The 71,725-nt window shown below is 48.5% G+C and overlaps 2 long non-coding RNA genes across 3 annotated transcripts in view; both read right to left on the bottom strand.

The window, feature by feature from the left end:
* Window positions 1-8,339, bottom strand: part of LOC118173156 — a 192,705-nt gene extending 184,366 nt beyond the window's left edge. For both annotated transcript variants that reach the window (XR_004754061.1, XR_004754063.1), the window contains exon 1: window positions 8,223-8,339. This is a non-coding gene — a long non-coding RNA (uncharacterized LOC118173156). The remainder of the gene's footprint in view (window positions 1-8,222) is intronic.
* A 6,807-nt stretch (window positions 8,340-15,146) lies between these two features.
* Window positions 15,147-65,903, bottom strand: LOC118173155. The gene is made up of 11 exons (XR_004754060.1): window positions 65,381-65,903; window positions 65,153-65,297; window positions 47,593-48,543; window positions 47,440-47,502; window positions 30,662-30,814; window positions 30,057-30,196; window positions 28,765-28,939; window positions 27,136-28,084; window positions 26,725-26,846; window positions 25,373-25,500; window positions 15,147-15,306 (listed from the first exon to the last, which is right to left on the bottom strand). It is a non-coding gene; the product is annotated as an uncharacterized LOC118173155 (long non-coding RNA).
* Between the last annotated feature and the right edge of the window lie 5,822 nt (window positions 65,904-71,725).

Here is a 71,725-nt window from a genome sequence, read left to right as displayed (position 1 = left end):
CACACCAGGTAAAGGAAAAGAGACTAGAGCCTTCTTCAGGGACTTACAGGGGCTGAGTCAACGGGAGGGCAGGTGTACACCTGTGCTAAGGGTGCTAGCTGACACGAGAACTGGGAATATCACCAAACAACAGCCCCATAGCTCCCCAAAACCAGACAGGACTTAATAAAACACAAAACCCCATATTCTCTTTTCTATACACACTGTCTCTCTAAATCCTAACAATTTTGAAACCAGAGCAATAATGAAGGAGCACCTCAGTATTTGAATAGAAACTGCACACCAGCACTCCAACCTCAGAAACTCAGGATCTGGGTCTGCAAACCTGGCCCTCGGCACTTACCACTTTAACACAGCTCTAACCCAAGTTTCTTAAAAAAAAATAATAAATTCACACATACACACAAAAATAAAAAATAAAAAAAATCAGCCACCATATTCTTGGCAAGCACGACCCCAAGGAGCCATTATGAGTGAGCAGGACTGGGAACTTGCAGGGTCATCACCTATTCGCTGCTACCCAGCCCCACCGAGTTGTCCTCAGTTAAAGAAGCATTGAGTTAAGTCTTGTTCTCCAGCTCTGGAGCTTTCTTGCCAGACATCCACAACAGAGCTGGCTGCTGAGAGCTCTTGGACTGTGCCAGTCACCACTGCCTGTAGGTGGGAAAGGTTGTGCGGGGAAGGTTTTCATCAAGGACCTGTTTCCAGTAAATCCAGCTCTAACACAGAATGCCACAGGGATTTCTCTCACAAACAAAACACTGCTGGACTCCTCACAGCACTCCAGCCCATGAGCTCAGAAGGGCTGTGGCACAATGCGTTCCCTCAGAGCACCTCCACGGTGGCCTCGGCGCTGACGGAGAGGCAGTCGAGCATACTGTTTTTCTTTCAACCTGGAAAGCTGATAAAAGCCATCGTGGTGGGAAGCCTGGTGAGAGCCATGGCAGCAGACAGGGGTTATAGAAACTGTAGAACTCTAAGGTCACCTCTGTTTCCTTCAACAAAAACCCAAGCAAGTCCCTCAACCCCCGCCTCTCCCCCCCCAACCACATATAGTGGACACGGCAGGTTACACCACTGCAGGCAGGTCCCAATTCTTCTATGACTTGGAAAACCCATCCTAGGGCTTTTTCAAGTCCTCCTTCAAGAGAGATGCATTTCTCAAATCTGGCTTCAAACTGCACAAGAGCCCAACAAGGACACCAGTCCATAATCCCACTTCAGATACTCCTTTTTTCTGCTCACGTTCTCCCTGCAGAAATATTTCCTGTCTTTCTACCTGAGCCCTAGGAGGCATCCTGGCAGCCTGAGGGGAAAGAGTCAAGGTTTTCTCTTAAGAGATGTGGAGCAGAAGCAAATAAACCTAGTGGGGTTCCCATTGACTTCTTACTGAAGCAGGAACAGCTTAAGTTTATTTCAACTATAGCCTTAGTTTCAAGGGCAGAAAACATTTCTCAAATCCTTTCTAGAAACGTTTCTAACAGCCTAAGTTTCTTATGACATACAGAATAACGCCCCAAATGTAAATGGCAAGTGACATTTAGGGGGAAAACACCTTTTCATCACAAAGGATGGCCAGAGCTCTGCTCCCAAAACCGGTGCTTTGACCCGGGACAACCAGCAGCAGCCCTCCCGCACACCTATCTGCCACATCCTGGTGTTTCCTCAACCCCTCCTGAGCCTTTACTCACCAGCTGGGAACGGGCACCTCTCACACCCCTCCAATTCTGCCTCGCGTACTCATTTTCACAAGATATGTGGAACATGGGTATGAGCAAGATTGGTTACTCCACATCCCTACGGCCAGACTGGTTGTTTTGGATCACGCTCTGCCTCAGCAAAGGTAACAACAGCCCTCTGCCCAAGCTCTTTGGTATCTCTCCGACACTTGGCATTTCTTCCAGGGCACAAGAAGGTACAAAGGCAGGGCATTCCCGGTGCTCAGCACAACCACTTCTCCCTCAGGCCCTGAGGTGAAGCCCTGCCTCCCGTCTGCTCTCCTCTCACCTCCGAGCACAGCGGGCAGTGCAGCCAGTGGGACACTGCCAGGCTCTCACCGAGGCTCTCGGCACTCTCTCAAGCCACAGGTGGGAAGAAGAGGCAGCAAGAGTGGAAAACATTAACGTGGAAGAGCTCCTGGATCCTGCATCTGTACCTCACGCTTGACAGAGCAGGGCTGGATGGAGAGAACGAGTATGTTTATTCAGCATGTTTGCACAGAGACACGCTCTTTCTGGGAAACACTCGCTATGCGATGCCACCCAGAAGTCCCTGGCACCTGGAGACCTGCAAGGCCAGGCGAGCACACTTGGCTGCTCCCGTGCCAGACGGATGCCAGCGCTGTGTAGGTGGCACCAGCCAGGAGCCTGTCCAGCAGCAACTCCAGAACGAGCGACCCGTTTCTCTTTAGACTTGGGCCCTTTTGCTACTCCTGTGCCACATTTCCCTCCCAGCTGCTCAGGTAAGGAAGGTAAAAAGAAGCGTCTGCAGTGACGGCTTGATTTTAACTCAAGGCTTGAAGGCTGTGATGCTTGAATGCAAGAAAAGAGAGGAGTCTGTGGTAAAATGAATCGTTATTAGTTCTACAAAAGGATTATCCAGCATTCCTCTCTCTGCCTCACTAAACCCTCCTGCTCCTGCCTGGGAAGAGTTTTGGTCAAGGAGTTTGGTGTGGTTTTGTTTGGGGGGGGGGAGTATTCTTCAGTTGGTTTTGGTACCCCCCCTCCACCAAGCCCCACACCTCGAGTCTCCTACAAAAGACAGATTTCAGTTTTCAGAAGTGAAATCTCTTAATTGCTTTGACTTGCACACACAGGGATATCAGAACACTGCACAGCCAACATTCAAACTGCTCTGTACAACAAGCAGAGACTCGGAAGGGGGCAGGAGTTTTGTGACACTGATGACATTTTCCTCAAGTCTGCTTCACCCTTGGGACCTGCAATCCAGGCCCATCCAGACTTGGGGGCGGGGGGGCTGTCTCATTCCATGCACACATCGAGCTATGCCAGCATAAATGCTTTGCCGAGGAGGCAAGAGTCTCCATTCAAGGATGTGCAACTGCTGGAAAGCTGGATAAAAGCAAAGCCTGTTAAATTTTTGCTTCTCCTCCAATACTGGCCAGTGGAGCTAACTTTAGCTTCACTGCACTTAAAAGACACCCAACAATTGAGGCGAGGAGTGCTCAGGCTGAAAGGCAGTCACCTTTGGGTGGAGGGCGACTTGGAGGCAATTAGATGAATGTTAACAGCAGGACTCATCACCTTGGCCATCCCCTCCTTACGCGTTGCACAGCCGGCCTTGAGAACCAGGAAGCAGTGAAAGGGCAAAGGCAGCAGCGCAGGGCGAGCCGCAGCCTCAGGACACGCAAAGATGGCCCACGGCAAAAGCAGCGTCTACCGGTTCCAGGCACCACGGGTGCACCGAACAGACTGCCTGTGTCGCTTGGTGCTCTGGTACCAAACCACACCGCCTGTTTCTGTGTCCCAGGGCCAATGAGGGACAGACATAGGTGGCTCCATTCCCTTGCCAGGTTCACCTCAGGGCCTGTGTCAAACTCGTCACATCCACCTGCAGCAAGTGAGACCCCTGAACACTGCAAACCATCGGGTCACAAAGAACTTTTGTATAGATTTTACAGTGTACAAAAGAGACCGCTCCTTCCCATGGGGTAGGAGGAAGTTTTCCAATATGCAGCTACCTCCTGGAGGTTATAAAGCCGAACACAGATTTCCTGGAAGAAACCCTGCAGCTCCCAGTCCCAATGTAAGCCACTACTACGCCATGCTTATATCGAATCTCCCAGAGCAGGATCGTGCCCCAGCACCATGGGAGTGAGCTCACCCGTTCTGGAGAAGTCAAAGGCTAAGAGAGGTTTTGGATGGGACACAGCTCTCCCTCATGCTTGGAGCTGCGAGCCGCAGCTGGGCTGCAGAATTGCAGCACCAAGGGTTTGACCTATTGTCCTGCTCAGCCACGCAAACCAAGGAAGCTCCCAACTTAGTCAGAGAGTGATGCCAGGGTACAGTCAGGCAGGAATTTCCTGAAGAGATTTCTCACAGGGCTGATTCACTGAAGTCTCAACCAGCTATGGGAATGGATCAGTTTCAGCAGACCCCCAGGTTAGCACTCTGGGAGGGGGAAGGCATTTTGGAAACAGCCAGAAATTATCTTGTTTTAGGAGGTTCAGGTACTTACTGGAAGTTTAAGTTTTCTTTTAGAGCAAAACTCGTTCCAGCCTGGGAGGAAAACACTGAAAAAAAAAATTCTTACAGCATGAAAAATTCTTACAGCATGAGAAAATTCCTTCTTCCTTTCATATCCATCCCTCTGATCTGAAAATGAAGATGACACAGCATGGACATTCCGAATTCCCAGAGAGATCAACTCTCTCCAGCAAAAGCAGATGTTCCAGAAGTACCTATAGTTATGGCCCAAAACATGGAATGGTTTGGGTTGGAAAGGACTTTGAAGATCATTTACTTCTGACCCCCCCACACAGAAAAACATGAAGAAGGGCAGCAAAGTAAGGAAATCTGTTAATCTTCTCAGCATTTGTTTCTGCAGTTTAAGTCTAACTTGGCTGCTCCCAGAGCAAGTGGCTCCACTTTGGGTTGAAGCTGAGACACTGGGTCAGAGTCAAGTCAAAGATCTGAACTCTCAGAGAATTCACAGAAGGCGCATGTTACAGTGAGGGAACAGCAGCGAGACCAGCCTCGGGCTACTCTAGCCTTGTGTGGTTGCTGTGGTCTCAGCCGAGGGATTACAACAGCACAAAGCTGAGCCTTTGTGCTGTCCACAAGCACAGGTAGCATTTGAGGAAAAGCAATTCCAGTCTGCATCATCACCAGGAGAAACAGCGGTGCAACAGCCTCTCCCTGCATTTCTCTCTTTGGGGAGGACAGAGACAGCTTTAAAGACTACCACAAGACATCTCGTGGCCTCGTTACACTGGAAGAGAGACTGGTTTCCGTGGCTGCAATTCCAAATGAGTCCAGCCTTCGCCAGCAGCAGCTCATTTCCAAAGGAGTTCAGTGCACTCCAGAGCAGGAAATAAGAACAAGGAGGAATAAAGGCAGCTGTAGGAAGAGAAGGACTTTGGAAGGGAAAGAGAGACCACTGAAGCACCTCCAGTTATAACAAGGGAAAAAACTTGGAAATGGAACATGAGGGGGGAGGAGGGAGGTGGGAATAAAATCAGGTGGAAAAAAGGATGCTTCTGCCATTAACATCTAGGACAGTTCCATTTCTCTGCCTCAGATTCCCTATTACCACTTTTGCTCTTCTTCCTCCACAAGTACTCCAGCCACGCTTCTTTCTTGCTGGGCTGAGACTCCTTGATAGCTGTCCAGGGGCAAACGTGACAGTGCATGGATCAGGTACCAGGGCACCCACCACAACTGGAATCGCCCTACAGAACCGACTTGACACTTGCAGGTTTTCCCCACCCAACAAAATTTCTGTTTGAGAAAATAAGTCTGGGAAACATCAACAGCTGGGCTGGAAGGTACAGCAGGAACACGCTACTTCAGAATGCTGGAAATTAGTGCTAATTCCAGTAGGTAGGACCTTCAAGGGATGTTGTGCCCTTTCTGTCCTGTAGCTGCTATATGTTGAGCCTCCCTAACCCCCGTGAGCCTCAGCAGGAGCTTCAGACAGCGACAGCTTTGCAGACTTGCGCCTGCCCATGAGGCACTTTTTTCTACCCCCACTGGCATTAATACTTTGAACTCCCAAGGAAGTATAGGAAAAACAGCTGGGGTACTTTTCTGGCCCCTTTCTCAGGCCTGCTGATGGAAGTTCTTAAATTTATACCAGCTAAGGAATTACCCCCAAATATTTATGTTAGACTCAGAAGGAAAGAAATACTATGGGGACCTGCTTTTAAGAAAATACATATTTGACGTACTATGCTCAAAGCAGCGCTGGTGCCTGAGTCCTGCCAATCCCTTAAAAGGGAAGCTTTGCTTAGTGCTAGCAGATTTTTTTTTTTCCTTCGTTGGGGAAACACTAACATTAGCAAGCTATGGAAAAGTCCCCAGGTGCTGGGGGTCAAGGGGAGGTGTTTCTCAGCAGGGAAACCAAAATGACTCAAGTTTCTGTTTGTTTGCTCCTTTTAAGCAGGTTAGTGCTGCATGAGATCAATAGGGGATAAACAAAAAGCCTACCTCCGCTGTCCCGTAAATCGCAATAAACTAATTAAGTCATAACACTTGTAATTCAACAATGTATGCAAAGGGAAACATTAATGAATTTTACATAACAAGCAGGCAAAGAACATTACTCATCACATGGCCTCAGAAATTCATTAAGTAGCCCTTTAAGAGACACGATTGAAGTACAGAGCACTAAAATGATAACAAAACCTATTAAGGAGGCTGTTTAATTAAGCATATACTCACTGGCACATCTGACACTCATACCAAGGTGTCTGTGCTAAGACAAATAAAGTCTTTCTTCTGCAGTACAGCCGAGGAGACTGTAGTCAAATCTATTCTTAAAACACAAAGATAACTCTGACTAAGCAGCCAAATACCACTCTGGAAAATCTATATAAGCGCTAAGGGAATTGCACATCTTTTCTGTAAAGGCCTAAATGAGATCTGCATGTGCTTCTGAGATGACTGACACAGCCTGACTCAGAGTCACACCAGAGATGTCTGCTGCATCACACAGGAGGATGGAAACATCTCGTGCTGGGCTGCTCGAGTCTACGCGGCTGTTCTTCAGGAGCTTTTAAGATACTAGCAAAGGCCCTGAGGAGCACAGACGGAAGGAGGTGAAGTGGGATGTGCCAGCTGGGGTGGCCCTTTGCACTGTGCTGAAGGATTGCATGAGCAGGGAGACCTTGTCTGCCTAGAGCGTATGTCCCTGTGTCTGTTTTCTCTCCTGCTTTTTGTGCACACACTGCATCACACCGGAGCACCGTGCAATATGCAAAATGCATCACTTTAACAGCAACGGACACGTTAAGGATGGCTTGTACATGTGTCTCTTACACAGCAGTGCCTGCGAGGAACAAGCTGCCTGGCAGTATGGTACAGTGATCACTCATTCCCTCGGCCACGATAGGGACAAAACTCTAAATACGTTTCAGTTGAACCACCCACGTTCTCCACATGCTCTGCAAAACATAAAATACCATTTTATATTCTTCACCAGAAACATTTCTGTTCCTGTCCTGCCCTTTTCCTGCTGTTTCTTTCTGGTGCAGATCCATTACTTACAGAAAACACATCTTAGTTTAATTACAAGCTACAGTTTAATCATCTCACCAGCACTTCAGGGATGTTTTATCACAGCTGACCCACCAACACTCAAGTCTACAAAATATTATCAGAACACACTGTAATTTAGCACTGAAATAAGCCAGCTGAGCAAGTCTATCAGAGCTAGGAGCTTCAATTAAAAGCAGTTTGATCCCACCTCCTGCCCATGGGCAGAAAGAGCCCGTCCTGTCAGCTGAACCGACCTTTGTTGGAGATGCTGTATAAACAAGCAAACACAGGGACAAGGAACTGTTCCCATGCTGCTGAGCCTTCCTGGCAGACGCCTTCAAGGTCTGCAGGGTTTTCACACAGGTGTGACAGATCTCACTGCTGCAAACAGCCCCCATTAACACCCTGGGTTTCTCTGCCTCATGACCCTGCTCTAGCACTCCAGAATTCTAGCATTGCAAGACTGGGACTCCTGAGTTGGCAATTCCCCTGCTGACCTGGGCAGCCACCTTTTATCACCTCCAGTCATCCTGGTTTCTTTGTAGCCAGAGACCTATTATAAGGGATGAGGACCATAAACCACCTGCAGAAAGAAGTAACTCATTTCCCTTCCTCAAAATGCCCCCACAGGGCACCAGTCTTCTCAGCTGTCAACTCCTACACTTCAAAAACCCCATCTCCCTCGCAGCTCATTCAGCTGACCCCAGTGTCTCCAAGGTGCCGGGAAGCCCCCAGGTCCACACACCCCATGAGCAAAGAGCTACCTGAGTTATTCATGCTGCCCCACCTCTCTGCCAGCAACTTCCACCGCCGCTCTTCTCAAGCCCATGCACATGTACTGAAAACAAGTTTCCTCCTCCCCAAGTTCTCACCAAAAACGCTCTTCCTTGAAAGCTGCCTTCCCAGCCCAGTCACAGCCTTTGAACACAGGTTCACACGCTTATAGGTCTGTCAATCTCTAAGACAGAAAGAAAAAAATAAAAATAGAGGAAACCTGCCCAGTACCTGAGATATCAGGTGTGTTCTCTCTCCTCTGCCCTTCTCCCAGTGACCGAGCTTCCCAAAGCAGAGAAACTCCAAATCTGTTCAGCCACCACAACTCTAACTTCATCTCAGAGATGCTCTCTCCCATCTGACTTGAATCCAAACTCTTCCCCAACCGAATCACAGAGGGAAGGGTTGTCACCTGCCACTGCAATTAGTGGGTCCATCAGCTGGCACACAGCTGATGAGTAGTCAACCCACTTGGACCCTGCCTGACACCAGGTGACTGAGGTCAGACAATTACCTGGCCAGGGTGCTGGGCTTTCTTTCAAGCACAGCTCTACAGCTACTTCCACATTCCTCTGCAACACAGCAGAAACAAAGAGGGTAGAGTCTAAACACATAGTGGTGACAGAATCACTGCATTTCAAAAGGCTTTAAAGGTAGTTATTTACAAAGTTACTGGCTCCATTGTCCTACTCACATGCATTTTAGGCATCCCTGAGCATCCCCCTATTTAGATGTATCTGGGCCTGGGGAGCAGTGGAAGCCTGACTCTCCCATTACCAAAAGTACACAGACATCTACAGCTGAGTCCACAAGCTGGACACTGTCCCTGGCAGCACAAAAAGTGAAGATGTCTGCCTAGGCTTTGGAAACGCAGTGGACAGCCCACGCACCTGTGCTTCTTCCTGGCTTCTGGGCTGGTAAAGCTATGCACAGCCATCGCTCGGGCTCACAGCATCTCCTCAGCCATCCACTGTCACTCTCCCCAAGTCACTGTTCTGATGGGACAGCAGCTCTCTGTGCCAAGGCTTTGAAAATCAGAATGCAACTGCAGTCCACAAGGGACCCCGTTTGTTCCCACTCAACTGCAAAGTAAAATGCTTTAGGAAAAGAGAAATGCACCTTGTAAGCAGAACCACTCAGGTGAGGTTAACCTAGGAAAATGTTTTTGTTTTTTTTTTTTTTTTTCCCCCCCAAGCATTAGCTGCCATCTTTCTTGAACCCAGCACTCAAAAGGCTCTTAGGAGGATTCTGGTCTTCATTTCAACACAGTCTTTTTATCAGGCAAGTCATCAAAAAGTCATGGAAGTCCTGAGTACTCTCTAGCAATAGTTCACTGCACTGTCAGAACTCTTCATCTTCCTATCAAGTATTTGGCTGAGGCAGCAACCCAAACTCAGGGGACACGGCCTCTCTGGGCTCATGTGGGCACCCAGGTGGATCCCCTGAGGGGTGACATGGCAGTCCAGACTGGTGACTGTGGGGAGCTCCGGAATCTGGAGGCCCCCCTGGGTCCCGAGGGAAGAGGGGGCTGTCGTGGGTGCAGGTGTGCCCTGCTCAAGGAACTGCTTGAGCAGTTGGCTGGGCTGCAGTGAGGAATCAGCAGCTTGAGAGGCTCCTGGGAGTCTCTGAGGGAGACAGATAGGAGCTGTCAACCTGCCCCTACTGAAGCCCAGCAGCCCCCTCCTAAGTCCCTGCAAGGGGCAGCAGCAGATCCAGCTGCTCACCTGCAGCACGGAGGGCTTGACCACCCACGAGAGGAAAGGAGCTGGACCCTCATCTCTGCTCAAAGCAGAAGGAGGCGTCTGCCCCCAACACCCACGGGCCAAAGAAGATCAAAAGGAAGAAGGTCTATAAAATGCAAAATGGTGCAAAGCTAATTGAATAATTAAAGCAACTTAAACTGCCCACAGCTTGTTCCTATCTCTGCTTTCAACTTCCTCCTTGAAGAGCTGACTGAGGAATGTCTCACCTGTCTCCTGGTGCGAAATTTCAGACCAAGAAGGACTTTTCCCTAGCAGACCTCATCTAGGGCAGCTACCCTTTATCAATTCCTCTGCTCTACTCCCAGGCTAGGGAAAATTCTTCCACTGAGGTACTCCTAGCCATCAGCACTCTGCACTTCTGCCCTCTTTTGTCTTGCAGGTTTTAAGGTAACTGAACTGCGCTGGGGCAGGTATGGAAGTTCAGCTCAAAATGAAGTGTTTTCTTTCCCTTCCAAGTTCACCTTCCCCTTGCAATATACAGCCACTAGTTGCATTAAGAGTACAAGTCCATCATAGTGTGACTATGGTATGAGCGTCCTGCTCAGCAGAACTGGTTTTGGAAACTGTTGGTAAATTCTGATGGTTTTCCCTACTTAAATTTTAGGCAGAAAAATCATTCACTGTCAATCCAGGGACAGGAAAAGAAGCTCTGAAGATACACAGGATCCAACTGGTGGATGTTTTCCAGAGCCAACGCCCCCAGCTCAGAGAAGTCAGAGTTTAATCAAAATTTTCCCTGAAACTCTGAGTTTTGGGTGCCACAAACCTGTTAACAGAATTCAATAGTACAGTTAGCTATGGGTGGCTCATCATCTGTGATACACTCAGCAATGCTTTTGGGTTGCTTGCGGTGTATTTGTAAACTTCAAGCTCTTGTACAGTTTTAGGGCTAGGTGCTTTTTTTGTGATCAAGAAATGCCTTGCAACAGTTCCTCTGTTTCTAAGTGCTAGAGGTAAGGTGACACCTTGCAGCAACACCTTGTCTATTTAATACCTCCTATCACTTAAAGGCCCAGCTCTGGAAAAAGGTGGCAATTGTAGTTTTCAGTTTGAACAGTCAGCATCACAATAAAAACGGGTTGCTAGCATATGCATACAGAAAGGAACAGCAAAAAGCAACTTCATACGATGTGCACTTGTGTGTGTCAAATTAATTGAATGTGACAGAGCTGCTCGGGCCTCAGAAGTGAAAATATATTTGGTTCTCAGAGTAAGTATCTCTTTGGCAAAGACATTTACACTGCTGCCATGATCTGGTAATGATGATTTCACTGGATACAGAGTCCTAGTCTGGTTTATCTCAGGACTGGATACAGAAATAGGACTGCTGGGTGTTTCCGAGTGCACAATGGCAATCAAGCATCTCAGAACAGAGGGAAAAGTAAATATAAAGGGCAATATTCAGAAGTAATGCCATTCTGATAAAAGCTACAGGGGAAAAAGCCCTGACCTAAACAATTTGTACTCCAAGCTGCCCTTCCAAAAGGAGAAGCTGAAAGCTCAGAGATCTCAAGGACATGATCTGGGCCAAGCGGCTCTGGGTGTCCCTGCTGGAGCAGGGGCTTGGACCAGATGACCTCCAGAGGTCCCTGCCAGCCTCGTTCTGTGAGTTTGGAAAGGGACAAAGACCTCGCTGCCCATCTTCAGAGGCAAGCTCTGCACAACAAGCTACCCCCATAATGATGGGGGAAAAACTAAATTAGTCTCCCTGCTCACGTATGTCTCATGTTGGGCAGACATCCAGCAGTACAGCTTTAGGAGACAAAAACCACAACATCATGCTTCCCAAAACTCATGACAAAAAGAAAACAAAAGCACCTAAAAAGAATGCAGGGGAATTTTGACGTGGTGTCATTTTTTTTTAAAGGCTAGTGCCCAGACAGGACTGCTTTGCTCTGTCACGATAACCAAATGACGCTCTTTCCTCATAAGCCCTAAGAAAAATGGTTTCTTGCCAGTAAGCCTCATCCCTACTTGTGTTTTTTGACCCTGTTTTCCACACCCCCGCAGTTGTGTTTCATTGGGAAAATATTCCACAAGCTGCTAAAGAACAGAGGCACCATCTCTCATGTCACTCTATAACCAAAAGCATCAAGTGTAATCATCAAGAAATGTTGCCCATTTTCTCTCTCCACAAAATCTCAGCCCATTTTCTCCTCTTTACGGTAGAACAAACAAACAAATAAACAAGATCTTTCTGTGGGTGAAGGCTTGGGAACCTGATTTCCATTTCAACGGCCACTGTGGACTTGCACAGTGCCAAAAGGGAACATTTCAATAGTCCACACTGCCCTTCAATAGGTACACATTTCTTGTGGTTGAGGGAAATTAAGGATCAACCGCTCTATTAGCAAATCTTGGTCTGAATCATAGGATACTGTTGTTCCAGAGAAATCGACTTCTACGGAACAGTTTCTGTTTTATAAATAACATTCTCAGGAAAAAAAAAAAAAAAAAAAAAAAAAAAAAAGGATTTTGCACATTTGATTTCTTTTCTGCAAAATTCAAAGATTTTGGAAAAGTAATTTTTTACACCAACAAAATTGCCAAATTCATATTATGTCACCCATTTTTTCACAACCTCTTATCAATCAGTGATACCAACTGAAAATTCTACTCAGCTTCCAGATGTCCAAAACCAAAGAAGCTTCCCAGCATTAACGGGACTGTCCCAAATAGGAGGACACGCTGGTTGGGATCTCAGTGACTCTCTCCGCCAATACTCGGGCCTGAAGGACTGACTGCCTACTCAGATGTGACTTTTTTTTACAAGAGAAAGTCAGCAGAAGCACGCCTGATGCATTTTGGCTTTGGGATAAGTTTTGGGATAACATTCTAGAGGATCAATCCATTCTAATTATTTTTCATGAAGTGATTGATGAGGAAGACAGAAACAAATGTAATTTCCTGGTCACATCTTGCTCTGGTTGAAGATGAGCATCTCAAAGCAGCAGCTCTTAGCCAATATTTACCCTTTTTTTAGGGCAAATGATGGCAGATGGTCATTTACACACTTCACTTGTTTCTCAAGTTCACAATGAGTTGCGCTTGCCTCTCACATGCTCAGGTTACTTCAAAGGCCAAATGCCACACATGATTCACCTGGTAGGGATAATGAAAGAAATGCCTACATTTCTGGGTATTCACCTTTGGCCTCTGGCATAAGCTCTTAGTAAATCCTTAGATAATGAGCTGATAAGTAATAGGTCACTCCAGCAGAGGACAAGCTGAGACAGCTGTCTGAGGAAGCCATGAGGTCAATGGAAAAGTTTACAACATATCCTGGAGATAAGGAGATCATCCAGCCACTCATTTTCTGAGGAGAAGCAGATTTTCAACTCAGAGAATACTTTGCCTTGTACTAACGGCCGAAGTTTCAATCCCGTTACTAAGCCTAATGGTATCCCTGATGAATTTCTTCCATATTCCAAGGTGCTTGCCCCACAGCCTATTCGCACCGATGTCCTGAATGAGCCACCACCCTGATAAATTCTGGGCTGAAGACAAATATACTCCCCCCCCCACGTGAGTGGTGATCACTCCTATGCAATGCCAGGATCTACGGAACAAGTAGGCACACACCGAGCTAACTTCCCTATTCCACTATGCAGTGCTGGCAGATCTGCCTCCTGCCAGGCCACCAGCTCCATCCTTCTGCTGCTGCCGCACAGCAGAAGGAGAGCAGCGAAGCACCAGTGTCAGCAATGCTGGAAAGAAACAGACTGTATCCATTCGGGTATGGAACTGGAACCTCAGCTACACTCTGCAGCTACAGCAAACGTAACCTGGAGCACACCTTTGAAAAGCCTAATGGTCACTTCTTAGCTACACCGTTTTGCAATATCTGGTATATTTTTTGTGTGCCCAGGTTTCCTAGGGGTGTAAATTGCTTTTTCTTATCCACCTTTCTCTCACACCTCCAACATTTCACCATATTCAGGAACTTGGCTGCCAACTTAAAGCAGAGCCCTCAATTCAGAGCAACACTTTAAAAAGTTGTGGCAACTTTTTTTTTTCTTTTTCCCAAAAAAGAAACTTGCAGAGGACAGCTACAATTCTTTCTGCAGATCACATTGAGGTTACCTACCTTTTACTATTTTCAGTAGCAGATCCAGGCTTTCAGCGAAGGGCTGCTTTCTGAAGTTCAAGACACAGAAATCTCAAGAAGCCATGCACACTGACTCAAGAAGCAAGTTATTTCTACCCATTGCCTACTTCACAACTACAGGAGAGGAGACAGAACAGTTTGCTGAGGGTCACACAAGAGGAAGAGAAAAGAGGATTCCTACTCCCTATATTTAATTACAGTTTATCCCAGGAACAGATACAGCTTATCTCAGGAACAGAACAGGTGTTAGGCTAACAGGGTCATGCCAATTCGAGTGCTGGTGGTTGCAGGGGAGCTCCTAATTCCCAGCTTCCCTCCCAACAGACATGTTATTGTCATGCATCCATTATGCATAGAAGGAAGCATTCATCACAAAGTATATCAAAGAAACAATCAGTTGCACCTCCTGCATGCATCTAAACTGGTATAGATATTACAATACTACTCCACATGCAGCTACTTTTAACTTGGGAAATGGGTGGATATATTGAAGAGTAAACACCACTGATCAAAGGATGTCTAGTGCAGGAGTAGCAATCTTTCAACACCAGACCCACTGGGAATGTAAGATCTGCCTTTGTAAAATAAAACCTTTACAGATCTGAATCCTGCCTCTTGCACAAGCCACAATCAGTCTTGTAGGGAAAACATTATCATCCCACCGACCTTCCAGTGTTGAGAGGCAAGATAATGTGGGAGTTCCTCCCAGCTGCTGCAGGTGACAGGCAGCTCGAGGTTAGTATTACTGTAGATGAACACGTGCAAAATCTCTTTGATGGAGCTAGTGGCATTTTTAAGACATTTTTTGACTCATGATAATCCTGGATGGCAATAGTGAATTGCTTCAAAATAGATTAAAAAAATGTGAGTAAAAGCAAGAGATGGTTATTACAGCCAGCTCCCACTGAAGACGTGTTGTGTATCTTTAGTTGTTCCATGATTTTCAAACTACATCCCCATCCATACGGGGAAGAGGAACAGGGCTAATGGATTCACCTAGAGTAACATCTACTTCACAGCACAGCTTCCTCAAGAGGCCAACACCTGCTGTACTGGTTCAGGACAGCCTAGGAAAATGAAGATCAAATCTGAGTAGCTGTTAACTATTTTAAAAGAAATGCATATTCTTGAGTTCAGTTAGCAACTAACAGGAGACTTCTTGCACATGTGAGAGCTCTGTATACACATTAGCACATTGATTTAGAGGTGACAGGGAGCTTAGGGCCCACCTGAACTTGGTAGTACGCATGTGTGTTAATAAATGCATAAAAAGAACTTGCCTTTTCTCCCTTTGATGATAGCGTGGACGGAGCAGGCTGTAGGAACAAGCCTTGACAGAGGATCTCAGTAGAGTTTGAACTGTTGGGAACACTTCCTTCTGTCAGCACATTTGGCTGGGAACTTAGAGGAACATAACAACGAGCATGGGTGACCTCTCTGACTCCTGAAAAATTAGAAATTAATTGTTGAAATTCCACACACCCTACAGAAACAAAACCACTCCTGACAACATACATAGATTACTGTGACATAATTGATCTAGTTAAGGTTTTTCTCCATGGGAAAACTTAAGACATTCCATCTGAAGGCTTTTGAAGTCTTTTTAAAAGAACATTTGCCCAAAATAAACTTCAAGTGTTGCCCTGTCCGTAGTCTGCAACATAACTTTAAAACCAAGTCAATAAATCCTGATGGAAGCTGTCTAAATTGTCTTCTCTGCCGAGGCAGAAATAACCAAGTGATAAGTCACCACGCAGTGATGGTTTTGTATTTGTCAGGTGTTATCATAAACATAACTTATACATGCTACACAAGACTTCGGTACATTTCAAATCCATGTCTTTAATATTATCTGTTACCTGCTGCTGTAATGTATATAACCTGCTGTTAATGTTATCTGTTACCTGCTGGTGAACTTCCTCTCCAGGTTCCTCATCCCTTTGTGATGGAGACCCTTGCCCTGGAGAGGATGTCCCAGATTTTACATGGGCTCAGGTCTGCTGAATGAAGTTTCCACATTGCATCCCGACACTCAGAAAATTCTCAGGCAGCAATAAGGGGAGATCTGCTTTGTGTTTCCTGCTGTGCCAGGCAATTTGAATGGCCTAACGTATGGCACAAATAGATCCTCAAAAGGTATTTTGGTTCCAGAGTCCCTTACATAAGAGACAGGCAAGTCTGAATTTCTAAGAACCTGCATCATCATCTTGTGTCAATACAAAATATATAACAGGAGGTGCACAACCTTTCCCTAAGTTAGAAGGACATCTAACACCCACACTTGTTAAAAGCTACAGTACTAATCCTAAAACAACAGTGACCTCTGACTCACAGCTCCTTGCCAGTGGCCTGATTTTGAAACTTTGACAGGAGAAAAAAAAGGTAGAGCTGAAATTTCATCTTAGCAAACACGTAATTTTGTACCTGAGGAGCCCTTCCCACAAACCTTTTCACACTACACCTTCAGCAACTGCTTACACTTCTCAGACACATTTGCAGCTATCACTGAAATCAGTAGGTTCCAGAATAGATGAGAACTAGCTCAACTAGTTTGGGAGAAAAAAAAACAAAATTACTTTAAAAAAAAAAAAAAAAAAAAAAAAAAAAAAAACCACTTCACAGCAATTAAGAACAACATTGGGAAATGGTATCTCAAAAGTTCATTGAAAGAGTCTCCAAAAGAGTTCAGGCATCTTGTCTACAGGAGGGGAAATTTTTTCCCCACGGAATACCCATATGTCAAAGGGCTCATATATATATAGATAGATATATAAAGAAGCACATGCACTTCCCAGCAGTGAATACTGAGTCTCGTAAGCTCTGTATATGCATTAGCACATGTAGAGCAGGGAGCTTAATGGTCCGTAACCTGGTGGTGCACTTGGGTGCACTATTAAATGCATATTAAGAACCCACCTTTTCCCCCTGCGATGACAGCGTGGACAGTGCAGGCTGTAGGAACAAGCCTTAACAGAGGATCTCAGCAGTACTGGAGCAGCTGGAAATACTTTCCTAACAACAGGTCAGCTCCAGTGCTGTCACCACATTAGAAGCCCAAACTTAGATAAGCTTGGGATATTTTTAACGTCTTATTGATAATCACAGCAGAGCTGTGTTACTTTACATTTTCCTTGGCAGAATGGTGACAGGAGTAATATAGAGAAGATTTAAGACCTCCAAAGGAAGAAATTTCTTAACAAAGTCCAAGAAAAAAGCAAGCTAAGTTTAGGAGTAGGAACACATTCTGTTTTTTGCGATAATTGAGAGTCACACAACACCTGTTAGCTGTATAAGTGAGTTATGTTTCACAAGGGATGACAAGAAAACTTTCTTCAGCTTTGATTCAAGTTATTCGCATCTCCTCAGCTTCCTACTTCCAGCTTAATCCAGCCCCAAATCTCCAGCAACACAAAGCATTCTTACATGTGGGGAAAACAAAATTCTCTCGATTTTCTGCAGCAATAAAGTTTCTCAGCCTTGATTTGTCTCCGCAATACTCAGACAAGATTCAGAGGAACACGGTGTGAATAGCACTTTGATGAGAATCTGTTCCTTGCGAGCTGCACATAGCACATCCAATAAAGCTCCTCTGGGGTGGCAGCAGGCAAACACAACAGGGGCTGCTGGGTCACCCAAATCCCTCAACTCAGGAAGAAACAAGATAGCAGAGGGTCCCAGTGACAACATAGCCAGCCCACCTTACCCTTCAGTTGCAAACGGGGATCTCCAAGAGGCTGCAGACATCTCCCAGCCATTCCCAAAATGTCCCTTATACCCTACCCTCTGAGGCGCACGGTGCATGCAGGAAGATCTTGTCTATAGCTCTGAAGGGTAGTAAGAGCTTGCAGCCTCCACCATCTACACTCATAGGAGCCTCATAGAAAGAAGGAAAAATAGGTTTTGTTTGCCATCAGCTTGACACAAGCTCAAGGAAAGAGAGGTGCAGGAGGGATTTAGTGCAAAACAGCGTGGAATTACACGTCCACATCACAGGTTTCTTGCCGTGCAGACAACATTGCAGACCACTTTGCACAGCTGCCCCCTAAACAGGGTTTATCTGAAAAGAGGTAACAGGAGGACAGGGGGGGAAGTGGGCAGTGGCGGGCAGGGAACATCAGCCTGCCAGAGGAACAAGAAGACTTGCAGAAGGGCGGCAGAGGAGAGGGCCGGTTCCCACTGTAAAGCTGCGTCCATATCTTGGCAACTGCCTGCAGAAGGTGCCACGTTTCCTTCTGTGTATTTACCTGTCCCGCCGGAGGAGATGTGCAGCTGCTAGCAGAACAGGCAGTGAGAAGGGTGACCCGGCAGTGCCTCTTGCAAGGAAACCTCCACTCTCTCCCCTATTCCCATAAAACTCACACATCTAATCCAAGCATTTTTCTTCCCTTAGTCTGGCTCCTTTCCTCTGAGGAGCCATTTCCTCCTGTCTGTTGTTGATTGTTATTGTTTCTTCTCTGTAACTGCATTTGTCACAATCTTTGCTTCCAACTAGCAGGCAATCACACACATCTCATATTTTTCAAGGAACCTGTTAAGCAAGGATTCTGCAAAAGAGCAGTTTTTCTTTTGGTCCTGGGAGGTCGCGAAGCCCACAGTATGGGACAGATTGCTGATCCCAGCAGAAAACACTGGAAGTGTTAGCAGCTTAAAACACAATCAAGAAACAAAACCCCAAATCCCCATGCATCCTCCCCTTAGACTAGAAGGAAGTGTTTGTCTTGCTAACCTGATGGGTTAAGAAGTACATCACATGCCACACCTGGAATGCTAATGAACTTTGTACCTAACGAGTTGGTGGGAACCCACTTGCCACACTACCGGAGGCAAGCACAGCCTTGATGCACTGTGCCACCTTGCCCAGTGGGTAGAAAGGACATCCCCAAAGCCACACACTCTTACGTTGATGTGCATGTTGATGAAGTGGTTCAGACTGAGATGAGCCTTTCAGAAGAACCACTCCTCCCTAGACACTTCTCAAGGGTCAGAGAGCAACAGGACACTGCTTCACACCAGGGAGCATCAGGGGGAACCTGCTTCCTAGGGGACGAGGAGTTGAGGGGGATAATAGCCAGCAGGGCAGGGCCCCATCCTGCAGGACCAGAGGGGCAACCCAGAGTCCAGACCATCAGGCGAATTCTTGGTGACAAGGCAAGTCCAAGGTCTAGCCAGGAAGCCAAACTGCAGGTCTGAGCCCAGGGGCAGTAATCAGGGTCAGATGTGGTCCAGAAATCAGCAGGCAGGTCCGAGGTCAGTCTGGGAAGTCACTCCATGGTGCCAGGCACAGGCAGGGCTGTGCAGAGCGGGAGGCAGGTACCCCTACAGCATAGCTCAGCGAGCAACTGAAGGTCAGGGGCAGAGCTGAAATGGAGCCCCCAAACCCATGGGCAGGGGTGTGGGCAGGGGCCCCAGGTCACGTCTGTCAGGGCAATGAAGGCCTATCGGCTGCACTCGGGGCCCTGACACTTCACCTCTGCAGTCACAGCAGCCTCTTCCCCGCAGCCTGGGTCAGCAGCAGAGCCAGACACCGAAAGAAGTGCCCACAGAGCACCTCAGCGCAAACGCTGACGCCTGGTGACTGGGGACCAGCCCTCTGTCTTACACCTCCGCTGCCCCTCTGCACCTGCAGCGGTTACAGGTGGACTTTGCCACCATCCCTCTTAGGCGCAAACTTCATGACCTTCACAAGAGATGAAAACACTCCGAAATAAGAGGGGTGCCATTCCATCTTACAGAGCAGCCTGTGTCTAACCCAGTGTAAAGAAGATGCAGCCAAAGCCAGGAGCCGTTTCCTCGCCATGTGCTGCTGTGCCCCGGGCAGAGAGGAGCAGCTGCAGGAGCGGCACAGCGCACGCACCTCCTGGGCCAGCAGCACTGCAGCATGGAGACAAAGGCACAGAGATGCAGGAAGCGATTACACCTTCAGGTAACGGAGCTGCAAAGCTGAGTAAGCAACCGGTTATTTACTAAGCACAGGGCTTTCATTAGAGACCAAACAAACTAAACCCAACAACGCAGTGTCGATTGTTCATATAGGCAAGGGAAGTTAAATAGCCTCCTCCAATGGATCCTGTAAAAGCAGAATGCGTGGGATAAGAGTGACAGTAGCGTTAGAGAGGCTGGAAACTGGCCAAAACACAACACCCCCCCGCACATACACTCCCTGCGCATTTTGGGAGAAGTTCAGCATTTCTGGAGCATCGTGGAATGCTCCTTTCTGGGTGATTTTTAACTCAGTCTTCAGACCCCAGCCAAGAACGCACTCTGCAATAACTGGAAATGTCCAGTAATCAAAACCAGAAAAAGATTTCCATTCTGTTGCTTAGTTTTATCCCTGCAATGGTACTCTTTGACCCTGTGTCAGAACATACAAGCTTACATTCAGAAAGATTTAATGAAAAGCATGCAGTGGTCAGAGATCCTGCTGCCAGGGGAGGAGGGGAAGAGAGAGAAAGAGGAAAAATATATCAAATGGCTTATAAAGAAAGAAGCATGTGCACTTCCCAGCAGAGGATACAGTTTTCTAAGCCATACCATTTGGGGAAGCTTCCTCTAACTGACACTTCCTTGAAGGCAAAAGATAAACAGATCGTGGGGCCAGTGTAAGGGCAGTGCTGCGCAGCTGCAGCAGTCTCTTAAGAAGGTCCCACTTGTATTGCCTTGGCTTGCTCTTCAAGCTCAGAGGGAAGGTTAAGCTGAAGTCACCTGCTCCGTGATTCCCCATGTATGCAGAACTGGCTTCAAAAAGCATACTCCAACCATTGCAAATGGAGAGGCAGGCTCTGCCAGGCACAAATTTTTCTGTAGCTAGCCTTTTAGAAGTTGAAGATAAAGGAAGAATTCCCAGAGTTGTGGGTATTTACATGCCTGTTAACTCCTAAAAGAGGTGTTTGGAGGTATCAGGGCAATGCGTATTCCTAGAACTGTTTTTCTGAAATCACAACTCTGGGAATACAACTCTGAACTGGTTGAGTCACCATCCCCAGAGGTCTTTAAAAGACATTCAGATTTAGAGTGTTGTGATATAGTTTAGTGGAGGACTTGTTAGCGTTAGGTCAGAGGTTGGACTCGGTGATCTTGGAGGGCTCTTCCAACCTAGATGATTATGTGAATACCAGGGAAGGAGAGAGCCTGGCTTTCCATTCAGAGAAAACAGTCAGCACCACTACTTTGGGTTGGTTTTGTTCAAGAGCAAACAGAGCAATGAGACACACCAACACATTTCAGTTCAGAGATTCCTTTTCACCGCTGATTCCTTCCTAGGCCCAGCACGGCGCGCATGTACTCCTTCCTACCCAACCCTTCCTACCACGTGTCAGTTTGTAGCTAGGTAAAACTGTCCAAGAAAATACAGCTTGCCAAATGCCATGTTTCCAAAGTCCTGCTGTAGGTGCCTTCACACAGACCTCCCCTTTCTCTTCTGTTCCCTCAGGCATGGCAGCCTTGCTCCTCCCCAGCCGCCCTCGTGCCCCAGGGTACATTTCCTGTGCAAGCACACGCCCTATGTGCTCAGGAGGGTGCTAAGGAAATAATCATTGAGACTGCAGACAATTTAGAAATAGCCTAGAAAACATTTCTAAGCAGACCAGCTGCCTCCTGGATGCTCTAGTTGTGCTGATGCCCCTTTTTGTGCACTAAGAAACTTAATGAAATTCTCTCCAGGCTTACCTCTCCCCAGACTCCTAGACCAGCCAGGCAGCTCCCCAGCAGTCATCTCCATGGCCCACAACTGTCTCCAAAAGAGACTGAGCTGGTAAGAGATAGAGCAGGCTGCGAATATATTGTATTTCCCTCCCCAGACCCAAATTATTTAGTCAGCCAGCAATCATTTTCAGCTGAAGAGATTTATTTCTTTAGCTTTAGATGGCTTGTCTTTTCAGTAATTCCCAAGAGGCCCTCCTTTCAGACACTCAGTACTGTCTTCCTTTGAAGACAAGTAAACCCCCTGTGGTGCACCCACAGCATCCTTTAAGGGGGAAACTCTCCCCGCTCTACTGCTTGGTACATCAAGAACCCCCCTTTTTCATTTATTTGAATCCTGACTCCCACTGCCCACATCCATTGCCCTCCAGATCTCGCATGATAAAGAGGAACAGTCAGTCCCAATGCTCTCTCTAGGTGTTCAGACTTGGCACATCTGTCACGCTCCTCCAGAAGTCACCTCCTTTCCACACTGTTCCACTGCTCCTTGTATGGAAGCTCCCGGGCCTGGACTTGGAAGGCCACACCAGCAGCATGGAGCTAAGGGCCTCATTTACATGCCCCACTGGGGCGGGGGACAAAATCAAAAAAGGTAAAAGGGCCAGAATTTCCAGAATTTGTGGGCTGAGATAAAGGCATTTTAATAAGACAGGGGAAAAAAAAAAAAATGAACAAAGCAACTGCTCACCACCCACCAAGTGATGCCCAGCTGATCACCAGAAGCCCCCCAACCAACTCCCCCCAGTTTTACTCTTCAGCATGATGCCATATGCCATGGGACATCCTTTTGGCTATCTGGGGCCAGCTGTCCCCTCCCAGCTGGTTCACGCACCCCCAGCCTGCTCGCTGGCAGGGCAGTGCAAGCAGAAAATCCTTGCAAGTCCAAGTGCTGCTCTGCAGCAACTAAAACAGTGTGTTATCAGCACAATTCTCATCCTAAATCCAAAACACAGAACCTTATTAGCTACTAGGAAGAAAATTAACTCTGTCCCACCCAAAACCAGGACAAGGCTAATCTCAGGCTAAAATTCCCTGTTAGGGTGGGAAAGCACTCTATCCCCCTCTGAATTAGGGCTGCTTCTCCACAAGTGAATTTGACTCATGCTTTCACAAGTAGAGAACGAACACACAGACAAACGTTCTTCTTTTATGCTTTTCCTCCCTTCAAAATCAAAGGGAACACTCGGAAAGTAAAACCAATGCTCTTCTAAAAGCACAACGATGCCTTTCTCAGAAGAGCAATCCCAGAGATCATGACTCAGATGTGGGGCTAACTTCCTCATCCTATTACTCAAACCTTTGACCTCCAGCATTTCTCCATTTTTCTGTAAGGGTGTCATAGGCCTAGCTGATCTCACCACCTGTTACGTTGATCTCAGAGATCCTCAGCACTTTTCAAATACAGTTTGGTCAAGTCAACAGCATGCATAGCAGCACCTAGGAAGCCATGAGTTTGACCTTGAAATCCGTGCTTTCTTTTAAAGCAGAAGAGACTTTGGAGAGTGGAGAGGAGATGGCACAGCAGTGGCTGGGTGGGGGAGAAGGTTTTGTATTTACAGAACACAGCTTAACAGAAGCATATCATAATCTCCCCAGCAAACCACATGCTTCAGGGACCCCAGCACCTCAGGGCAGGCCAGAGAGTCTTCTTGGTTAATGTCACTGATAGGAAGATAGTTCTGCTACAGAGATGCATGCAGTTAAGTGGCGATGTACTTTATCACCCTGTTGGTATCCTGGAGCAGTTTCCAGGGTATTAAGATCAACAAGCCCAAACCATTGTGATGCTGCAATATTAGATTACAGCACTGACATCACCCTAACTCCAGCAAGCCAAAGTATTCTTTATTTACTAATCAAAGATAGGTCACAGGATTAGAGACACCCCCCACACCAAAAACAAAACAAAACAAAAAAAATCAATTACTATTTAGATTAATTGTGGTTTCTTACACTAAGTATCCAAACCAATACTTGAGTAGAAAGCCAGATTTGATATGGTCTTCTACAGTAAGTCTGTGTTTGTGGCACAGGATGCCTCAGGAGGCCCAGACTTCCTTTCATAGCCTGAAGCCATTCAAAGATCACAAGTATTCAAACAAGTGTTCTCCCCACCACCAATTTCCTAAATCTCAGGTCAAATCTAGAAAGAGTTGTTTGGACCTTCCAATCACTAGATCACTGTCTGCCCTATCTCCTCCAGAAACATCAGCACCCCTTGCACGATGGTTATCCCTGGCCTCGGCAGTGAATGCAGCAAGGTTACCAGTGCCCAGGGCTGGGCTGAGCTCCTAGTTGATCTCTGGCCACGATCATTCCCTCCCACCTGGTAAAGCAGCTCCAAATGGGTGTCCCTTTCAGCAGCAGGCAGCTTATCCGCCAGCCCCCACACTCTCAGACTGGTCTTAAGACACAAATTCAGACAGCCCTACAGCAAGAACCAGGCATGAAAGTCAGTGAGAAAGTTCTCAAGGTGAAAGCCATTGCAGATGGAAGGAAACCACATTCTGACATATGATGGTGGGGGGAAACTTATTTTTAAAAAAAATAAATTTTAAAAAAAAGAGAGGGAGAAAAGAAAAAAAGAGAGGGAGAGAGAGAAAGCAAACGAGAAAGAGAGAAAAGAGAGAGAAAGCAGCAATGGAGTAGAGTGAATGGCAGGAGATGCTTCTGACAGTACTGCCACCAAAAGAAACTCTTTACAAGCTGTGACCTCAGCACAAAGCCTCTTCATACACCTACCTGTGTGTTTCAGGTCTGGGTGTAAACTACCTCTCCACATCACACAGACATACAGAAGCCTTTAATAAACACAGCTCTTGACTGGGTTTTGGTTGCAGTCAAACACGCCTACCAGCCCACAGTAATGTGTTAGGAAAACAGGGTTGATGAGAGGGGAAGACGGATTGTCACAAGATAGCAATATCTCTTCTAAAGAATGTCAACTGCCTTCAAAATGACTGGTTTTAGATTTCCAGACTTTAAGAGGGCAGCAAAACTGTTCATGATCACTTAGATTGGTCTCCTGCATTCTTGAATTTCATCTGATGTCCCAAACCCAAGTCTTTTTGCTGAGATAGACAAAGTTTCTTCGGAGATTTCAAGTGACAGAAAAAAACCACCACTGTATCCCTTGGCAATTGGTATCAACAATTAAATAGTGACCATTAAAACCGGGTACCTTATTTCTAGCTTAAATTTATCTGAATGTGTATCTAGCTGCTGACTCACACTATACTTTCATCTGTTTTCCATCCATGCTCAGGCATCACTATCCAATGAAATTTGTCCCTGCATTTGCAGGCAGACAAAGCAAATGATAGCCATCAGTTTGGGCCAGGAAGAAAAGGATGCTGCATCCTGCTGCAAGCGTAACAGGGCCCCAGAGTTCATACAACCAAGTCGAGAACGAGCTTTGCTTTGTAATTAAGGCTTCCCTGTGGCAATAAAGCCTCAGCTCAGGACAAGCAACATCCCTCCCCCCACTCCCAGTCCTGCTTCTGAAGCACTCTGAAACAGTGTCCTGAAGCGGCCAGCCAGCAAGGCTTGTAGCAGCTAATTGCTTGTAACATTGCTCTGGAATTACTGCCATCATCAAAGTTATGAATATAAAAAGGAGTGCAATAAAAGATAGTGCATGCCACCAAAGATGCAGAGAAACATTTTGTAGCCGTGCCCTAAGGGGAGCCATAGGCAGGCATGGATGAGGGCACATGACCCCCAGCAGCTCTGCACTATGTGGTTGTGCTGACATCTGTGACCCTAAACTTGCTGCTTACTGCTTTGTGTTTGAGGAACAAAGGGAGATTTACCTTTATCTAAGGATCTGGGCCATGCTTGAACAGTGACAGACTCCTCCAGCCAAAAGGTCTCGTCCCATGGCAGATATTCTGGAGGTTGTTGCGTGCCACAATGGCGTCAGCTGGGACCAAACTGCAACCTGAGAATTTTGAGGACATAAATTAGAACCCCATGGGACTTGCAAGGGGATAAAAAGACATAAAAGAAGATCCCTGGTCTACCTGTGAACTGCACAGTCTGTCTCCATGTCAGGACAGCTATGCCATTCACAACCAAAGCGGGAAACATTTGTAGCAGCAGCAATAGGCTGACACCCCACATACAACAACACCATGGAGGAAGACTCAACACAAGCCACATCAACAAGATAAGCCTTGACAAAGAGGGCATGTCTAGGTGCTGAGATCAGGAATTTCCCTTCTCCAGGCTGGTGTGGCCCAGCAGCAAGCCTGCCTATGCAGGATGTGGCCCACACCACCAGTACAATGGCACTGGGCAGCAGTTCCTGCAGCCTAAGCACCACCAAAAACAGCAGCAGTGTCTCATTACAGTCAGACCCAAAGAAAGAAAAGCCATCTCTATGCACTCCTTAACAAAGTGCCTCAGCATGACACCTTCTTGCAAAGCATGTTGCGAAGCTGACTCTTATATTGTCTGTAAAACAGGGCTATTTTCAAGTGATAGATATTTCTCTGTGTGGTTTCACAACCCATCTAGGATAATTTCAACGAATGTTTTCCTTTGGTCCATTGGCAACATGCGGAGGTGTTTTTTTCCATAAGAGAACTGATGGTGAGACCTGTATGTCAGACACAGGGAGCAGGTCTCTCTCCTTTCCTGTTCTAATTACTTCCCAAACAAATCTCTCTCTTTAATTCCAGGTACTTCTTAGTGTAGAAGAGGTACTAGGCAGGACCACAGCTTGGAGAACTGGGACCCACTGGAGCCAAGACAAAGCCAGTCCTCCAGGTAGACTGCGTCACAGCCTAGAAAAATTCCTTCTTTCTGTGGTGCCTGAGGCATGCACACACAAATCTTCCAGATCCAGCTGTAAAAGTTAGCAAACCTGCTCTAGCTGGGGCTTGGAATTAGCAGGCACAGGAAAAAGGCAGAAACCTGACTCCAAACCCCTAGTATTGATTTGGCTCAAGTGTTCCCCTTTTCACGCCTCCAGACTTCTCCCCTCTCACCCACATGCAGCCAGACTTTTCTGCAATGCAATCACCAAATAATATTCACCATCTTGTCTAAATAATCTCCCCCCCGCCCCGTGTTTCCTAGCCTACCAGGATGGAAAACCTGTCTGACTGCCCAAGCTTCTGCAGGAAGCATGATGAGGTGCTAAGAAAATAATTCTGCTTACAAACTTTTTTGGTCTGAAACAGCTGCTTTTGCAGTTGGATGGGGCTTTTGGCAGGCAGTCAGCTCTCCCTACAAGCCGTCTCACCAAGACACTCCATTTGCTTCCTGTTCCCTAGCAAGGCCCTGAAGGAGAGCAAAGAAACTGGGATTAACCATATATGACAGAGCCAGGCCAAGACACACAATCTGAATTCCCAGACAAAGTACAAGACAAACATAAGAATCACAAAGGAACAAATGTAATATGGGCTTAAGTCTAGCATGAGCCCTCTGTAAATGTGATCTGAACAGCAGGCTGCACCGTCCAGCCCCGCAGATTCTGTTAGAGCAAAGTCTGTAAAGCAGCACATCTCAGTGAGAGAGACAGGAGGCACCAGGAATTTAGAAAGAGGCTTTAGGGATTCAGCATCACCTTGAATGACACCAGAACCACTAGCTTCAAATGATCTTTGAGGCATCAGTGTAAAATGAATGGGTGCTCCAAGTCCCAGCCCAGCTCTGCTCAGCTGGAGCACCTTGGTTGGGAAGGGAGGAAATAAGAAGTCTGTCAGAACTGTCCTCTTCCCGCGTGCCTGGGACAGGCACCCACTGGTCCCTAACACCACTGGAGCACCCGACAGCTGAGAGAGGCTACCAAGGTAGCTCTGATTGCACTGCCTGCCAGAGGCGAGCCAACAGGGGATTAAAGGAGCAGCAAGAGAGTGAAGCAATCCTGCCCAGCCATGGCTGCTGTTACTTGCTTAGTTTTCCCAAAGTAGTTCTCTGGGGTCCCAGTGCAACACTCCAAACATTAAGTTCCTTTCATAAGATTGGCAGATCTAAAGGCTGCCTTCACCCATTAATGATTTAAAGAATTACCCACCAGTAAAAACTTCAAGTGTGAACACCTGGAGTATTTAAGTAGACCTGGGTCTTCACAGATTCCTCCTCTTCTCAGGAGGAGCCTTAGACTTTACTTACTATGCAGCCACACCGCGTCCCCCTTGGCGCAGGGGAAATCCCACCGAGTCTGGCTGCATTGTCAGCCCAGCAGGAAGCAGAAATCTCACAGGAAAGCCTATTCCAGTGATGTTTCCAGGGTAGTTGTGCAGATCAGAGACACTTTTGGACCGAGGCCAAGGCAGAGCTGTCCAGTGCCTCCAAAAAGGTGGCTAAGTGGAAAATTTCCTCCAAAATGGTTAAGAGAGAGAGGAAGAAGGAGATACTTTTTCTTCAGTTTCATTTACTGATGAAAGCAATGAGATCTTTTCCTCTTTCCCCAGAATGTTGCATTTCTTTTGGCAGTAGGGAAAAAAAAAAAAGCCTCTTCTTTATCATGCATGCATATTTCCCCACTACTGAACTGACAGAGTTTGCAAAAGCTGAAAAGGAAAAAAAAAATCTGCCACCAGAGTCATGTTTTTAACAAAGTATTTTTAGTATTCTTCATGAATAGGGAACACCAAAGTACCCAGCCCTGCTTCATATAGTTGACACTTCTTCAGGAAACAACCATCAGTGCCACAAGAAAAATTTCTATCATACTGGGGGGGGGCAGTGAGGAGTAGACAGCAGTTCAATGAACTCTATTCAAATGCTTTGCTGAACTGGTGTCTAAGCGAGGAAATGCTAAAGGAAGCCTGGAGCCAGAGCATTTCCCATGAGATGGTGAATCAAGACCTTCCTCTCCCCTGTGACTCAGTGTCACAGGAGGCAAACTGCAGATGACTTCTGGCTGGCTGAAGCCACGGCCATGGCATTGTGAGCAGGCTGGCTCCTCCGGATGCATGCAGAGAGATGGAACGGAAGCAGCACAGGAGACCTGCTGGGGTGGCCCTGTGTTGCAGCTGCTTCTGTTTCAAAGCCTGGCTAGCATCAGTCATGCTGTGAAGATGTCAAAGGGGGTAGCATGCATCTCTGGCCTGTGCCTCACGTGCGAAGAGTAGAGGAGGATGAGAAAAAAAATACAAAAGACACAAGAAAGAAGGAGCTAAGAGCTAGGAAGAGAAACACGTTCTGGGTTGCAAAGAATAAGCAAAGCACACACAAAACATTCAATTACCTGCTGCAGAAAAGGCAGCAGGATCATCTGTTCTCATGCAGTGCACAGATCCCTTGAAGAAATGCAGCCTTTCTGCTGCTCCATCCTTTTTCAGAGGCTTGCTTTCATGCCAGTAGCTCTCCTTAGCCTCTTAGCCCAGGTCTCCTGTTTGTCTGTATGCAGAGGAAGGACACTGCTGAAGAGTAAAACAGCTCCTGAGCTTCTGAGAATCCTACACACCTCTCAAGTGACTAAAACACTCCAAACAAATGAGAAATGTCAGCTTCTTGAACGAAAACAGAAGCAGGGAAAAAGGAGATGGCATCTCCTTTAATAAAAAGCCAGCCAAATATTAGAAAGTGAAGTGACTGCATTCACATATAAAACAAAGCCTCTGGTTTGGTGTGACCACATCAGAGCCTGCAAGGATTACTAACGGTTTCTGCATGGCTTTGCTGCCCACACCCCTTCAGCAAAGGGCACCACAGCTAAGAGCACGTCATCTTCTTGCTCACTTATTTGGAGCTCTTGTTTGGAAGCCCAAACCCAGAATACCAAGAGTAACTACTTCCAAATACTTCTTAGATGGTTATTCACGCACCTGCAATATTCCATGAGCATTTGTCACTACCAATTAACTCAGCAAATACTCTTTGCAAAGCAGAGGTGAAGGAATGGTGCAAAGACAAGCAGTTCACATTCTGCTTTATAACAGGTCCCACTGTTATGTAACACAGCTGAGGCATATAGCCAGTCTCTTCCAAAAAGCTTCCAGGGACAGAGACACCACAACCTCCCCAGACAACCTACCCATCACTTCCTCCTCCTTAACTACTCTACAAAGCCTCCCCACTCCAAAGCTTCATGCAGCAAATGTTGCATCAGCCATAATGACCTGCCTGAGTAGAGAAATGTGATGAAACGTCAGAAAGAAGAAAAAAAAAAAAAAGTATGCAAGTAAACCTTGCAATTTCAATCCACTCCATGCAGTTAGCCCAAAGAAAAGGAGGTGAAAACCCAGTCCTGGTGAGAACAGCAAGTGTCTGGCATCCAGTTTAAGACCAGCCTCAGGTACTGCGCTGAGGTGCTACAACCTCAGCACCAGGATGGAGAGCACAAAAGCTGGATTAAAAATCCAGACTGAAGTCCACCCCTAATCCCTGAAGAGAAAGAAACCCACGAAGCTAAATCTTCACCAACTCCCACTGCAGAGCCAGGTTCTATGAGCAGCCCCCAAAAACACAAGCATGCACTGGACACTGCCCCCTTCCCTGACCTTCCCTTCAGGAGCTTCCTGGCTGTTATCCACCCACCTGCTTGGGTACTTTCTTGCAGAAGGTCACAGCAGCAGCAAGCAGTGCTGCACGGATTGCACTGGGAAGTATGGTCTCCACTCTGCTTACCAGGGAGGCCTGTTGCAAACTGCAGAAACTCAGGGATCCCAGAGACCCACCTGTGAAGAGAAGAAATGGCACCAGGGTAAACTACAACGGCTGACAATCTAATAGTTGTCAGAAAAGCCAGTCTTGATTCCACTGTTGCTGATGTTTCTGGCACTAGAGATGCTTCAAGGAGACAACTGAAGCCACTGAACCAGCAGCAAGTAGAAACAAAAACCCCACTGTGGCAAGGATGAGCACAGCTGCCTCCTCCAACTGCACCCCCGAAGTGCATGCTAGACTACTGCAATCATGTGCCAAAACCAGATTTGTAGAGCTGAACGAGCACGGGACATTTATTCTCTTGAGAAACTCATGTTCTGCATGTGGAACTGACTTCACTGGGCCCATTTGCTGCTTCCTGATGGCCCACCAAAAGGACACCAGTGTTTCTCTGCACACAACCCCTTGTCTACTTTGACATGTTCTGTGATGCTGAACCGCCTCGTTTTGTCTCCGAATGCACAAGAGGATCTCACCTCTGATAGGAGGGCTTTGCACATCAGGACGTGCCCTGCTGTCCCCTGAAGAGCCCCATTACTACGCAGAAGCGGTCACTCCTAGCTCCCTGCTGAAGACCTTCTCTGCCTCCCACCTGAGATAAGCAGCAGGATCTGCGTGAGTCAGGCTTCCTGCAATGCAAAGCAGCAGCAGGTGAGGCCCCTTACAAGGAATTGTCAACCTCTCCCTGCTCACACACTGGGAAAAAACACAGCCACCCTGAAAGGTGGGGGACAGGTAGCACTGGGAGGCAAGGTAATGGAGCAGACCAAGAAAAACATGGATTTGTTTTGTTATTTGGGTTTGAGTTCCTAGAAAAGGCCTTTTGGTCTGGTCTGCAGCAGCCTCAAAAATCCTCCAGACGACAGTGATGCCGTTCATGGTGCTTGGAGAGAAGTGGCCAAGGGACTCCCGTCTGCTCACAGCCTCCTGCTTCTGCCAGGCACCTCTCGCCCTTAGCTGCCGCGCCACCAGTCCCATCTGCCCACAAGAGAGCTAGGCAACTTGTTTGGCTTTACAGAAAACAGTAAATTCACAGAAAAATGTACAGAGCTATTCAAACGACCAAATAATTCTGGTAATTAAATGTCCATGGGTTAGAATCCCCCAACATTTTTTCAACCTAACTTGATTTTTAGTTGATTTTGTTTGAAGATATTTCCAGTTGAACAAAGGCAAAATTTGGGGGTAAATCTCTCCTTCCTCATTTGCAAGCCTGTAAAGTGGGGATTCCTGCCCTTGCTGCCTTGTTTTCCAGTTTTCCCCCCAGATTTTCTGTCCCTCCTGTCTCAGTGAGGAGGCTGAGCAGCACGGCTTTCAGACCCCGGTGCCAGCCTGAGTTTTTATCAGTTCTCTGCCAATTAGGAAAGGAGTCATTAGCTGCCTTCCAGAGGAAGCGGCCAAGCCAACTTTCCCTGCTGAACCAGGCAGATCTCCCAGCACAAAGAGCCGAAGGTTTGTTCATCCTGTGGTTACAGCAGCTCACGGCAGCCAGCGCTGATCACACTGCAAGAGATCACACCTACAGGGCGCAGAGCGAGGGAGAGCATTACAGACCCATTCCGAGCAGATGGGAGATAAGGGAGTCAGAAAACCTGTCCAGCCCTCCTGCGCAGTAACTGGGTATCACAGGGACGTCTGTACAAGGCTGCCACGGGATCAAAGCAGCTCTGTACCCTGACAGCAGTGTCCCCACGCTGGCCACCCAGGACTTAGTCTCTTCTGGGTGGGATTTTCTAACAAAGACCTGCACTTTGGCTGCAACTTGGTGTGAAGGAGAATCAAATCTCATTATCTCATTTTCCATCTAATGCTTATTTAAATAAATGAAAAAAAAAAAAAAAAGAAAAAAAAAAAAGCTGGAAGCTGGTATCTTTGAGTTCTCTTCCACTTTGCCTGGTCTGCAGGTAGGCAGCAATGGCACAGGACGTATTTTTTCCACAAACCAGACTAAAAAGGACAGTGGGTAGGTGTTTCTATTGACACAAAGGCAATTGAAGGAAGTGATGGAAAGCCATAGTGAAGAACAGCCCCCTGTCATCCCAACCCCAACAGTCATCCCAAAAACGTATACTGGGAGATTGAGGTCACGACCCTTGGCTCCCAAACCAGTATTGATCCACCTGGCCCTACTGTCCTGGATAAAAAGCATTTCTGGGTAAAAGCAAGAGTGCTGCCAAGTCTTCCTCACAGTGTCACGTCAAGAAGGGGAAGGCTGACAGAGGTCTCTGTCACAGCTGCGAGTCATCCCAGTATTACTTCAGCCCATGAAGGTGTAACTCCAGTTACAGACTGGCGTAAAAGCTACGTAGGGAGGCTGAATCAAACCTGTGATGTTCCCAAAAGAGATCCTCGAGTTTGCTTAAAAAAAGAAGAGCGCTCCTCCACTCTGCAGCTATTTTTAATCTAGGGTGGACTGTGTCATCCTGGATCAGAGTCAAATGAAAACGAGAGATTTAAAGCACTTCACTCTCCCCCTGCTGCCCCTCTGCTCTGTGTCAGTCATCACTTCTTGCTTTGTAAACTCTTAGTGGGATTTGCACAGGGCCAGGCAAAGCAGGCTCCTCCATTTACTGCTATCCAACAAATATATTCCAGTAACAGGCTGTTCTCCTGCCAATGCCTTCTGTTTTCCAACTTGTTTCATTTTCTTTAGTGACTTTCTTGCAGACAAGTGGATAACCAGAGCCTTGTGTTGACTCCGCGTGGATTCCGTCTCGCAGCGGTGCCAGCTATTTCTTAGCAGAAACACTGTTCGTGTAGGAAGCGGGCACAAAATCTCTCCCAGCGCTGGACACAGTTTATTTGCTCCTGTTTCCGCTCCCTTTTCTCCATCAGTCGGCTCACAAAGCACTGACTGCTGCTCTGCCCGGGGCTCTCCCCTGTTGCCTCCCTGCCTTTCCTGCCAGGCTCTCCCAAGCCGATAGCCAAGGAAACCTGCCCACACCTATGCACGCAGGGGCTGCGCCTTTGTTTTGGGCAGTGACGTGTGCTTGGGGTGGAGGCCACCATTGTTCCAGCTCCCTGCTTCCACAAAGGAGTGTTAATAATTTCTTGCAACTGCAGTAAATGAAGGGTGGCTGCTACACCCAGCCTATAATACTGTTTTTCCTCTGTTACCTGTTAAAAAGGGGGTTTCTTCCTCTTGCCGTGGGAAGGTGGCTGAGGTCCAAACATTGCCGTGCCACCTCAGCAGAAGCCAGTAACCTGAACAGGATTTCTGCCAAACACACGGACCCTTGGGAGGCACAGCTGGGGTCCCCAGACCTGAGCCGGGCCAAAGAGCTCCTGGAACCATTTGGATCAGAAATGAGAGCTGGGCTCCCTCTTCCACACGCCATCGTGTTTCCCATCCTAAGGAAGGGATGCAGTGGATAATGAAGCTGTCAGCTGTGGTGTTCAAACAAAGCAGCCTGACAGCGCCAACAGAAAAATACAACTGTGCCGTGGAAAGCAGATGCTTTTTCACAAAAATAAAATGACTCTCATCTAGTCCATGGAAGGTATTTTTTCAGAGAAATTGCACAGGAGCTAGCCTGAAATCCGCTTGTTTGTCTCAAGAGGTACCCAGCTCTTCAGGTGCTCTCAGACTTGAAGAGTGCAATCACAGACCAACTCTGGGCTTCTGGAAGCATCATATGAAGAATGAAAACAGTAGGAGACATTCCTCCCCCTGCTTCGTATAGCATGAAATTACATGCAAGCACTAAAACATCACAGCCGGAAGTCTGACTTTGCAGCAGATAATCTCATTTTTCATATTCAGTGCAACACTCAGCCCATCCTCCCAGAACTCAGCTGTGCCAAGGCTCATGAGCTTGGAGTGAAATGATCTCCCACAGGAAAGTTCCATTGCCCCACAAAGAACGAGAGCAGTGTAAAGCACAAACACAAGGAAACAAGTGGTGAAAAGTAAAAGGAGGTGGTTTAGACACATCCCACCTCGATATGCAATGTTTCAGCAGCCAGGGTGAGGAAATAGGCTTTCCTTTTAAACAAGGGTGGGCCAGATCCTTGGCTAGAAGAAATCAGAGCTGCCCTGCTCAGATCAGTGGACTGTTGCTGATTCACAGCAGCTGAGGGTCTGGTATGTGGTTTTCTCCTGACAGTATCATAGTAATATAATTCTAAATTAAAATCACGTGGAGATGTTGTTTTTATATAATATTGTTAAATACCAAATACAAGAAAACTCAACTAAACTAAAATTAATCTAAAATGAGAGAGCGTAAAGGAAATGCCTTTCCATTGTAATGTGGACTCGGAGGCTAGAAAGAACCACAAGATAATTTGAGGAAATCCCTTGAAGCATTCTCACTCACTAATTAGTCTCTTCATTCTGGAAGAAGGCCATCGGTGGTGTGAAGGTTTCAGGGTTTAACACATTTCCTCATGCTCACTAAGAGCTCAGTGTAATTCCTGGAGCCAAAGCACTGAGGATGAATGAACCGGCATGCAAGGTGACCGTGCTCACCCCTCGCTCGTCCCCAACAGCACACGTGGACCCACAGGCCTGTGGCCATGCCAGGCTTGAAGCCAGCAGGCCCTGCACAGCAGCCCTCTGCCACCTAAACCACTGCAACCAGCTGAGATGAAAAGACATTCTGCAGTGGTAGACGTGGAAGCAGAAAGCACCCTGGGAAGCTGCGGCGCATCGCAGCGTGCCGGCAGGGGAGAGGCACACCCCATTACAAGTGCTTGTGCAACTCCATCCCCGTTTAGTCACAGGGTGGACGCAAGCAGGGCTATCGCAAGCTTGCACGCAGCAAGGAGCAACGGCCTTCACAAGAGCAGCCCCAGGCTCTCTGCTCCCTTTCACCACTCTCCCTCCTGCAGGATCTGTCCTCCCGGCTACGGCAGCGACTTGGCCACCAGCCTTGCCGGGTCTGGCCGTGCCCCGGTCTTTCCTGATCCCAGACAGCCAGGCCTCCAGCAAGTGCTCTGCCTCCTTCAGGATCAGCAAGGATGATGCTAGCTAATTCACTCTTTAAGTGGGTGGAAGCCTTTATTAATGTTTCAGGCCTGAGAAATCTCACCAGTGCAGCGAGAACCGCAGAGCTCCTTCCTAATTACACAGCAGAGCACCGCATGATTCATGTCAGCAGCTCCCCGGCCCCCTCACCTCAATCCTTGCTGGTGTGACACAACAAATCCGAGTGGAAGTGATTAGCAGGTTGCAACCGCAGCCGCCTGCTCCCCAGTGCTATTAACAAACCAGGCGCCATGAATGAGCCGTGGCAGGGCACTCGGAGGCCTGTTGAATCATGCTCTTCGGCGTTGCAACATCGGAAGTTGCACTTTAAAACCCATCGCCTGGGTTGCTCTCAGATTTCCCAATGAAGGCGGGAGGAGGACGGAGAACCCAGGCTGAGAACATTATACATGCATTTTTAAATTCCCAGGGGAGGTTCGAAAATTAGAACTAGCTCTGGGGCTCTTTGTTTTTGTTTTTCCCTTCCCTCAACTCTTTCCTTTTGGTCTGATTAACTTTGGTGCCTGGCTTGCACAATTTTATCAGGTTGGACCCGATGAATCACTCATCTTCAGCAAGCAACAGAGAGATTGCAGGGCACAGAGGGTTTGTGTTTCAGTAACAAAAAGGCAGCAAAGGAAAAAAAAAAAAAAAAAAAGAGAGAGAAAGGGAACAGAGGCAGGGAAAAAAGACAGTGGGCCAACAGCACTCATGGACGGCTTTCTGATGTCTGGTCTCAGACAACTAGCAGCACATTCATTTGTAAGAGTGCCAGACCTCCTAGGAAACCTAAAGGGCTGCTGTTATTTATAAAGCTAGATTGTAGCTGTTCTGTACGCAAGACTAGCTCATTATATTTATAGGCACCTGTCCCGTTTACCCACTTCAGGTCCCTCACTCTCATAAATCTATGGGGCTCACGGGATCAGTCTTCCAACACTAAGATACGCCTCTCCTTCCTGAGCAGGGCCATTTGGAAGCGTCTGTCACCACTGCAGGGCTCAGCAGCATGTGTCTGGAAATACACACCTGAAAGCCCCACATTTCTGTCAATGCACAGGCAGCCAGACTCAAGACTTTGCCTTCCACATAGAGAGGATGAGATTTTGCATTTAATTTGTAAAAAGCTCTCGGTAAATCTTAGCCACAAATGTTTGATTTAAAGATGGTTTAAAACGGTCAGCCAGCTTCAGGAGAAAAGATATACAAGCCAGTCCAATCAATTCTGGCAGCCTAGAGTCCTAGTGTCCCTTAAGAGGGAAAAGCAAAACAAAATCAACCCTCGCAGGTTTTATGCCTGAACTTCAACCCATCTGCACATAAATTGAAATTGCAGAGCTCCACTAGTCAGACATGAAGAGCTCTGCAAACACAGCCCTAGGTGAACACAGCTCTAAGTGAAGCTGGAGACATGGGCAAGCAAAGTCAGCCCCTACAAATCGCACTGGGGACAGGAACAGCAGGAGACTTGGCCTTTCTGGTTTGTGGGTGTTAATGTAAGAACAGGAGGGGGGAAAAAAAAAAAAAAAAAAAAATCTTGTCTGTTTTGGAGGTGAAAGACTTATTTCTCAACAAAATAAATAAATAGAATGGTACAGCTCTTACCTCCTACAAATAGAACTGACACAATTTCACTGTTGAGATCAGCCAGGCTCACTCCTGTCAAGCAGAAGCCTTGACCAAATGTAGACACAGAAACTGAGGCAACCTACTGTTTCTAGTTGTGCACAGGTTAGCAAACTTCCTGGCAGAACCATGCTCTACCTGTCCCAAACCCAGTTTTCTTTGGTGCTTCAAACTGTGCCGGGATTTGGGACACCAACTGCCAGTCACTGGATCAGATCTGCAGTCTCATGCAGTTGTCCAGGCCTGGCTCCCTCAAGCAGCTACACAATGATGGCAAGAAGCATTTTGGCCCACTCCACATAGCAACAGTGGGCAGGTCTTGAGAGGAGTCTCAAAGAGCCCCTCCAAGGCAGAAACTTTCACAATCCCAGGGCAGATGCCATTTTTCCTGCTTAACCTCTTGGAAGGATTCCCTCTTTCTGGGTTGTGAATTGAAAGTCATCCAGAGAAAAATATTTGCCCTTTTGCAATATATTTCCAGGACTGATTGTTTAACTGTTTGACATAGCATAAACTCAAAGCCTTTTCAAAAACGAAGGAAAAAAGATAAGGACTCCCACTACTCAAGAGTATACCCAGTCTCAGATGTCTATCGAAGAAGAGCCAACAGTCCATTGCTGAGAGAGAAAGAGGTTTGAAGACCTGTGGGGCTGGATCCGAAGACAGGAGCTTTCATACCTTAGCTTGCATGCCTGATCCCAGCTGTACTAGAGCAGGTGTCCCTGGACACCAGAGTAGCACTAGAATTCTGTATTGGCCACCAAAATTTTAACTGAAATTTAAATTTCTCCCTTAAAAGTCATCATCTACGTAACACGGCATTTACTAACAAATAATCATCTCATCAAAAGATTCCCAACCAGTTCCACTAGGAACCTAAACAATGCAGCTTTCGGTTAAGGGTGTGAGAGATGAAGCAAAGCTGACTCAAGCTGCTTCCAGTTGCTAAGCTTAGTGAAATGCAACAAATACAGAGCAAACCCAACTTTTCCCTTGCTGTTGTACACAATATTTGCAAGCAATTATACTAGCTGCATGCATTATTTACACATTTAGTTTCACCCATTTACATATTTAATTATGAAAGTTCAGGCCGTAAACTGACAAGGAAGCTGGATTTAAAAAAAAAAAAAAAAATCATTTCATGCCTTAAAACATTCTTTACAGAGACAAATGGGAAACAGAAATACACTTAGGCTCTTCCCTCCACGTTCTTCCATCCCACACAGTCATTTGCGCCTCTGCTAGGACTAAGAGCAGCTCACAGTTCCCTTCTGTATGACACATCCTAGATTTCACTTGATCACTTCTGCCTTGTAATCTATAACTGTGGCTGAAGTATGGCACGATCTTCAAAAACCCTCTAGTCTCACTGAAGAAGCGATTAATCCATGTTCTCTGCTAAGGCAGGGCTGCAATCAGTTGACCTCTGTAGAGGAATGAAATGCCAACATGTGTGCTAGGAGAATGGAAAGGCATCAGCCCTCTTGGGAAAGGACGAAGAAAAGAAAACCACACAGGGGTTATTTTCTTAACCTAACCTCTCTAGTCTTAGAGTAAACCTGAGGGCTTCTCTGGCAAAAGACAAGGCCATGCTGCAGGGCTCAGCTGACCAGTAAGTGGATTTAGTGCAGGTAAATCATGGCCTAGCATCAGCATTACTTGAACGAAGGCTGCCCAGGGACCTGACAGCCATGGTTCAGCTCCCAGAGGACAGCCATACCTTCCCCACGTCAGCAGCAAGCTGTGCCTAAAAGCCAAGCAGCCCCCTCCACGGGAGAGGTACTTCCCCTCAACATGCACATACACCTATCTTGATGCAATAGCGTTGATGGCTTTGATGGGCCTGTGCTCAAGGCACATCCCTTCGGATACCTGACCTCTAGGTACTTCCTTGACCCTCTGTTCACATGCTTGCAGTGAGCTGGAGACCAGCCACAGCAAACATCAGACCTTTTCTGGTGCCTCCAAAGGTCACCTTCCTGTCTCCAAAGATAGTACAGATTTTCCAAGAATCATTTGTCAAGGGGAAATCCTCTTCTCTCGCCCTGTTCTTGAAAAAATGCTAAACAGCCTTTGGAACTTGCTTAGCAGGAGGACTTTTTAGCATCCTCACCAAGACACCTTCTCTTTTGGTTCTGAAATGTCACAAGAGTAGAGATCACAAAACAGGAAGGGTTGTAGGAAAGCTTACTCTCTAACTCCTGACCAACACCAAGCTCTGGCCAAGGTAAAATTAAAGCACCATAAACACATCCCTTTCTGGATCCTGGGGAAGACAGAGACAAGCGACAGACCCTGAAGGAGAAGGGGGTTCCAATATCACCTCCTCTCTCTCCCCATGGCATCTGTCCATAGGTTTCTCTGGCAGAATCCTAGCAGAAGAGCTGAGCAATGGATGCTAGCAACAGTAGCTCTCCCAGGCATTTTGGGAACAACCCACAGAGTCTGAAAGCAGCATTTACAACGTTGGTTTGCAACTGGGAGAAAAATCACAGTATGGTCCAGTAATCAGGCCAAGCAGCCAGAACCATAGAATATTTTTTTAACCCATAATAAATAATCGTTTCCTAAACTTTATTGTGGTCACAAAGTCAGAACTAAATTTGATAAAAAATGCAATTATTGTACATAGAAAATTTTGAAAAATGTCACTAAATCCTCAGGGGAAAAACAATGAATGCTGTTTTAATGAAAACCAAGCTTATGGATTGCTGGTTTCTGAAAGCAGCCTGGTAAATATTTTTGTTTTCCAATAAGCAAAATAAATACTGGAACAGACCCACAGTCCTTTCCCTTCCATTGCTCCACACCCCCAGTTTTTCAAAGTGGAATCAAGGATGCCTGTCCTCCAGTTTTAAAACCAGTTTATGGCTCCTCAAAATATTGTGACCCAGGGCTGGATAGTGCAGTGGACAAAAGCCAGGAGACCCCAACGTACTCTGGGGATTGCCATAAACGGACAACAAGGAGCAGAACCTGCTCCTGACAACACAGATTGGGAAAGTGCCCAGAGATGAGGCTTATCATGCCACAACTTGAACCTCCCCGAGCAATTCACACACCCATGTCTCTACATGAAAGCAATGAGATGGGAAGGAAGCACAGTTAGGGTTTGGCACTGCTCAAGCCCTATGCAATTACAGGCAAGAGTAAACATCTTATTCAAGGATGAGCAATTGTCCCTCAAGGGAAAACCCCGGGGCTTCCAACCCTCCCAAGAAGGTCACAAATGGGCACAGGAAACAAGAGAAGACTTGCACAAAGGGAAGGAGCTAAACCCTCTGCCCATGAGTGAGGAACTGAACAGACAGGTCCATGTGCTCCAGCGCTGGGCACAGATCTCAGAACAAGCACAAGGGAAGCTGTGGCATCTCTTAACCTTTTGCTTCTGAAGCTTTAGGAGCATTATTTAGTCTTTCTTCCCAATACAGCAATTCCCATCAAATCTCTAGTTTTGCAGGAGCACCTAATTCATGATGACAACTCCAAATCAAGCTGTGGCTTGAAAGAATGGTCTTAAATCAATTTGTCATCTTAAGTGCCATCAGTTTAGTACAGCCAAGTTTACTGCCCTTCCAGATGCCATTTCTCATTCAGTGAAGCCTAACAAGGTATGTGGCAGGGAGCTGTACCATGTCTGACCCCCAAATTTCATACTGTGAAGACTAACTTACTACTGGTGGCTGTTCAGGGAGTTTCTGCAGAGCTGCGGAGGCTTGCAGGAGACAAGCTCATGCACTTATCTGTTGTAGCCACATCCCTGCTGCAGTCCCATCCTACCAGGTGACCCTTGTCAGGCTCAGATGCCTTTCCTCCATGGCAGGAAGAGGGGCCTCTTGAAGTCATCAGCAAAGCTGTTCCTTACTGAGGAAGGAGATCCTGCAAATACATTCACACTTCGGTCAATCTGCCCCTCATACACCTACATGCCTGTTATACAAGCTTCAACTGACAGCTCAAGAACTAAGACAATTAACATATGCCAGCACATCAAATCTAGGCACTAAGGGTCTGAGGAAAAGACCACTGAATTCCTTCAGCAGGCTCAGGAGGGGACAACCAATGGCTCATCTGTTGCCATAAGTACTTGTTTCTCGGATGCCAGGGTCAGGCCGGTTGATGGTAATTAATCTTCCTGAAGAAACGAAACCATCTGGCTGCACAGTAACTACTCTTCCTGCCTGGACTCAGAAGCCCACACGGCAGATCCTGGAGAGGGGATATCAAAAATCTGTCTGATTTATCTGTCATTGCCTGGGTCCTTTCAAGGCCTAAAAATGCAAATTCCCCACAGCCATCAGCAAAGCAGTGTATATGGATTTTGAGTGAGTCAGTACTGCAGCTGGGTTAGGTCACTTCAGTTCCTTTCCGTTCTGAAAAAGCAGCACTGAGTTTGCAAGGTGACAGAAGCATGAGATGTCTGACCTCAGTCCCTCAGGGAACCTTCAGGGCAAGCCAGGCACTCTGCTGCCTTCTGGACCTTCCAGAATAGCACATCACCTCCTTGCTCCCCAAAACACTCGTACCATCTGCATTTAATAGCCACGTGGCATGCCTGGGAGGAAGCAGGGACTCATTAGTTTCAGGCTGGATGCATACGTTGGCTTGCCATACTCAGAAAAATATCTGAGGCAAGGAAAGATGAGGGGAAATTTACTGACATTACATGAGCAAGCATGGCACAGCCCCTGCTGCTGTCATACAGCCCAGCGGGCTGCATGGGAAGCCCAGCAGTCACCCAGCGCACATGTTTCCCTCCTCTGCACTGAGATCCTCCCTCACCCAGACATGCAGCAAGGGGCCTTGTAGCCACCGTGGTCCGAGCCAGACCAGGGGCCCCCTGGCATGGAGGCCAAGGCAGACCCTCTCTAGTCCAGCCCTTTGGCTTCCCAACCCCTCACCTGTGCTGCTCCTTGTCTGTGATCACCAACTTCTCTTCCTTGGCTGGCTTCCTGGCCTCCCGGCGAGGAGGAAGAGGGAGCTTTCTGCTCTTCAGAGCTGCAGTTTGACAGAAGCATCTGCAGCCTTCCCGGCCCCGGGAGGGCCGTCACGAGCCCTTGGCTCTGCCCTGCACGGTCAGTCACGTAGCGATACCAAGACAAACTGCAGCCCCACAACTGGACTCATTTCCTTGGGAAGCCCTAGCTCAGTTTGGTCAGCAACAGCCTCTGGAGGATGTTGAGACCCACAGCCACCAAGATGCCTTCGGAATTGCCTTTGCACCCTTTATGCTGTTGGATATAGCCACACAACAGGTTTTCCTATCAGTGCTATACATTATGCTTCAGGGCAGTACTGAGACAATCAGTCCATGAATAACACGACATTCAACATTTTCCTCAGTAACTGAAGCACATCCCAGCTACCTAAAAACAAAGTGAGGAGACCCAACACATTTAAATTAAGAAAATTCCCTGAAGGAACCACAAATGGTGCTCTGCAGCTCGCCAAGGGCTCCCCCAGCACAGGGGCCCTGAGGACGAGCAGAGAGAGGCACAGAGCCTGCCCCCAGCTCCCTCCCAGGCCTTCCCCTGCTTGGGGGAGCCAGACCTTGCCTTTGTGAAACTCAGTTCAAGGTGGACAGAAACAGGCAGAGCTTCATTTCAAGTGTGCCTGGGTCGCTCAGCACAGTGCAACTGCGAGAACCATGAGGATGAAGGAAAAAAAAAAAAAAAGGCTTTGTGGTTAATTATGAGTGTTAACTTTAAGAAATAGGGGCAGATTGGTAGAGGTAATTATTCTATGAGCTGCATTTCCCTTTTGGATGGGAGATGATGAGATATCCTTTGCCACGCAGAAGAGTCTCCCGGCAGAGGAGAGGCATGCTCTGGCTCCTGCACGATGGAGCTGCAGAAACCGACTGCCCCCTTCCCAGCACCAGCCAAAAAAGCCAAATTTTTGCAGCAGAACACAAAATGAGCTGACTCCTGAGAAAGCAAGTGGTTTCCCCTTCTCAATGTGAGAACATTCAACTTAACGCCCAAACTACAAGAGCAGAGCCATCACCAGGTACACGGTTGCCATCGCCTTCAAGGGTGGAGAAGCTGCCTTTGCATAGAGCTGCAAAGCACTGCCGGTGTGTTGGCTTGCAGGTTCTGGGTAGACCTGGAGCTGACAGGGAGGTAGGATGGAGTTTTCTCTAATTTATTTACAACTTGAGCTCATCCCAGTACCTCTCCTCCCAAGAGCTCTGCTGCTGATCAAGCAAAGTTCCAGCTAATGAGACTTTATTTTTAGCACCAAGCAGTAGGAGAAGCTGAACCTTTCAACAAAGCCTCCTCAACACTCTAACGAGCACATTATTGCTTAAGGTAAGGTAAGGAAAGTCAAAAGCTGGGTGCGAGCCTGGATCTGGGTCAGCATCAGTGTCTGTGTCACCTGTAGCCTTGTTTTATGGGACGTGTGGGGGTAATAAATGCTGATTATGGGAAGTGGAAGGGAAGAGGCAATCCTGAGAAGTGTACAGATAGGAGAGAAACACATGAAGAGATAATACAGAACTGCAAAACTGTTGTAAAGAGGCATTAGAAGAGCTCTGTAATTGAGGTTATTGGACACAACTATGCCAGGCTCCCCCCACACACCTCTTGAGTACACGTCGTTGTGATGGATGTCACTTTCAATAGTGATAACAGCAAAGCATCCGTGCTAAATATGAGCATGTTAACTTTTACACTAGTTTAATTTACTGCATTGGTTGTTCCCGTGCTGTAAGCAGAAACTACGGCAGCATCACCACCGCAAGTGCTGGGCTCTGCGAGGAAGCAGGGAGGGTGTTGGTTCCTGGCTGAGCCTCCAGCTCCAGCCACAGCAGAACTGGGTCAGCTCTCACCTGCCTCCACGCACCTCTGTGTCCCTGGAAAGGCAGTGCTTCCACTACGCTGCCCAAAAAGCGACAGCCTCCAGCTCAGCACCACGATTGTACAGGGACAAGCATGATGAGGACTTAAGGGGCTGCATCGAGAAAAATACCTGCTTCAGGATAAACTGGTATTGAGATGGTGCAGAGCTATAAAACAGATCAAACTACTACCAACAGCAAAAGCATTCCTGGAGAATCTACTTCAAAACTGCATGAAAGAGGACTTGGTATCACAGTGATTTCCAAAACAGGGTGGGCATCTTGGAGCTGAGGTACATCAAGTTTTAATGCTATCTAAAGATCACAAAAAGAGGTTTGACTTCTTTCTGCAAGTCAGACCATCCATGCAGCACAAGGCTAGCATCACTGCTTCACTGGGTTCCTGCTTTCAAACCATTGCTCCTAGTGTCTCTTAGCCCAGCACCCACATCTGTAACAGAGGTGGCACCCAACATCCCTCGGGGCTGAGGGCACTGACAGAGGTGCCTCTGCTCACATTCAGTTTGGTGAAATCAGTCAGCTCTCTCACCTCCAGAAGGCAGTCCTCCCCACCAGCCCTTCCACTACAAACACAAAAAGCCTGAACGGGCTTGCATGTAGCACGAGGAGCAGGCACTGGGAAATGCAATCAGTTCCCCCAAGCTGCACTTTCAAATCGCAAATTACAGATTAGCTTCGATGTTAAGAAAGGAGTAAACCACCTCGGTTTGTTTCCAAAACAAAATAATGCAGTGTGTCATTACCAAACGCCATCCCACCCAAATGGAATTCGATGCTTCATTCAAGCCCAAACATTTTTCTTCAATGTATTCAGCTGATTAACTGAGGATTCAACTGTTTATGCCTTACTATGTGCTTGGTTTGGGGTTGTTTCTCCCCCCCCCCACAGTAATTGCATTTGACCAAAGTGATTCACCTACACACATAAAAGACTTTAGCTGGCATCTCAGAAGTGAGACAAGGCAAACGGAAGGATTGTCTCCTTCCCTCACCTCCGAGCCAGATTAGCTCACTCCTGCCGAAGAGTGGCCTGGATTCATGTCCAATGTCCCAGCCACTCCACAGTCCTGGAAAACAACTTTGTGTGTGTGCCTCTCTAAAAGCCAGAGGCCTGATCCTCCTGGTTCCACTGCTGTTACTCACCCTGGCTCTGTGGTACTGGACCTACAATATCTGAAGGTCTGCCATCTGTCTGCCTTCCACTGTTTCTTTCACAGTGCTTAGGGCTGCTGAGGAAATATTTGCTTTGCCTTTGAGAAAAGGTCGTTGACAGGTGGTGTAAACCACTCTTCCTCCAAGACAACAGAAATGGGAATCAGATCCTAGAAGAGAAAATCAGCCTGGAGTGTTTCTTCCTCCCCTGCTTCCTCCCACATCCCATTCAGACAGCATGAAAAGGTTGAGTGGCTCCAAGCCCAAGGAAAGGAGGACATATTTCACCTCCCTCACGGAGTCTACCTCTGTTGGTCCCTTGTTTGGCTCTCAGCAGGAAGCAGGGCTCGCCCTAAACAGAACTGAAGAACAAAACAGGAAGATTCATATCCTGTAGCATCACCAGGCTGGCAGGAGCAGCTCCCCATCTTTTAATGGGACAGCCAAGGTGGCACAATGCAAGCACATGAGCTGGAGCAGGGGTCAGTTGCACTTTCCAGACCTCACCTTTGAAATACCCTTTGTTAGATATGCTTGAACGCAGCTGAAGCAGCGGTGACACAAGAGGACATCAGCTGCATCACAGCACTGTAGCACAGCAGAGGATACAGGATATGAAACTAGTTTGGCAGCTTAACACTTGGTCAAAGGAAGCAATGCACTTTCCTGTGCACAACACAGTGTTCTGTGTTGATTTTAAGTTCACTTTTTACCTGTAACTCTGTGGTTCCTATGTGGTTTCACGTACACAAAGTGCACAAGGACATAAGCGCTCTCATTTTGATGAAAACAATCTCCCACTCAGAGCTGTGCAAGGAACAATAAAGTTAATAAGCTGCACAGTTACAGTCCCACAGCACACATCTGTCTGCACACAGTATCCCCTAGTACTGTGACCAGCCACAGGGAAAATCCGTATCCTGCAAACATCGTTTCACCCAAGCGACATCAAGCCTAATCAAAGCTCATTAAACAAAACAGGAGCCTGGCTGTTGGGCTCAGCAGCTTTGGGCCATGCCACAGCAGCACATGAATTGTTTCGCCATTTCTTTGCTAGCACAGGGATATATCTGTCCATTCAGAGCAGCAACAGCTGTTTCGCATGGAACAGTGGCTGGAAAGAGCAAACACATCGAGGAAGATCGTGACTGAAAGAATATATGCTTGGGGAACAGAATGGGAGGAAAAGTGGAATTTTAACGAGGGTGAGGAATGCTGGTACACAGATCCCTATCTGGCTCTAAGTGTCTTAGCCCCAGTGCTGTAACAACACAGCTGCAGCAGCACGGCTTCAGCGTGTGCAGTTCTTCCTGCCCTACATCCTAAGGATGAGGTTTCACAAGACGATTGATTCAAAGAAAGAACTCGTTTCATTTCACCTCCCTGCAGCGTAGCCTCGCTCCTCCCTTGGGCTGGCTGCAATGCCGTCCTGATACCCTGAGGAACTGATTCATCTGAAAAAGACAGCAGTACATAACCCACTAAGGGTTTAGTGCACACACACTTGAGGAAGGGACACGAGATAACGACAGTCTGCTGAGGAAAGCATCACATACTGGCTTCAAACATGAACAAAATGCAAATTTTGGCTGGGTCAGGACTTGTTACTACTAAGGTGCCTTCATGTTCACCAAACGTGACATTTCAAGCACCTCACATTCCCTGCTCAGTGCTCCAAGCAGCCTCTCCTCCCAGGCTCACAGTTACCAATGGTTATTCCTGTCTACGGAGCTTTTACCAGCAACTCAGAAAGGCTGCAGCACCACGTTGTGAGGGTCTCCCAAGGTTTCACTGGCAGCCAGCTCCCTCGTACCCGAGAAGGATGAAGAGCAGGCTGGCGCGCTGCATGCTCCCATTGCCATTGCAATGATTTGTTGCAAGGTAGAGCCCCCAAAGAAAGCTTTCCCTGCACAACAAGAGCACAGGCAGGACAGGAAGGCAAGTACTTAGCCCTTGCTTTGCTCCAGTTCCCTAATCCAGCACAAATGCATTTGGGGATTTATGGTTATTTTGGAAGCTGCCAGCAAAGCTCAGGGCCTATTCCTTGGGTTATTGTTTTCCCATCTGTTTCTCTTCATTTTATTCCATCACGGAGGCCCCATTGTGGGACACAAGAATGTGACCGGAACAATAGGCAGAACTTGCTGCCTCCAGGACTGCAGCGAGGGCAGAGCCACCGCTGCAGGACGGGAGCCAGCGGCTTCTATATTTAGCCCTTTCTTGCTTATTCCAGATCGTACCCTACACTCGGGAAGTCAGGAGGCTTTCACCACACCACTGTCCCCGAGCGCTGTGCATCCAGCAGGGCCCCTGAACATAAAACATTCATTTCCCTTCTAATAATGCCAACAGGAAGATTTCCTGCTTCCCCCTCCTTTCCAAATCCCTATTTTGACAGACTTTTTTTCTGTATATAACAAACTAAACAAAACCATCCTCTCCTCAAGGCTGGGGCCTTGGAGCAGCACCAGAACTCAGGAGCTTGGACAGCATAGCACCAAGGCTCTGCAGAGAGGTGGAAATGGTGCAGCCAATGCATCTGAACCCGAGCGAAACACCATGGCCCACAGAGATGTTCCCCAAGCCCACACCACAATACCTGAGGGCAGAAAGGCGAAGGAGAACCGGGTCTGAGCGCCCACCTGGACTGCTTTCACCGCAGTGACACGTCACACTTCACTCATTTCTATCAAAGCAAGGGGATCCTGCAGAGCAAGAATAAAACCACATCATTTTTCCAGAAACATTTGCCTAAGAGTTCTGCCCCACTGAAAAGGATTCAAAAAACATAAGACCTCTTTCTGCCCCTTCCGCAAGGTTTGTGGATTAGGACCACCCTGCACTAAGTCCCCTTCTAAGGGAGTCCCCTTTCAGAGCATGGCTGGTGGGCAGAACATGATGCTTCTTGGCACAACAGCCACAGAGGGGAAGCTTTCCCTTCCCACTGCCTGCAAGAAGACAGAACACTGGTGTGCACACGCAGGACCTCTGGCTGGTCCACAGGCTTTACACAGTCACCCAACCTTCCTTTTATACCATTTCTTCCTTCAGTGGAGAAGAAAGTATCCAAAACTCAGATTTAGAGTAAGGAACAAGAGGACACCCTGGGTTTCAGTGCCTACGCCTGGGACAACTCTGTTCTCACTCAGAGCCCCTTGCTTGCAGCAGATTCCAAAGAGCTCCAAGGAGGGAGACTCCATATCCTCTATGGGCAGCCCATGCCAGTGCTTGCCTATTCCAGTCTGTGCCTTCTCTTCACAGTTTGTTATTTTAGCCAGGATTGGCATAAACAAAGAGCTGAATTGTGTGTCTCTAGGGAAAACAGGAATTTTAGCGCCTCGGAAGCTAGCCCACAGCATCTGCAAAGCTGGGCATGACCATCTGCAATATGAGTTAAATACTGAGGAGTCCCAAATCTTCACTGATTTTACCTTGTGTGCCCACCCTGGGACAGGCCAGCCTTGGCAAAACCTTACAGGCAGCAGCCTGTGATGGCCAGAAGCTGCTTCCTCCCACCAAGGAGGGGAGGATCAACCCTCCTCCAAAGCATTTTTTAAATCAGTTCTGCCAAAGGCTGCTGGAATATGCCTTTCCCCTGTAAGTTAGCACTGCCCAGGCACAGATGGAGAAATGACACCTTCCAAACACCTCGTGACACCTATCACAAACCACATCACTGATTTGCTTTGTGACCACCAACTGGGTTAACTTTTCCTCACAGAGGTCCTGCTCCGAGGCAGGGGTGTCTGCCAAGTGCTTGGAGAAGCCCGGCCAACAGCAGCACAGTGGCAGTGCTGAGAAGAACCATCTGCCTGAAGCTTGCCATCATCCCCATCCCTCGCGTTCACACACCTTGACGCTGGCAGCATGGGCACATCGGCTGCATTCACCTGCCACACAAACCTCTTCTCCTTTACTTCTTGTGCATCCTGGAGGCCAGCTTCCCTCTGCTCGTTTCAAGGAGGCAGCGCCGGGTCAGCTCCCTGAACACTGTAACTGGCAGGTGCCAGCAAGCTGTGAACAAGTCCTGTGCACCCAGCGGGTCTGAAAGGAAGGGAAAAAGAAAGGCCTTGAGACAGCAGCTACTTACTGAAGGCAGAGGAGAGAAGTGGGCTGGAGTTTCCAGTGGAAGAGGCTGACAGAGATGCAACAGCAGCACTCAGGGCCTTACTTGGCCAGCAAAGCTCTGAATAAAATAAACACGCTGCTCCACCTTGCAGCCAAACCCATCCCTCACATTTTCCCCTTACCTCCCAGATGTGCCTCCCAGGAGAAATAAGATCAAGCTCAGACTGTTTGGAAGCCTTGGCTTCCACTGCCTTTGAGCTGTGATCACCTCAATAGCGGCAGTCTTCAGGCTCAGGGCCACAGCAACAACACGGAGCGATGAAAGATGCTGCCCTGGTGTCCATACAGGCAGGGCCACACGCCACTGAAGGACTTCCCAGGACATCAGGCCAAAGCACAGACAGCACCATTACCAATCCTCATCATAAATGATAAAACTCTCTCCACCAAGTAGCTCAGCTTCTCAGATCTCTCATTCTGCTCCTCCTGAAGGCTGGTCTATGTCCTAGCACCACAGTAAATGGGAAACACCTGAATTCAAACCTCAGTTCTCACTGGTCTTCTGCCACCTTCATCTTTTAGTTTTTAGAGCTCTTCCTTTCTCCTATCCATTCAGGAGAAAAGGGATTAAAAAAATGTGCTCTCTTGAAGTCATATACTTCAGTATACCTCCAGAGGTGTCCTTTCAGGGGCGATACTAAAGCCACGAGCTGTTCTGTACCCCCACGGGCAGGGTCTGTGCCCTCCTCGCCCCAGGCACCAGCCCCCGAGGAAATCACCCAACTCCTGCGGGGGCAGCTGGGCAGCCAGGCCCAGAGCCGCAGCCGCTTTCCAGCAGGGCGCAAGGCACAGGATGATGAAGGGCAGCATGCAGGGGGAAGGAGGCGGAGAGGGGCTTAACAGAGCCCTGCAGAGCACAGACACAGAGTAACAAGCAGACTTCCAACACCAGAATCTTTGGCCGAGTACGGATTATAACTTTGCAGATAAGTGCAATCAACGCGTATGCACAAACTTTTGCGGTCAGCAATGCAATTTCATCCCCAGCTGAACGATCCGCCGGGTGCACACGTTCAGATGTGCGCAGCACCATTCCTGCACAACTCCAAATCGTTTCCCATAAAGCCACACAGACTCTGTTGGGCAGGGGCCAAGCAGCTAAATAAAAAATGTCTATCCAGAGCGAGAGCTCTTCAGAGACAGTTCAGCATCTGGAGAGAGGAGGGGGTCTTGCTCCGAGGACGCCCGGAGAGCCCGACCTACCACGGTTAGCAGCACGGCGTGCCGGGAGCCAGCGCTGCAGCCCAGGCAGGAGCATCGGGCAGAGCCCGCGGGGCAGCAGCTGGCCCTTCAGCCTTTGCTTTTAGTGAAGCCAGGCTTGCAGTATTGTTGGTTACAAACAAAAGCCATCGCTGTTAGCATAGGCTACTTCGTTTCCTTTTATTCTATCTCCACCCATGTCATGTAAATAAAGCTGCAGGCAGCTTCCTTCAAAGCACCAGGCCCGTGAAGACTGCGCTCAGCTTCAGCAGGGAGCACGGGCACGGCCGAGGTGAAAGCACTACCTCCTTCCACCATGCCCCCCAGGAGACCGAAGCTCCCAGAAAAAGGGAATGAGTGCTTTGAGCAAAAAAAGATCACGGTGCCCTGCTCTTATTCCAGGCTCTGTAGCTTGGAAAAAAGAGCAGCCAGTTTTGTCCCCAAGTGCCCTGGATGTTATCTGACTGTGACAGGGAAGGAGAGAGAAACGCTTCCCTCCAGAACACAAAGATGGAATCAGTTGAAGTGGCTCCGATCAATTGTGCTGCAGCATCCGAGATGGTATTTTGATCCCAGTCCTACGAGACAGCGCAAGGCCAGGCAAAGGCAGATTACGTGATCTCTCAAAGCTGCCTTTCACTGCAGCACAAAACGTCCTCTGTGTTATTAGAGGACTTTTTGGGGCTGAATGAAATAACACTCTAAAGCTCTTGATTCCTACCTCAGGGCAGCACAGCATCATTCCAGCCCATCCTTCTCCAGGGATGAGATTAAATATCAGAGATGAATCGAAATGCAGTCAATCATGCAAGGCAATCTGCCAAAGCAGCAAAAAGGAGACGTGCAGGGAAGAGAAGGGTACCTGGGTACTGGAGTGACCTGTTTAAATGCTGCCGATAGCGGCTGAGCTGCTGGCTCTCTCCCAGGCTCTGAGGGATGGAGGAAGGGAATACAGAAATGGGAAGCTTCCTCCTGCCTTGGACGATGGGGACAAACACACATCACTTCTGGAGCACCAGCTGTGCCCTAAGACAGAGGCAGTCAGCTAGAAGAGCTGGAGACAGCACAAGGCTAGTCCAGCCTGGATCTGAGAGCTGGGCCCTGGCAATGATCTGGAGAGCAGGCGTACTATCTCAGGAACTGAGGAAAACGCACCCCTCTCAGCCCAGAAGGGACTTTAGGAAGTCCCAGGCCATGAGACTTATTTTTCTCCCAGAGCAGAGGTGTAAAGACCAGGCCTCCAGCCCCTGGGCCTCGATGGGTGCCTGCACACCACTCGTTTCTGCTTTGAAACAGCAGGAACACAGCCGGAGCCAGATTCCTTGGCCACAAAAGCACGGGCCGTTGAGGTTGGAAGCACGAGAGGCCGTTTTAGTGCCTCTGTATTTTACCTGCATTGAGCCAAAGACAGCTGGAGCCCGGGAACAATTCTCCTTGTGCTACCACCTCTGAGTCCAGCTTCAGACAGAGCTCTGCTGTGCCAGCTCAGAGAGCTGGCTGACTTCAGAAACACTGCAGTGCCTTTGTTGGGGGTGCCTGAAACCCGAACCACCCCAGAAACCCCGTGCCGTCAGGGTGCGAGGTCAGGGAGCGCAGGTCGAGGTTGTCCGAACCGGGCTGCTTGGCACCAGCTGCAGCCTCACAGCACGTGGCGGCAGGTAACCGCAGCAGGAGGGGAGATGGGAAGGAGAAGCAGCGTGGCACCAGAAACTGTGCCGGAAGGATAGAAAAACCACACCAAGAACTGGAGAAGCGAGCTGCGGGTCTCAGAGGTGTCTACGCACTCGCACACGCGCTGTTTCTTGGACTGTTTATCAAGTTCAGGAAGGAAGAGGGATCGGTCTGCCAGAAAGATCACAGATGCTGGGGCTGTCATATGATGCTCCCTGTAAGAAACAAAACCCACAGAGTGTACACGCACAGATAAGAGAGGAAGATACAAGGAAAGCCTTGAAAATACAAGGAAAGCCTTGAAAACAGCAGAGGACACCCTAACCCCACCCCAGGTAATCCTCTCCCAGGGGTGCTCAGCTCCCTTTGGGTAGAATACCTCCTTGTGCAAGTGCCCAGACATGCGAAATACCCCTTCCTCACTCCTAGGAGCTTTGACTCCAGGCAGTACAGAAATCAGCAGAGCCAATAAGGCAGCCATCGGCTACAGATGCAGCTAGAAACAGAGGAAGGTCTGGCCAGCGCAGTGATTTTACCTTGGCTCAGGCAAGAGAGCTCATCTCTTACCCTGGCAGTAAAACCCTACGCAAACTCTGCGCAGCCCTACCCTGCTTACAACCCAAAAGAGGAAGGAAACCCTCCGCCAGTCGCTAAGAGGAGTTCAGGGCATGGCTGAGGCTTCCAGGCCTGCAGAAGCAGGGACACCCACGGAGGGGACCGGAGCGGGGACTCTCATCACAGGAGCTGCACAGCATCAGATGCTCTCTTGCTCTTGGTTTTTAACTGCTTGCACATGAAGCCCAGATGGTTTTCAGAGTGAGGGAGAAGGGTGTGTTGCTTACACAAGCAATGCCATATTTCAGTAAATATCATATGCCATCCAGACATTTTGGAGCAGATCCAATTTCCGTTCGGCTCTGCTCAACTGGGGACCTGGCTCCTCCAGCAGACAGCAAACTCCATTTGTGCTCAGAGCACGTCTAAAACAGAGCCGTGTCTCGGGCAGACACATTTGGACCAGATGATCCTTGTTACACCTGGCATGAGGACAGGATTTCCAACGTGCAGCCATCCAGCCTCTGCTTCCAGGCTCTGCTCAGGCAGGAGCAGTTCACTCTTCCTCGCGTACGCATCGTTCCAAGGACAGACCTATTCTTGGTACAGAAGTCCAAACACTTTTAAAAGGTGGTCTCCCCAGTGCTGGTGGCTGCTTGCTGCACAGGATGGAGCTCGCTAGGACGTCTCTGGGACCAAACCGCTGTGAATAACAGAGCACACCTGACAAACCACCCCTTGAGAGCACAGCTCCGCCATCCAAGTCCTCTAGCTGGGCAGAACAGGAGGCTCGGCAGTCACACAAGCTGCGAGGAGCTCTGCTGATGCCAGCAGGAGATGCAGACCACAGAACAGTTTGGGTTGGCAGGGACCCCAAAACCCACCCCTTCTACTCTGGGCAGGGACACCTCCACCAGCCCAGGCTGCCCAAAGCCCCATCCAGCACGGCCTCAAACCCCTGCCACATTCTGACAGCCGCAGAGCTATTCCCAACCAGACACCAAGGAACACAACTCCACGTCCCCCCAAAAGCAGCTTACTGGGGAACGTGGCCGCATGCAAACAAAAGCTCTGAGAGTAAACTCCCGCCTTTATCACCACGGCACAAACACCTCCGTAAGAAAGGATTTCACACCTGGCAGGGTCTCAAACAGCCTGAACAAAGTCATCGAACGGCTGAAGCACAGGGGCTGCTGTGTCTGCACAGCCCTAGCTGGGGGTACGGCACCACCTCCGGCCCACAGCCAGCACCCACAGGCTCCAGGGCAGCTCTCGGATCCCGGGATGCACATCTTTAGTGAGAGAACTAGCAGAAACACGAGGAAAGGACTCCAGGAAACAGTGATAACAGGCAGGGATGGCAAAGTTTTGTTCCTCCTCGGTGACATTTTGACAGCAAGAGACAGTCCCCGTCTCTGCAGCCCCATCAGCTCCTCAGACAAGGAGCCAAGGTGTGCATCCCGACCGCTTGTGCAGCAAGAAGGACCAGCAAGAACTCACAGCTGTAGGGTAACAAGGAAAACGCAAGCTGTGGATGTTCTTGGTCACGCAGGGAGCTGTCGCAGCCAGCCACTGCCACCCTACCCAGCGGCCCCCTCCCTCCAAAAGGCAGAAGGAAGGCAAAAAGGCCAGGAAGTCACCTGGCTGTAGCCACCTACCATGAATGCACGGCAGGGATGCATTTAAACATGTCTGACTTGGACTGCCTGTGATCCAGGGTGCCCTAAAGAGTCCACACAAGCACAGCAAGGACCTTTTTTTAAAAGTCATGTACTTGAAGGACTGTGGAGTTCGTTTCTGTCACTGAATTTTTACCCTTAAGCTGTACGTAGCCATTTCTTCAGTTCAGGATGTTTTGACTCCTTGGGAATGATGAAATTGAACTTGTGCAGAGCAGAGAGGGAGGACCAGGCTCAGAGGTCTGAGCTAGGAGGCCTTGGCTCTGTCTCGAGTGCCCTTGGGCTCCCTGGAAGTCACTTCTCCCTGCATGGCTTTGCTCCCCTTGTCCACTGCCTGGCTCCTCGCTTGTGTCCTCACTCTCGAACATGAGGCCACTGCTCAGCTGCACAGCCTCTGCCTAGTAGGCTTCAGGATCTTACGCTGACCAAGACAAACAAGAGCTCTGAGCATTTCTTGCAGACTTGCTCTTTAGCCAAACTCACTTTTTCAGGGTACATCACCCAAATACGTGAGGCCCTTAACCTATAGGGCAAATGTGACAAGGAAACAGCAGCAGAAGGGAAAAACAACAAAAACAGCGGGAATCATTCTCCCCCCAAAAAACAAGCTATGCTTTCTCAGTGCTTACAGAAAGCATGGTGTATCTTCCAGGCAGTTTCACTCACATCCTTCCCTTAAAAGTCCGGCAAACGCCTTGCAGGCTTATTAAAGGGAGTGTAGATGTCTGTTTCCCTGGCAAAGATCAGGAGCTGAAAGCCAGGTTCCCCTCCTACAGCCCTCCTGCATAGGACACACCACAGTGGATGTTTGGTTCAAACCAAACCAGATACCCAGTCCCTTTTCTGGCATTTCTTTTTGCCACAGAAGCCAAAAATGACTATTTCCATGAAACGGGATGGTGTGGGTTTAACACAAAAACCAGCAAGCATGTTTTACTCCACTCAAGCAGTGTCTTTAGCGGGGGTTTGCCATCGCTAACATCCCGGTCGTGGCACAAGCTAGAGTGGCTGTGCCGCCGCTTCCTCCTCACACGCATCTGCTGGGCCAAACCAGGAGGTTGGTGCTGATAAAGCCCCAGCAATTGCCTGCTGAGCCTGTTCGTGCTTTTGTAAGGAGCGCTAACCTCAAGTCTGCCAGGGCCTCTCTAACTCACGTTTCCTCTTTTGTGACTCCCTGCCCCAGTGCTGCGTGGCCTTTCCCTACACAGCCCTCCATGCTCCCCCTGCCTTTGCCCTGGCGCTGCAGCCAAGCTCCCAAACCAGAGCCGACACCTCGGTCAGACTCCAGCCCAGGAGCATGGCTGCTCTCTGGTAGCAACGGAGGTTATTTTAAAAAACTGAAGTGGCCATCAAATACACAAGCTCCAGGCAGGTAGGCTCAGCCCACGAGCGCAGGAAGCCACAAGCACCCTTTTTAGTTACCGCACCGCAGAGACTGCATAACCACCCGTACCTCAAGGAGGAACAAACCAAAAAAAAAAAAAAAGGCTCTTAAATCAGACCAGTTGGTCACATATTCCTAAAAGACTCGGATGAGTTGTAACCTTGAGCTTTGTGGCACATGCATCAGCAGGCTGCGGGGCAGCTCTCCGATTACTTCCATGGCTTTCTCAGCACCCTGGGAGCTGGTGCTGGCACTGCTTGGACACTTTGCTCAGTCCTTTTGTGAGCTCTGCATGTCTGCATACGTCTCCCACGTTTACTTGTTCATGCTGTCTATCTTGGTATGCTACAGCAATTTCCCAGTCTAATCACATGCCTTGTTGCATTACCACACCAGTGATAGCTGGTTGAACCACACACCACATCCTTGCAATTACTTCTATTACTCACAATTGACTTATTTATTAAATTTCAGCTTGCTGGGCTTTGCCAGAAGATGAGCAAGATCCCCGTCACCCCTCCTTGCTGTTGATCAGAGTGGCCGAGGGCAGGTGAGTAGGCTGCGAGGCTGAGCTGTGAAACAGCCCCAGCAGTTTTGCAAGCGCTTGCTTTCTCCGGCAGCCGAGTTCCTTGCATCAAAACACCAGGACTTGAGCCCCGGGAAGTAAACTCCTGAATGGCAAGAGAAATCAAAAGGGAAAGTAGATGTAAATGAAGCCTAAATTAATCTGTGATTTTAAAGCACCCAAATATTTCCCAAGGCTTGCTTGCAGTGTGATGCCAGCTGCAGTTCCTGCATGCGGGCATACCTCTGCACCCACCCTCACCTGCAGATCTGCTAAACAGCAATCCCTAACAAGAGAAGCCAAGTGCCTCTAGAGCAAGTAACTCTGCTGCTTGTGGGGGATTTCCTAGGCTTGGAACAAACAGCCTGATGGTTCCTGGCTGCTGCAGAGGCCCAACCCACCATCTTGTGCCTCACAAACACTCCTCTGACAAAAGACTTTGACTCCTTGCTTTCAAAGGGGAACAAACAGAAGGCAAGTTCCGACAAGGCTCGTGGCTGCTTGCCCAGCCAGGCCTCAGCTAGTCCTTCATAGTAAATATTTGTTCTTAATTACAGTGCCGTTTGCCCCAGGAGCTTGCCCACAATCTGGAGGAGGGAGGGGGATTATGTTGTTGATAGGTAAATAATAGCTCTTTCATCCAGAGCACCCAGAGCATTTTCCAAAGATGAAAGCCTCCTGAATACTTGCCCCATGGCTGAGGGTGAAGGTTTAGAATCTTTGTCCCACTCTGGGGCATGCTAGGAACTCCCACCAGCTTCAGGGAGCCCCACCAAGGCAGCCAGGCAGAGCGCTATGCACCAGGGCCCCATGCAGTGAGGATGCACAGGAGAAGCACTGCGATATTTAAAAACCCAAGAGAAACTGCACTCCTTTCCTCCCACATTCAGCCTATGGTTCACGAGAGGCTTGTTCAGGCCCCAGCTAGGCTGGAGCAGCTACAGAGATGCTGCTGCACTTGTAACACAAACCCTCCAGCACCACCTCTGCTGCTCTCCCCCTCTGTGTCTTATTTCCAAGCATGTTTGCTGAGCTTGGTTTTCTTCCTCTTTTCCAAATGCCACCAAGCTTCTTGTTTTTTTCTTTAACCTCTGCTTAAAAAAGAAATAAAAAAATATCTCTCTCTCCCCACAGCTGTAATGGACTGGCCTGAAATCTGTTGCCAGCATTCAAAAATTATGTATTTTTACAGTTCCTTTCTAGCATCATTAATTCATCTTTCTCTACTGTAATACTTGAATCATTTGGCATTTTCCTCCTCTTAACCAAGGCCTTTGAGCTCCTGGACAGAGATTTAATTAAGCCTGTGAACCCCCCCCCCCCCCCCCCAACCCCCCACTAACACCCCCACCACAGGGGGCTGGAGTTTTGCAGTGTCTGCAATCAGCGGTAGTGCAAGCAGTGTGAGAGCTTTGCCACGTACATCCTCCCCTCTGCTGAATTACCCCTTTGGTTTGGGGACCGCCAGTCCCCAGCCCAGCTTTTTCACACAAACCCAGACTCAGGAGCAGTTAAGGTAAACGTTTTGTTGGGTGATGTTTAGTGACTGGGGCTACTGGACCAGAAATGTAACTGGTGTCAAGTCTCGCCTCTGGTACGTGGCTGAGTCCTACCTTCCTGAACCTCTTTATTACATCCCTCGGATGTTTACTTTGCTTCCTGCCACTGAATTTGTCAGCCAGGCTTCCTGGCCATTACGGTAGTCATAAGGTACATGGTTAGGGATGCATTTTATGGTGTGCCTAAACAGGCAGTTAATCTTATAAACCTGTGTGTATCTGCAGCCTATATAGGTTAACACTCGTAAAGAAACACAGAACGTTTAGGAGCAGAAGTCAACAAGGAGGCAAGTGCTGAACAGCCACTTTCGTAACAACCTTTTGCTTATTCCTGACGGAGGCCAAGCCCTTAACACAGCAGTCGGCCTCAAGCCCCAGACCTCGCCCACATCCTCCACCTGTCAGAGGAAAAAGTACCTTAAAACAGAAAGCATCATCGGGTTTCAGCTGCTCACCCAGAGTCACACTCTCCTGAGCAGCCCTGAGCCTCCCCAGCCCAGATCAGCAGCTTACAGCCTTGTCAAAGATGGAAGAACATGGTTTGGGGTCAAGGTGCCTTTCTCCTTTTGAAAGCACTGGGTGGTGAGAGGGGGAAGCAGCAGGCACCACAAGCAAGTTTACACACAAAGGGTTGAAACTGAAAGAAAAAGCATTCCCACAAAAACAAATGACTTCCAGATTAATGCTTTTTCCTGTCCCGATACAGGACAAACGATCTTAAAGTGCTAGCAAGGAGCTGTTTCTCCTAACTCTGTTCTCTCACAGCTGCTAAGCACTTCTGGAGGAGAGGGAGTGGGGCTGTACAGGTCTCTCGCAGAGCACAGCAGCCTGAAAGGAGCAGCAATAGCTGAAAAGCCCTGGAAGGGCAGTAACAGCAATGACTTCTCGAATGAACTCTCCTTGAGACCAAAGCAAAAAGCCCTGGCTCTTGATCCTTGCAATCCCCTGAAATAATCAGAGGAAGGATACACATACATCTAAGGCAATTTATTCAAAGTTTAGGCACACACCCCCTTACCTTTGGCAATACACATCATAAATATTCACTAGGGAATGGAGCAGGGCAGGGGAGACTGGGAGACACCACACGCGGCGTGAGTCACAGCAAGCCGTGGCAGAGGATTCATTAACTGGATTCAGGTGAACCTATTAGCTACCCAATTGCTTCACATCAGGCTGTAGAGTAATTAGGGCTGCAATTCAGAAGGATTTACCAGAATATTTTTTTATTAAAGCACAGTTGTTAATCAGCCTGACTAAAGTCTCCAGAACCATTAGCCTGCTGCACAGGAGTCATAATTACTTCATCCACTTGGGAAGAAGGGCATCAAAGAAACCACCTGGGACTGTCTACAAGCTTAGAGGAGCAAAGAAAACCCGTGGAATTCAGTGGGGCATCTCCCTTTACCGTCACCACAGGCTTTTGATCAGGTTTCCAACAGAGCATTTGGGAGGCCAGCAGAGAAGGCAGAAACATCAGGCCTACATAGGAAGGATCTGCCATCAGAAAATACAGCCAGGCACCACCCAGATGTATTTATTAGTTGACTCAGAGTTACTGCCTAAGTCCTAATTGCTGCCTAAAAGTTTAGTGGTCCACCTGAATTACATGATCTGTATCTGCTGAGGATGTCTGGCCGCCCTGCAGCACCTCAGCGAGGCAGAGCCCACACTTCCCCTCGGGAAGGCGGCTGCAGGCAGCAAAAGGGCCGTGTCTGCTAACGGAGCAGGGGAGCACCACCGACCCCAAACTCCCAGAGCTTGTCCAGCCCTGGGAACAGAGCGTGGGACCTCCAGTCCCCGACCTCGCTGCCACCAGGTGACCCACATTAACCAAGACAGTTTATCAACAGTCTAAATGGAAGTTCAGAAAGGAGAACACAAGAAAAGAACAACTAGAAATACGCACGTCCACCCAGGCTGCAGGGACACGGAAATAACATCAGGGCAGTAACAAGCAGCCAGCCATCACCGCTGGCACTGGAAGGGAGGAGGTCTGCTTGTAATTACCAGGCACCTTCAGAAGAAATATCTGGAGTTTTTGCTCTCCAGAGAGCAGAGGCTGATGTATTTTTTTTGCCCAGGGTCTCCAAATAGCTGATTTGCTGCTCCCTGTACTGCCTTGCCCAAGCCTGGACCTGTGGAAAGCGTGTGGTGGACCTCCGACAGGGTCTTCCTCAGAAACCCTGTTCAAACACACGGCAGAGAAGACAGAAGTCTTTTGAAGCGTTAAATACCTTACTGTTCTAAGTGGAGAGGGTAGAGGAGATTTTGCCAGCTCCCCCTCCTTGAGCACACGCATCCTACAGGGAAGGGATTCACTCCAGCCAGAACTTAGGTTAATTTTCCCAATTTCATGGGCTTTCCTGAGATGGTGAGCTGGGAAAAAGAGAGGTCAGCCACTCCTCTCACAGCCAACACAACAAGACGGTTTGGGTGATGTCCTGAAGTGAGTCCCATCATTCTTCCACTGATGTCAGGAGAGCCTGTATGGTGCCTAAACTTAGCATGGGTTTTACATCATTAGCCTCCTACAGCACCTAGCACAGGGCTAATGATCTAATGTAAGTAATTAAACATAAAATCATGGTTGGCAGTTGACAGAGGAAGAGAGTTGGCTGGAACAGCTCACAATGACAGTTTGTTCATCCCTTGCCCTAATCCAAGCTGCAGAGGTGAGAAGTGCTGCCTGGCCAGGCAGGGACCTCTCCATGTCTCAGCACAGAAGACAAGGACCCTCCCAAGATCCCCGCCCAACCAACCCACCTGCAAACTGTCTGACCTGAGGGGGTAACTGCCTGGCTCTGACCTGCTGGCATCCCTACAGAAGCGGGTAAGAGAAAGCAAGAAGTCACTCCAACAGCTTCCAAAGCCTTTTCCAAATAAAGCAGTAATAATAAATACAGATATCATCTTCCTAAGCCATCGATACTGACATTAACTAAACATTTTGCTTTTTTACAACTGGACAGTAGAGCTAGAAGTTGGGCCAACAGCTGAAGGGGTTTAGCTCCTTTCTCAGGTCACACATTAGCCGTGAGCAGACTCCATCTGTGGTGACTGTACTCATTATGCTCAGTTGTGCAGTATGTGCTTCAGGTGAGCATATTTAAGCTAAAAGATGATTCCCAAGTGATTCCTTCTTGTCACCAGATCACACTGTGACTTCCAAGTCCACGATCACCAAAATTGCCTACTGAATTTCTATTCCAGTTGGAGACATCCTTACGGGATTTGGTTTTCTAGGCACTGCTTATGGGATATCTCACATTCGTTTGGGAGAACTTCCTCGGTCACTTAAGATCTAGGCCACATTTCTCTTTAATTTTAAATCTGAAAGTCATGCAAAGAGTTTCCAAATTACAGACTCACATTCCACAAACACTGCTGAGAATAAACTGCTCATGTTCCCATGGAACTCCTGAGAAGTCCTGGACGCACAGCCAGCAGCTCTGTGTGCTGTGTCCCTTTGAAACCTTTTCAACCCTCCTCGCCCCCCCAAGGCTTCATTGAGCTCCACTGGACAGAAACCCAGAAGTTAAACATTTCCTTTTCTAGTACATCACACCAAGTGATACTTGATTCACAGATCCTCCAGGCCTAGAAGGCTTCCTGTTATTAAGGAACAATGTCTCCAAAATGAAGCATTCTTTGTGTTTCCTTGTTTACACTTCCATTTTTTGCTGCCAGTTTGCATCTTTTTTTTTTTTTTCTTGCAAAGCAAGAAACAGTTTCAATTAACTAAATACAGATTCCTGTACATATTCCCTACAGGGCAGAGGAAGAACAAGAAATTGCATATGGGTTATAGCCCGTTTCCTTTTCAGATTTAAGTGACTCCTTAAAACCCCTTGCACAGTAGACACCTGTCTCCCAGTAGGTGCAGGAGAAGCAGCGAAAGAGGAGACTCTGAGTCCCAGCAGCTACTCGAGTGCCACAACGCTTGCTGAAAGCAGCGGGCCTTTATCAGAAAGGCCTGCCAGAAGCAGAACCACCCATTCCTCTCAATCCACGTCTGCAGGAAACGTGATAATTTTGATATTTTTAAAAACAAAATATAAATAAGGATACTGGACTTGCCAGCTTGTTATTTCACAACAACCCTGCCACAGGGGTGCTGGCCGCAGTCGCGTCCCTGCTAACTGTGGCGGTGAAGACCAGGGAAGGAGAACAATTGCACTCACCCTAAATTGGTTCTTGCTGCTTATTTTGGAGCAGCACACCTGAAATCCCATTTAGAGCCAGGCAAGATGAAGACATGTAAACTAGAAGTAGGCTGTGTTCTCCATTTAAAGCTTTGCTCTGCTCACCAGGAGCATCTGACTGCAGGTGATTGAAATCACCTCTTTGGTTTTGTTTGGTGCTTTGGATTCCTGTCCATGGCCAGTGGTAACCAAGCACGTGACAAGAATCCCTGCCTTCCCCACCCTGCTCTGCCCAACACAGGAGTTCACCCAAAGCCCAGCACTGGGCACTCGATCAGGAAAGGCTTCTGCTTTCAGGAAACTGGTTACTTCCCCAAAGCTGTCCCGGTAACAAGTTTAACGAATGAAGAGTGCCCTAAGGAGAACAGAGACAAGCGAGAGTTTGGTGCGGTGCTTCCTCCCCACCCTCCTCACAGCACACCAGTCCCTCCCAGCACTGTGAAGAACCTTCTCCAGGGCTGCCCCTGAGCTGGAGCTGGGAGTCGGGCCATCCTATGTCCTGGAACTCCACCCTGAGATCCTCCTGTATGCTCTGCATCCCCTCCGGGACGACTGCCAGCAGCTTCTTTCTTCGGGTCTTCCCACAGAGCAGGACACTGCTGCCAGCACTCCCCCAGGGGACACCTTCCCAGGTGGGGATGGATGGCTGCAGACCAGGACTCCAGCAGCTTGGAGAAGAAGACTGGGCCCACCAGGTTCTGGGGAAAGCTGCCTGGTTAGACTCTGTTCGGTTCTTTTCCAGCTTCCTGGTGGTGGCTCAGCCCAGGGGCTGCTCACAGCCCGCAGAGGATGTCCCCTTCCCTCCCTGTCCTGCATGGCTGGGCTCCGGGCTCTGCACAGCCAGCTGGCAGCACGGGGACTCCCCGTCCTGCAGGGGACCAGCTCTCAGCACCTCACACAAAGCAGGTGTTCTCCAAACCCAGTGCCACCGGGGCTTTACATGCATGCTGTCCCCTTTAGCCTGCAGGGTGTCTGCTGCCAGTAAAGGGGGAAACAGCACACGCTGGGACACGGCTAGCAAAGGATCAACATTCAAACATCCATGTTACAGCAGGACTCAGGGAGAAGTCTAACAGACAAGGGCAGGATTTGACCTGAGCAAGGGAGCAAAACATCTGCCAAGGAGGAGAAAACAACAAAGAGCAGCAAAATCCAGCAAGCCAGGCAGAGCACTTCAGCAGAGACCCTGGAGCAGCAGTGTCAGTGTTTCCAGACCTGACTGGCAACCAGGCAGGATTAAAGCTCCACTTATAAAATTACAAGGTTAATAGATGTTACGAGCACGTTACCAGGTGTCCTGACTTGCTGGAAGCACATCCCAGAAGACAGCAGAAGCAATTACAAGCACTCTGTGCACCATCCAGCTGCATCAACCACCCGTAGGCGCTACTCAACGAGCCTTTATCGATGTGCGCTGAGCACAAAGGAGGATCTGATGCATCCACACCATGGCACATGTCCTTTGAGGCAGCCTTGCTTGCTGCCAGAGTTCATCTTAAACACTGCCAGTTAAAAGAGGAAAAAAAAAAAAAAAAAAAAAAAAAAAAAAAAAAAAAAAAAAAAGAAAAAAAAAAAAGAAAAGAAACAAAGAAAAAAGCAGCTAGAGCCAAACTGTGCACGGTTTGTAATAACAGAGGCATACTGTTTATAATAGACATAACCTGTTACAATGTCAAGACGACAGCAAAGAAAACCATTTAGGTAAGCAGTGGAAGTCCACATGGCATGACTCTTCTGCTGACCTTCAGCAAAAAATCAACCATCTTGGGAGGGCCAGAAACAGAAGTGGGAAACTAAAACATGGATGGGCTGAATGGTCTTGTCCTAATACATGTCTAGCATGGGGAACTACCGTATCGTTCTTCTTAGGGCAGGGTGGTGAGATCTCCTGCCCACGCTGGACCATCTAGAAGGGACAGAAACCTAAGCAGCAGCAGGGAGTTCGTGCATCACCTTCGCTTCCCAACCTTGGTCTAAGACAAAGCCTGTAAAGCTTCTGAAGGAAGAAGAAGTGATCAGCCCAGAGCTGGGCAACACATAAAACAGCATCACAACCAAGCACCTGTGAGCAGGACAGGTAGTAAAAGCCACATGAGTCCAAACCCACAAGGACATGACGGCATTTTCCAGGAACTTGCAACACCGCCTTCAGGGTGGGGATGAGCAACCCGTGCCCATGCCTTGTTGCACTGGAGTCACTTGCACGCTTGCCAGCCCATGCTGGAGCATCAGCTCCACGTGTACGTGGGGGTAAGGACCCTCATGCACCCTGTAAAGGCCATTCACTTCCCACAAGCATGCACGAGCTCACCCTGCTTGCAAAGGAAGCACACAGAGGCACCACAGGCTCTGTGCAGGGCACCACGGTTTGGACAAGACAGAAGGCACCTCTTCATTTTAACAGGCTGTCTGAAAAGGGTTAGAAAAGAAACTCTCTGGAGAGAATTCCCCGCCACATACAGCCTCAGCACACTCCACCCAGCCCACATGAAAGGTGAGAGGGAGGGACAGGCCCAGAATCTGACTGCTACAGGCTCCAGCTCGGGGTTTGTGTAGGAGAAAGGAACACCACCAGTGCTCTTCCCCCCACTAAAAGACTTGTGGTCTTCTGTGTTTTCAGCAATGTCTTTGCAACATTAAATACCCGGTGGGTATATTGGCATGTGTGCTTCAGGAAGAGTCACAACGGCCCTTTTCTCCTCCTCATGTAGTGTTTTATCAAAATCCACACTGAGAAATAAAGCGCTCCATCCACACACTGCAACTTCAATCAGTCCAAGAGTGCACAAAACACGGCTTTTGAAGCCACATTTCCCCGTCCTTTCTCAGGCTACTCCTCCTCTGGAGACACAAAGCAGAATCTGTCTCATCCCCTCTGCAGAAGCTGAGATCAAACGGCAGCTTTACCACATCACAAGTTACAATTAAGGCTACTCCTGGCAAAAGATGATTCCCTCGCCAAATGCTAAGGCTCTCCTGGCATTTCTCTTCCTATTGTCTGTATCCAGCCCTGTATTTATGAGATTAGCCTCAAATTAGGACAGTTTCCTCATTCTTCCTTCACTCTTACTGCAGCCTGGTTCCTGGGAACTTGATCCTATCTGCCATAGAGGTTACTCCCTGATGATAGGAAACATCTCGTGTATGTAGGCAGGAAGCACCAACAGAGGATTACGAGGGCTCTCTCCTAATCCTCATTACGACACCTCCACGGATCAGGAACCTCAGTGTGCCCATTTGAACAGGAACATCAGGGACCCATCTCACTCCTGTGCTCCCACACAGCGTCTCGCCCCACTGTGGCACAGCTTAAAGCAGCACACGGGGGCTGTGAGGGCACAACAAGCTGCCCCAACCCTTCCAACTACTTCCACAGCACCCACCTCTCGGCCAGAAGCATGGTACTTACGTGACGGGAGAGGGCAGATCAAACAAAGCAAGAGCTTTTGGAACTTGTGCCTTGCCCCAACATTGCTCAGAGGAGAAGAGAGGCAGGTTTAGTGACCAGGGTGATGGCTTTCCATCACCTAAACTGTTCATTTCAGCAGCTGACACTGATAAAGAACAAGATCCTCAGTGTGTCTGCTGAAGAAAAGCCCTTCTCGCTGCTTTGGGTGTGCTACAGGACATTGCCCACCTCATGCAGTATCCTTTTGAGAACAGATGTACAATAACCTCAGGAGTTTTTCTCCTCCAGCCATGCACTTCAGCATCTTTCTTCTCCAAACAGAGACAGAAGAGGAGGAGAAACATCATCGCCAGCCTCCATAAAACCACCTCACACACGCACGGTCACAGTGGGCTAGGTGTAGGTTATTACAGGACAGTACCTTCGTGGAAGAGCAGAGGAACCAGAGCCACCAAGCCCAGCTGGATTGAGCTGTGTCCTGCCTCATCTCCAACAGGAGCTGATAGCAGCATCTAAGGAAGAATGTAAGAACAGGGTGAGAGTGTAGCCATGTTTCATTGCAAATGCTTTCCCAGGATCCAGCTGTTTGCAGCTCCGGGACTTTCTCAACCAGAGACTGCGTAGTGGCATTTAACAGCCCTCAGTGGATTTTCCTTGCATTAGTTGCTCCAGTCTCCCCCAAACGTGCATAAGCTTTGTTCCCCACAGATCTACACAGCGCGTTTAAACTGATTTTTCTCCTAGGGGCTGATTTTTTTAAAAAAAAAAAAAACAAGAACACAGACACTACTCAGCACCAAACATTGTTCCTCTAGCCCAGTTCATTGAACTTCTGAGATCTGTCACCCACATGACACCATCCTGTTTTGAGCCCCCTGCACCAAATTACGATGAATTACTGGTTACAATGGCTCCCTCTCCCTCCTGGATTGCTCTGCTTTTCTCAGCATCTTACTGCACAACCCCACTACTCTCAATTACAAGGACTTTCTACAGCTATTCACCATAGCTTTTGTTTTTTTGCTGCTCTGAATAGCGAGCAGCAGACTTCATCTGCCATTTACTCCTATTTATCATTAACAGAGCCATTCAGCAGCTCTGACCTTTGACAGCCCCTTGTCACAGTAGACAAATGTCAATTCCCTATCGGGAAAGCTGGCCCTTCACCTTTCGATCTTCATTTCCCATCGTTCAGCTTATTATTTACCCATTAGAGACCACCATGAGGTATCTCAAAACCCTGAGAGCACAATAGGACCTCCAGCTCCCCAGGGTCCTGCCACCCATGGAGAATTTTCCTACCTGCTCTCTCTCTCAACTCCTCGGCTTGCTGGCCCCGACAACATCCCTCAAGAAGGGTCCCAGCCATGGGCGCCTGTGCCGGAGAGGGAAGCATAACTGCACTCCAGGCACAGCGCCGTGGTAGCATTTGGTACAGCCTGACACAACATGAAGGCAGCAGCCAGGCATTGCCAAGACTGCTTTCCTCAGGCTCAGCACCCTCGATTCTGTTGAAGTCGAGGTCTGCCAGACCACTCCAAGAAAATTCTGGAGCTCACTTGGTTTTTCCAGAGCCTGAACAGGTTCCCACACTAGTCCTACCACGATTTCCTCCAGCAACACCTGGGCTTGGAGCAGCCCAAGAGTCAGCTGCCATTACCCAGCAACCTGGCTCCCTCCCAAACCCTAGAATATGTCGGGAGAGAAAAAAACATTACTCTCCCTAGCATCCTTTTGTTGGACTCTAGTCCTCAATACAACAAAGATGAGCAGAGTGCAGCCTTTTCCCCCAGAGACAATTTGCCATCCTGCCACCCACAACCCACTCCATTGTCCCTGTGGAGTTCAGCCTTCACTTCCCAGTCACACCACACTTTTGTGAAGCGTCCTTCACACTCCTCCACCCCAGAGCTACCCAGATTTCAGCACCCAGAGAACAAGCCCCAGGAAAAGTACCTTCCTCTTCTTTCACAAGGAGCGGCCGATTGCTTCAGATAATGATATTAAGTGAACAAGTGGGACACTGAGAAGCAAGATCAGTTCCCACAAAGACTGGGTAGTAATGAGAGTGGTTAAAGACAGGTAATGAGTGGGTGGTATTTGTCAGCTTCATAATGTAGATTATAATTTATTACTCTTGCTACTGCTTTCGCTGCTGTTGGAATGCAATTAAATAATAGCACCTATGAGTCCTGCAAGTATCTGTCATCCCTGACCTACAAACATCCCCAGGCCTCCGCTGCACATGCAGTTGCATTGGACGTTCAATGGCATTGCATGGCCAACAGAAAGTATCTCAGCTTTCAGGAAGAAAAGTGAAGACCTCCCAAGACAAAACCAAAGGCACCTCCACAAGGAACAGGCTCAAAGAAGCTTTGGTCGTTCAAGACAACTAACCATCATCTAGCTTCGTCCATAGTTATTTCAGGAGGGCAACATCTGGGAATTATTCCAGACTGCCAGAGTTCAGAGCTTGAGTTTTGACACTGAGGCAGGGAGAATGTTCCTGTGTGCATCTTCATCTCTTGGCAGCCCACCACCACTAGCTGTAACAGCCACCACTTTTGAGGTAAGGCAGCCACATCCCAGTCTATCACCAAGCCTTAGTGTTCCCTGTTCAAATCACTGAGACTTTTAATCAGGCTCAGGGTGGTGACTGACCTTGTTAACCAAAAGCTGGCAGCAGCACCAAGAGCTTCCCTCATGCGCCATGTATGATCAAGGAGTGCTCTCCACAAGACAGACATGTCTCTGCTGAGAGGGTCTGTCCTCTCCCTTTGTCTGAGATGGGCCCAGCGAGTCTGGTCTAGGGGATGAGGCTGCAGGCACCGGACTGATACTGCTGCTCTAGGAGAAGTGTGCAGAGGCAAAAAGATGGGGCTTTCCTGGCTGCCGTTGCTTCTCACTGCATTGCCTGAAAACTGTAGCACTGATTCTGTATCAGGCACTGCACACTGGCAGACAGGAGCTTCAAACAGCACCAGATTGGTTTTATTAAAAAAAAAAAAAAAAAAAAAAAAAAAAAAAGATGTGTAAATCTACATGGGCACACATGCACTTTTCTCCGCTTTTATGGGATTTAAAACTAGATTGGGAATTTCTCTAGACCAGCCTCAGCAGCTGGCAACACAGGAAAGGAACTAACCAGTTGCTTTGTGCTTTTTCAGACAATTTTTGTGCAGTTCAGAACACTTCAGCCCCTTATTTGGGCCCTCATTAGCCTGGCATCCCTCAACACCATGTTGTGCTGCAGGACTCACTAGTCAGAGGCAGACAGGGTCAATGGAGAACTGCTGCTTTGCTAACTTTCAGTAACAACCCTCTGGCCCCTCCCTAAAACACACAAGTCCTTCCCTTTATGAAGGAAAACATGCTGCAGGGACATAAATAAAAATCAGTGGCAAATTTCAGCACTGAACTGCGCTATCAGTGCATGTTTGGGCACAAGCTAGCGACCACTGAAGTCAGCAGAAGTTTGGAAAGACAAAACACCTCCCACACAAAGGAGAGACAGAAGAAGCAGTCAGAGCTGAGAGGCAGATAAGCTGCCTGTCAGAACAGGCCTGGACTGTCCTAGCAGGAAGGAGTTGTCCAATGAGAGGGAAAGCTATTTGGGGAATGAATGAATAGTGAAGCTTCTTGTTGAAGCTAAAAAAAAAAAAAAAAAAAAAAAAAAAAACACACACAAACAAACAAAAAAACCTTTTCCAAACATCTCTCAACTTTCTGCCAAATGGATGCAGGGCCAAGACATGCAGGAGCCTGTGTGAATCTAGCACAGGATCACTTGCAGACAACAGCCTGGATGGAAGGTGATGAATGGTGGAAGGGATACACACAGAGCTGATCCTTGCTCCGTGGGAGGAGAGGGCAGCTTTCTCTGGGCTCACCACCCAGAAACCCTTCAAACTCACATCCAGTATCCTGCTTGGAACACCTTCAAGAGGATCCTGCCCCCCTGGCTCTCAGGGGGTCCAATCCTGCACAGACTGATGCCTGCTCCAAACACTCTGGAGTCAGTCCTGCCAGTCCTCCAGGCCATTTTAGAGCAAGAACCAAACTGCATCACTGCCACTGAGCAGCACTGACCACCTCTGCTGGTCTCTAGTGCATTTGGTCTCCATTTCCAGCAGGCCCCAATGTTTAAGAGAAAGCCAGGACTCCAGCCTCCTGCTGGAGGACCCCACCTTCACAGGAACAGCTGCCAGGTGGGAATACCTCAAGTCCCAGCTATTTAAAGCAATAAAAAGCAGCGGAGAAGACAGGGAAGCAAATGAGGATAATGCAAAACGAGTGCAGTTTCAGCTACGAGCACTAACAACCAGAGCAGAACAGAGAAAGAAAAGGCAGGGAGCACTGGTGATCTCGTCTTGCACCATGTGCAGAAGGGGGGCTGCACCACACAGGTCTGGGGCCCACACAGGCCAGCAGCATCAGCAGTCTGGAGCCGTGCAGCCAGCCTGACTGTCTGCACCTGCCACATGATTAATTCCCAACCCACAATTAATCCCCAACCCTTGACTGTGCCATCAAAGCCCAACCACAGCTTCCGTCCTGACCCAGCTCCCAGCCCAGCAATGCTACTGGGACACAGCCAAGCAGGGGAGCGTGGAGGTGTCAGGAATGCGCCCACAGGTGCCACAAACTCACCCGGATCCACTGGAAGCAGCTCCTCGTCTCCGACCGCTCATGCCAGCGCCATCACGGGCTGATTATGGCCATGCCAAGGGCTGCCGCCAACCCCACAGCAGAGGCATTCTGCTGCCACCAGCCCCTGAGAAAGGACTTCTGGGCAGACATGTTCTCCCACACCTCCTTCACAAGATGCAGCTGCATTTTTGTAGCCACCACGGTGACCACCGGCAAGTCTGTCAGGCCTTCCCAGGCCACCAGCCAGCCAGGGTTCCCCGATGTGCTGCCTGAGGCAGTGAAACCAACAAGGGTATCAGTGCAGCTGAGGTGTTCTGGAGAGGGAAGGGGTGAAAGCAGAACCGTAGCCAGATTATTAAAAGGAGATGGTGGCTACCAAGGCAATTCCCCCATGCTCCAGGCCCTCCCAGTCCAAGAAGAGGCTCTTGTCCCACCACCCTGGGGCTGCAGTAGGGGGTGCCGCCATGACAGGAAGGGTGGGCTGTGAGGGGGAAGCAACAAAAGCAAAAAAAAAAAAAGCCTCTTCCCGAGCTGAGGGAGCGACACCACAGGATCCGAGGCCTCATTGCACACCCAGCCACGGAGCGTTGTGGGTATAAGGCTAGGAAACACAGCTGCAGGCACATTTGCTGCTTTGTCACGGCACTGGCCAAGCTGTATGTGCTTGGGCCACCCCCACATGGTGGCCCCCAGCAGCTCCTGCCTGCCTGAGCCTCCTGGGTGTGATCCCACCACCAGCACACGGCACAGATGCCTCTCACCTGTGCTGCTAGGTGACTCGCCGCTTGTCCAGCAGCTGCCACTAGAAGACCATCAGCTTCAATGTCATTTCTGAGCAAAATCCCACCTTCTGGTCCATAACCTCCCCTGCAATGGTCATAGCCTCCGTCAAAGTCCTCAACAGGAGACCTCATCTTTGCTGAGGAATCTTCTGGGCAGCGTCCCCCCACAGCCACTGGTGCTGCTGCCTCTCCAGAGGTGCTGCAAACCATCTCCAGCTGTTTCCATCCTCAGACTGCCCACAGCCAGCCAAGCTTGCTCCAGGCAAGCTGTGTCCTCTCCACGAGGGTCAACCCATCAGAAGCAGCATGAAGGAGCAGGCAGGAACCTCCCACCAGAACAGGATGGCTCCTGCAGGCTGGGGAGGGACAGCCATCAGCAACAGATAGACCAAAGTGGCAAGAAGATCATCACACACCAAGAAAGTCAAATGACAGACAACAAGAGAGGAATTCTGCAGCTTGAACAGAGGAACTCAAGGAAAGGACAAGCAGGTATGGAGGGCAGATCTAACTCTTCCCTACTTCTGGACATTTCACTATTTGCCCTCTTATCCCAAATTATATTTAATCAACGCAGCACTCAGACTTCAAAAATGATTAAGAGAAAGATCTGAGGAAGCACAGGAGCAAATGGCTTGAAATCAGGGAAAAATGAGAAAACTTTCACACACTTTCTGAGCAGCCCAGAGCATGACCATCACAGCTTGAGCCAGTCAGCTGTAAATACAGGCATGTGGTGATTAGCTGAACTATTTACATGCTTTTGCAACACCACAAATAGCCTGATTTGATCATGCTAAGGATTAAAAAAAAAAAAAAAAAAGCCACAAGTAACCAGGCTACCTTGAAAATGTGAGCACCCACATTCAGATGATGGCAGGAAGAGTCTGCTTTCCCATGTGCATCTCTGGGTGACATAACAGGAGGCAAGTTCAGAAATGCAGAGTTAGACTTGCATCATGCTCAAAGTGCATTTGATGCCATGCCAAGAAATAAGTGCCTAAGAGAGTGGTAAGGGTAGACACCAGAGGAAGAAAACTACAGCTAACCCCAAATCCCCTTTCTCCAAGCTCACGTCCTGCTTGCTGAGCTCCTGGTGCTGTTACCAGCCCTTCTGTGGTTGTTTGGGGCACATCTTCCC

The sequence above is a fragment of the Oxyura jamaicensis genome, chromosome 12 (assembly GCF_011077185.1).
Source record: "Oxyura jamaicensis isolate SHBP4307 breed ruddy duck chromosome 12, BPBGC_Ojam_1.0, whole genome shotgun sequence".
Taxonomy (NCBI): domain Eukaryota; kingdom Metazoa; phylum Chordata; class Aves; order Anseriformes; family Anatidae; genus Oxyura; species Oxyura jamaicensis.
This window is presented reverse-complemented; position numbering and strand designations above follow the sequence as displayed.